Here is a 72,089-nt window from a genome sequence, read left to right as displayed (position 1 = left end):
TGTTTGTGGGACTGGAAAATTATTTCAATAACAGACTGAAAAAAATCAATAAGAACTAGAGAGGAATAAAATTCAGATCCTTCCTAGAATTTTTTCCTAATTTCAATTGGATTTAAGGCAGGCTTCTTATCATGTTAGAGGCCAGCCCAACCCAAATTCATGCTTCAGGCACATACTCTGAACACACCTGGACATCCACAAAATCTAGAGCCCCATGCCCCCAGCCCTATTCCATCACGCAAGTCAATGCATGCAGACTGTTTCAGCAGTATTTCCAACGAATCAATATTAATTTTAGTTATATTTTGGAAGTATTCCATGGATCAGTTCCAAAGCAAAAAGTCGAGGAGTGCAGCATTATATGTGCAAGTGTGACAAATGGAGTCTGACATGACCAGCAAGAATTAGCTCTGAATAGCCCAGCTTTGTGCACTTTGACAGACTTCCACGACTGCTCTCTGAAGCATGAAATAAGTCTAAAGTATGACTGCAGCTCTGCTAACAGTGTGCATGTTTCACAATATTTTCTTTATCATTCACTGAAAAGGGTGAGAAATTGTGCCTTATTTATGCTTGTTAAAGAAGTAACACACACTTGTAATTTTTATAAATAGTTGAGGTAAGACAACTTCTTCAGAACTTAGAATATAGAAACTGAACTGATCAGAAGTTGTCACGCTCCTTGTGAGGAGATTGAATCTTTTTTGACAATGTTTGGGAATCTATAAATACCAGCTTGAATACCATCTGAGTTCAGTTTGTAGATCCTGAGAAGACAACACATTGCCACTGGAAACCAGATCCTTTTCCTGGCTTGATGCTGCAAGCTCTCCAGATGAAAAACTCCCATTGGAGTCATTCTGAGAAACATCTCCTAGAATTTGGTTCCCACTTGCCTGTAAAGCAAAACAAGCATACCAACAATATGAAAAGTTACTACCAACAATAAAGTAGAGATTACACCAGGAAAATAATTACACCAAGGAAAGAATTGAGCCTTGAAAAACAAGTCAAAAATTCACTTTTTATATTGGCTATGTAGAGAGAACACAAAGTAAGGGAAAGGGACAGCATAGATTTGGCATTTAGAGAATAAGGGTTACATTAATCTAACCTTCTTGAAGAATTATTTGTTCTCATATTTATTTCTGGTTGGATTAGAACATATTTTATTTACATTATGACCTGTGCATTGGTTATTACCAATGGTGAGATTCCTGTTTTAAATGAACATGATCAAAATCAGTTCATTAAATCACCATCAGAATAGATCTTTGTACAGAAAATATGGAGCAAGTCAAGCTAGTTGCAAATGCAACTAGCAACTAGTGGATTAAAGATGATTTCTTCTGAATGTAGTGGATAACCATTTATGATCAGGTGCAACAATGAAAAGATGTCATAGCTTTAGTTAAGCCAACGTGTTTGTTCCTGAGTTACAGCAGGATTTGTACCAGAATCTGGAGTTGTGGAGTACCCAAACTTCATTTCATCAGGCTTCATGAACAAACGACAGAGGTGTGAATGAGAGACTGTATAAATAATTATACTTTATAGCTATCTTTGAAAATGTGTGAAAGTAGTTACAGATAATTTGGTACATATAATCTGATCAGATTTATTAACGAACTCTTGATTTAATATCTCCTGTGACTTGATATGTCTGGTTGTGTATTTTTAAGGTGTCTGCTGAAAGAGAGACCAACACAAAAGACAAAAAACAAACAACAGATAAATATTTATACTTATCTGTTTGCTTTATGGGTAAAAAAAAAATGATACACTCAGCTTCTGGTCTTGGAGATAATTCCTGCTGTAGAAAAGAGACACGAAAGGTAATTTCATTGCTTGTCTGGGGACTTTCTGGTGAAAAAAGACTTCATGCTTCAACACACTGCACCTCTTTTAAGTCTCTGAACTTAGTTGAAAATAAATTATAAATTGAACACAAATAAGTATAAAAAGTCTTGAGGCTGCTGTATGTAATTGATGGAGAACTGGTCACTTCTTGACTTATGTCAGTGAGGGCATAAGATTGACAAACATGGGTCCTGTTCTGTGCAGGATTTGGCAGGATCAAAAATCTAGTTTGGTGAAAATACGCCTGATAACATTCCTAACCAAAGCCTACATTTGCCCAGTTTATTCATAAATAAACCAAGGAACACAGATATGTATTTTTACAATTTATCCTTATAAAAGTATTCAATAAGTATTTACAGGGAAGAGAACCCTGCAGAGTTAGTTAATCATTATTTTGGGAGCAAAGAAAAAAAAGAGCTAAACTATAATTACAACCTTGGTGATAATTTATGTAGGAATCCTTCTTAATCCAGGCTAATCTTGTTCCACGTTCTTACCTACTATAAAAATCTGAACGATTTTTGACAAGATCCAAAGTTTTGTCAGTTGTTAAGAATTAATTGAAAAAATTACTAGAGCACAGCAGCTATTTCAAAGGGACTGACCCAGAACCAATTAGAATTTTGTAACAATTGACCATTCACCACAAAACAGTTATCATGAGCTTTGGCCTCTGAAGTGTGGTGTTGGGGGTGGGGGAGAATCAGATTAAAGAAACTTTATTTTTTTTCCCCTTTAACTAAAATATCGTTAGTAGCAGCTTTCTCAACACAACTATCAATCAACTTATCTGAGTTTTAAAGGCTATGCTCAGCTTGCAGGAACAGCACTACAGAGTATAATGGATGATTATCCCCTGGCTTTAGATGATGCACAATATAGGTTACTATCTTGAAAAAACAGGTCAGACATAGGAACATTCTTTATCAAATTGCTGTTGACAGCCCAAACAAGAGATTGAAGAATACTACAAAAAGGTTCTTTCATCTAAAGACAACAGAGTTTATAATTGGTCATTCTTTCCTCCTTCATCCTCTCCTTCTCAGCAGAAAAAAAAAAAAAATCCTAATGCAGTTTCTTGAACATGGTCAGGACGAGGGTAGACTGGTATACACTGAGAAACAGATTCAGTGTTCAGTCTTGATGTCCATACTCCTGGGGAGGGGGGTATGGGGGGGAAAGCCCACAGCGGTCTTAAATGTTGAAAAAGAATAAAAAGGTAAAGCTTTGTGCTGGATATTCAGTCTTTCAGGATGATAAATATATTTTTTTTTTTTTTGAAAATGGAAAAAATAAATCAGACATAAATATTTACCAGATACTTCTATAATTTGTGGAATATTTTATCTCTTACTTTCAGCCCATACTGAATATACATGGTAGGCAAGTAACTGTACAAATATGTCTTATCACATCATATATTTCACTCAATACTTTGTATACGTATGCATATAGGTGTAAAACATAAAGATATTAGATTAAAAGGAATGCTAGAGTTAGATATTTAATGTTGAAGGCTTTTTCCAGAGGACCACTGTGTTTAAAATGAAAAAGTGTTATCTGATAGGCTGAATTTCTGCAATGTTTCAGGCTCTTATATTTCACCCAGTCACCTCTCATTTAAGTTGCCTTGGGCTGGTTAAAGCATATTTCCATGCAAAGTTTGCAAACTTAATTGGAAAATACCAGAGCTGGAAAATTTACTGTTCTCTTTGGTGTTTTTCTGTAGCAGTTAATCCTTCATGAAGAATAGCTAAACAAAATTGAGATCAGAGCAATTAAATCACTGTCCCGCAAACACTTATGCTTTTGCTTACCCTGACACATGTGAGTAGCTCCACTGAACTCAATATAAGGAGAAATCAATAGAACTGCTCATGTGTATCAAGTTAAATATATGAATAAGTGTTTCTAGATTTGCAGCCTGGAATGGGCTTCAAAAAAGTCTGCAATAAGATTTTTACAGATTTTATAAATGCACTTTGTCCTGAAGAAGAGCAATATTCATCAAGGAGGTTCGTAACATGAATAAACTGATCCAACCATTATTCTACAATAATACCTAGCTCAGTTCATGTTTCTTCAGCTCTGGCTAAGTATTCTGACTGGAAATAACAGAAAAAAAGCTCCAAACTTCACATGATAAACCTTCATATGAATCCCCTATGCCAGCTTTCTAAGAAAAAAAAAAAAAGAAAAAAAAAAAAACAACCACAATTGCTAAATGTCTGCAATAAAGTCAAAGCCTCTACAAATTGTTTATATATTTAAATAGTCCCAAACCCCTCTCCAGGGACTGGAAAGTATTTGTACTACCATCTAATAAAAATAGAGAGTTCTCAGCCTGTTGAAGGATATTGTATAAAGTCTTCACAGTAAATCAGCACAGCTTTGTTAGAGGTTGATACTGTGAAATAACTGAAGAGAGTTTGTGACAAAACAGTCTAAAGGTGCTTTTTTTTTTTTTAAATTTAATTTTCATGAAATTTGTGATCTATGTTATGCCTTGTTTTGTTGTAAATGATTTTGAATAAAAATCATTCTAAAGGAGTAAAGAATCCCTCCTATACAACTCAGGGAGTTCAAAGCTAGGAAGGGAGATGGTCTCCTTTGAAGAAAATATTTTGTTGATGCTTATAGACATACGCTGCCCTGAACCCCTACTGGATCAGGGAAAAAGAAGAACTGCAGAACAAGGACATCTTGGCTTCCTTGTTTATGTGAAGACTCTGTGTGGGAGTCTCACTTAAGTTTGGTTTCTAGATGAGTGTAATTCCAGTCACTTCAGTGGATTTATTTCCAATTCATTTAATGTCATTGTGAAAAGAAACAGACACAAAGTTTGCTTTGGCGCTGCACATCGTGTTGCGTCACTGTCTAGCAAGCTTCCCATTGCACATTTTTTCAAATGGATGCATCTGCCAGCCCAATACAAACAAAAATAACTTGCATGTGTCTTACGTTAAAGCTCAATGAGAAACGTGATGCCACGTCTATGTTGTTCATTCACCAGTTAAAACCCTAATGTCTCATTAAAGACATCAGAGAAAGTGTGCATGTTTTTTTCTTTCCTTCCTAATGCATAAAGGATGGGGTCAACTCCTAAGCAGCTTCCATTCAGAGAACTTTTAGGAGAAGTTCCTTTACTTTTGCATGGCCTTGAGACTATTTTGTGCAACTTTCTTGTATTCCTCTATATAACATGCTCATTCTTGCAACCATATCTGGCCTTATTTTCCTTGTCAAAACTCAATGGTAGCTAATGAGAAAAATCTTGAAAGTCTCAGTTCACATGAATCTGGAATATCTGTGAGGCTTCAGAGGCTGCACAGACTCTTTAAAGGTCTTCCTACGACTTGGATGTTGATTTCCCCCTCTTCTTTTTATTTAATCTGATTCATTCATTTATCCCCAGACTAAATGTTCATTTCTGTGTTGCTCTGCTCTTTCTGTGTCTTAAAGCCATTAGATGCTCTCCACATTGACTCCAAGTCAAGCTTTTGAGAAAAAGTCCTTTTGTGTCCCAATGTTGAATGCGAAGCACAGTTTACAGGGTTCCCTGGTTTTGCTCTTGCTCTATTCAATGCAATGTTAGTCCTGTCGTGAGCTCACTCTCCCTCTGTGTGCACTGGACTGGGCCCTCCCAGGCAGGCAAGTAGTCACTTCCATACAAATGTTTCAAGTGGAAAATTGACTCAAAACTCAACCTACCACAATAAAGTGGGTTTTGTTTGGTTAATTTGTCTTCTGTGGCGATGTCAGTGAAGTGATAGCTCGGTGGCTGGTACCATTTCTGTCTATCTTTCTCTTAATATTTTGTTCTTTGTTCTTTGAAATAACATTTATAAATAACTCAAAAGTTAACAGCAAAATGGCTTCTGTGGTTCACAGGCCATATTGCTCATGGAAGATGTTTCAAATGACAGCTGCTGCTGCTATTTTATTTTTTATATATTTTTTTTTTGTTTGTTTGTTTGTTTTTTTTTTAGAAAAAGTACAGTGATATGTTCTTATTGTGGCATATCTAAAGGCTCTAGCCAGCCCAAGGGATCCATTGTGGGGCTTTGTGCTCTCAGTATAAAACAGATTTTACTGTTCATCACTGTCGATATAGACAAGTGAGACAAATAGTGTGTTTAACTTCTTCTGTAGGGGAGGTGGGGAAAAAAGAAAATTTCTCCCAAAACTGAAAATTGAAGTGAGCCTTGTAAATAACAAGAAGTGCCTTAATCTCCAGCCCACCTTCATCCTTATGTTTGCCATTTATAGGTGGGTTTTTGCTTTTCATGAATCCAAGAGAATACTCTTCATTTGGGATTTCAACCCTCTTTCACCTACTTTTTGCTGTAACTTATTTGGCAGAAAGCTTAAAGGCTGTGATGGTTTGCGTACTACTATTTCATCTGACATTGTTCCTCCCCCTCGTTATGTCACACACTGAGTCAAGGAGAAGATAAGAATGTGAAGGAAAATTAGATTGTTTATTCATAATAGAAAAGTTACAGCCTTTGTCTCTAATTATCACACACACATCTACCTAGAAACATTTCCTTTTTTTTTTTTTTTTCCAGTCAAGACTACTATTTTACCACCTTCATCAACTTTTCTCAATGACAGACCTCCCATCTGTAATAATGACCATAATATCAAGCGCAGAAGTGAGTGAAATATATATTTCTTACTGTGTTATGCTAAGGAAGTAACAAAATAGACAAGGCTCATGAGTTGATGCAACTTATAGCTGCTGTTACTACTTTCCCTTTTATAGTGTTCTTTTTTTTTATTGTGATTAATATGGAGTTTATACAATTTAGCAGTACATGATAGATTTTTTTTTGCCCATCTGGCTCTGTTTCTGCCGGTTTAAGGGATGAAGATGTAATGTATTTTATCACAATGCCCTCTTGATGTATTTCCAGTTGTAACAGAGGGCAACTCACAAATAACTCGAGTGTATACCATCTTTTTCCCCTAAGTTGAATGTTTAGAGAGAGATTGTGATTTCCTTAATATTCACTGTAAGAAATCTTCTATTCCCATCTGAATAAACAGTGTTGGAGGTTTTTGGTTCATGAGTTGTGTTCAGTCCACATGTACAATAATTCTCCGTGGGAGCTGTGCTGATCAGTGGTCATTACTCAGGTGAATAAAGAAATACTGAACCTATTGCTGTGTATGCCAGTGAATATTTATGAATAGGAAATTTCGCTCCCACAGGCATTCATGGCGAGTCTCAGTCTTTGTTTTCCCAGTGTCTCTGCTCATGAAACCCGAAGGTATACATTAATTTCTGGATGTAAGCGTATATGAATTTCTTACAATGTGAGTGAAGTCACTGCAATGGCTGTAGTGTCATAGTACAGCAATGAAGATCCAGCTTGGATCATCGACTACAGAGGAAACATTGCTTCTGGAGAGGTGGTAGCTGGACCCATACAATTTGATCATAGCAATACCCTTGTGAATGGTAAGCTAATTCAGAACCAAAGGAAATGATAGGAGAAAAATGCTGAAATGCCACTGCTAAAGAAATGTGATTCAGGATGTAGTGTGCAGTTAAGGACCTGCATGGGAGAAAGAAATGGCAGGAGCACATATGGGCAATCTGGTAGTTAGAAAATGACATGAAATATAGATTATATTCAATAACACAATGATTTCCAGGTGATTCTATTAAACAATTTGATGTTGAATTATGATTTCCTGTATTCTTCCCCAAGAAAGTGAATTTTCTGCATTATAAATAACAGGAGAGGGATCTGTCACTTCCTTTTTATGTCTGATAAAGGCAAAATGAGGAAGTTGGGGTGAATAACTTTGAGGAAAACATTTATTCCTTTCAACTTAGATTTCTGCAGGAAGAAGAAAAAAGTATTTTAGCACTTTCGTTCCTGAGAAACTCTTGCTTCCATAAATAAAACTGATATTTAAAGTTTGGTATGCCACTGATGTAAACTGAGAAATTATTATCTTAGAAATGCAATTTCACAAAATGTCTTAGGTGCATTTTCAACACTCAAATCCTGTGGGGAACCTTTGTTTGTTTGCTTAACACAGTGGGCAATAACTGTAGGTATTATGACAACATAAATAAAACAAATTATAGATTTATCATATTGTAGTTATGAAATCTACTTCTGGATATATTCAGGCCATTTGGTATCATGTCTAGGCTGAGGGGTTTGCTGGAAATTAGGAGACTTCTAAAAAGGTTGAGTGGCCTTAGATGATGCAGCAGTTTAATGAAGTAAAATATTTTATTAATTAGAAAAAAAATCAACCCAGGACTTATGTATAAGAAAATTTGACTTCACCCTCCAGTCAATTACTTTTTGCATAAATGAGAGCAGAGTTTGGGGATTTGTGCAGCTGCAGTTCTGCTTGTCCTTGGGGCAGTTCTCCAAGGTGATGTGGAGCAGGAACATCTCTCACACTCCTCGCTCTGAGGGGAGCAGCTGAAACAACCATGCTGCATTGCTGATGAGAAGTCAAATGTTGAACAGTTGCAAATAATCTTGATGTGTTTCTCTGAGTCTTTTTGAGCTTGTGGCTTTCTAGCTGCTCAGACTACCCTGTTGCTGGAGCCTTCAATGACTAGGAAGGTGGCAGGGACTTCCCCTGCAGAGGAATGTCCATTGGCAAGCTTCTCCTTTCAGTGGATCTAGAAACCCACCCTTTGGGGTGCACTGGGGGTTAAAGAAGCCTTTGATATGTTGTTACAGCTATTTTCTTCAATTTCACCTTCACCAGAAATATGTTAAAAGGCACATAAATAGAAAGTTGGGTGAAACAAACAAAGAAACAAAAAACCACAAACACACACATGCACACACACACGCACAAAAGACAAACTAATCCAAAACCAAATACTTGTTAAGGAACATTTTTATAGATAAGGAACTCACACATATTTGTGCTGGCTGGGCAGCACATACATGGCTACAAATACAGACTTGCTCTCACTTTTCATCATGTCTCAAGCAGCCAACATAACTGGCTGAAGTGAGCTTTCCTGTTACTTCCCTGATTTTGTGTTATTACATTTTTTTCTTTCTCTTTTTTTTTTTTTTTTTTTTCCTGGTTATCTGATATAGAGCTAAACAAGGTGAGTTCAAGCACAGATGAAGGCAATGTAGAATAACTGACCATGTTGTTATATGATATTACTAGTTTCCAGTTTTCCTGAATGCCTCAGAGCTATGAAGAGCTTGAGCTCTCAAACTGATGTATAGGTACCAGCAGAGAGAACCTCAGGAAGCAGAAGTTCTCTGTAATATTGTAGTTTGAACTAACATCATTATATTCTGGATTCGTCATTCTCTTTTTAGTAAATGAATTTCATGCCAATAGAGTTTAGTGTACAGTTTACAAAGAAAAACAAAAGCACAAACAAAACCAAAAACACCGCAGATAGATTTTTGATGTGGACGAAATATTTGGAATCTTCATATTAGGAAAATAGCTGATTAAAGTCACCTTCTTCCCCTTTTACCTTATTTGGCTCACTGTGCATAAAAAGTCATCTGATACTCGAATCTAGCAACTTTGGTTATTGTTTGCTTTTCTGGTGGGATTAGCGGGTGCCTCAGAGATCTGAGAAAGGATTCAATAAACTCAGTAGAACTAAATATCCTCTGGTATTTTAATCTAGCTGTGGTGACCAGTTTGCGGAGTTCAAGGTCCAAATTCTGCTTCTTAGGGGCAACTTAGTTAGGTAATTCCTGTGTGAATGAGGAGGAAGAATGTGCTCCTGGTGTATTCTCTCCTTTTCAAAGAGAAATGTCTAAATCAGCCTCATTCCTGCTAGAAGCTGGCAAAGCAGGTGGGTAATTTGCTTTCCCTTGCTTTCTTCCCTTCTTGCTTTCTGAAGCCCAAGACCATCAGGTTTCCTGACCATTTCTGAGGAAAACATTCCCCAAAAAGCAAATGCCAGCTATGAGACCAGAGCAACACTCGGAGATGCAGCGAGAAAAAGACAGTGCCTTCCTAATGAGCTTCCATTAATGGATAATTTATAGTGCAGATAATGAAAGTATTGATTGGGGCTCTTTAACTTTGAAATATTACATTTAGCTCAAGGCCATAAAGATTTTTTATTATAATGGTGATAATGACACTCTGTGGAAGCAGCAATGCTTGTTGACATCTATAAGTTTCCACAAAAAATAGGGGAGAAGTTCTGAAAGGTCATCAAGGTGTGGAGGACTGGGGATTATTTTCACAAGAGAGTACGGATGGTAGTTCTATAGAAATTGCTTATTTGAGCCTGATTAGGGACAGAAAGAGTAGCTGATAAGTATGGCAGACCTGAGCATTGAGGTCATATGTAAGGGTACAAATATCCCCTGGTGAAGACTGGCATCTCATTTGGAAGAATCTTTTCCATTTGCAAAGTTTCCTGATGTGGAAATGAACATTAGGATCTGGGGTCCCTGGATCTGGAGTCTTCAGAGCCCCAGCCCCTGCAAGCAAACAGCTGGCTCTGTTGGGCACTAACATTTACCTTCACTGTTTGACAGCTACAAAAATGGGGGGATGCCATTTATGTAAGCTCAAATGCAGGCAGCTGTCTTTGGCAAATTGAATCCTTCTGCTTCTGCTTGCCAAAGAGCATGAATATTTCTCTGATTTATCCATAAAGGGTGCTGGGAAAGTGCATCCACTGGCGTTTGTAAAATTATATGAAATTGAAACAGATATGCTATCAGTATAGTTGGCATTGAAAAGAAATGTTTCGATTAAACTTAACTGATGTTTTCAGAAGATATATCTGAATTCTCAATATTTTCCCTAAATTACGTACAGCCTAATAATCAGTCTTTTTCCACCATCTTCAATACACTTAACAGCCTGTAGCAGCCAGCGTATGAAATGGTGCAGCACCTGACGCTACTGCAGTCCCCTACTGGTGGAGAAAACTGGAGCAGACTGTACACAGATAGGAATTGTGCTGGCTGTAAACTGGGAATTGCTAGATTTATTTCCATCATGCAGTCTCCTAAAGTTTTGACATCTTCATCAAACTAATGAACACAAAAGTGACAGACGTATTGGTTCACTAATATTAGGTTACCAGTCTTTTCCTTAAGTCCCCATTAATGCTTCTTCCTTTGCATGCTAATGCTAGGATAACAGATAGCAGCCAGACTTTCTGGCTCTAGCCATGCGCAAAACTTCTAAACATTGGACCATTTTTGTCTCCCACTGCACTTTGCTATAAAACCACAAGGTTAACACGACCTTCTGGCCCATTCCATTTTGTGTCTTGTTTTGAGTCAAGCTTTGTTAGGGACAAAAATCTATGTTATATTCCATCTGATCAAAGTACTTCAGATGAAGACATGCCATCTGTATTCATTTAGTGATATCTAAGACTATAGAGCATTACAGTGGTATTTTGTACATAGTATTGATTGACTTCATTTGTAGCTATTATAGACACCGGACACTGTTCACTTTTAAACCTGAGCATCAGATTTCCCATCTGCAATCTCCAGGCACTCTCTTCCCACTCCCTTGCTTCCATGGTAGCTTTCAAAGGCTCTGTTTGAAAAAGCTTCCTTTAAAATAATTGAAATAGTGTAGCATACATTGCATTCTTGTCACAACTTCCTATACTGTTATATTTGTTAAATGTCCTAACGCCCCTGTGGAGGAAAGGTGCTCAAATCTATAATTTACTTCATATCTCCCAGATGACTCTGTTTGCACTTAGTTGCTATTATTACTAGTAGCTGTAGTTTTTGCATCACTGTAAAGTGTTGTTACAGAGCAGATCTCTATTAGCTAAGCACTGCATTTTTGTTCTCTTCTTGTTTGGCTCCTGCTTCAGAGTTGGCAGCATGGCCACATCTTCTTGCATCTTTGTACAAGTGGGTGCTCAAAGCCATCCTCACTGACAAGTTTTCAGATGAGTTCTGGCCACAGAAATACATGTCAGAGGTAAAGAAAATGATAGTAGCTCCACACTTCACAGCTAGGCAGACCTGAACATGGGATACTTTCATCAGATGCGGATTTTGAACTTGGGCAAATCAGCTAAAAATTTGATCTGTTTTCCTGGTTATGCCTAAGAAGATGAAGCCAACTGGTTGTGTTGAAAAAAATACGAAACTAATCAAAAGTTATTAATGGAGTTTATTGTTGCTGCTTGTTACCTTTAGGAGAACACTCTGCAAAGGTTAATCAGAAACTGGCCTGGCAAAGGACAAACCAAGGTATAGATAAGTGGATAGGTTTATTTCTGTTCAAAACAAAACAAAACAAAAACATCACCCACACTGGGAGAAAAGAAGTGTTAGGTCCAAAAGCACCTATCTAAAGTGTCAAAATAATATGATAAATCTAGCATAAAAACTGGGAAATGACAGTGTCTCTGTAATTCCAGACAGGATTTCTATCATTGACATTGGGGGGTACACAGCACCTGAACCAGCAAAGGCTTGGAAGTTGTTACAGCAGGAAGTGTTTTATAAAACCAAGTGAAAACATAATTCCCAACAGTAACAGGAACAAACAGATGGTCTCAAAGCACTCAGCACATTAACTTCCACTTCCAAATCAGTGAAAGAAATACAGGATTCCATACACTCCTCTCTATCCTTACTTTTGAGAATACCAGCTATTTCATTCATCTTCCCCTTGTTGTGCTCATGTACCCGCATGCACATCACAAGGTGCAGTGCTCTATAGCTGGAGTGTGGAGAAAGGGAGTAAGGCAAGGAGGAGAGAACAGTTTGGAAAACTCTTTGATGGTAGTGAACTCATACACTGATACACACACTAGGTTGGATATTTATTTTTATTTTTTGAAGCAACTGGAGTAAATGAAAACTCCCTGTTATGACAGTAGAGGTGGAAAGTGTCTGTGCTTGTGGCCTCTTCTTGCCCTCTGGGCTGGCCTTGCTTTTCCTCCCATGAGAGGAACTCCTGCTGTTACCAATCCTCCTTTTAACTGATCCTGCTGAGCAGCCTCAAGCCACCACTGTTTCCTTCAGCAGAAGGGAGTGGACTACCATGCTTATAAATCTGCTGCGTCTAATGCAACTCTGGGCAGTTACTTCTGGAGCATCTGTAGAAGAGCCGATCCAAAAATAAGCAGCGGATGTTGTGCACAAAGTCTGCTTCCAGCACTGGCTTCTTGCTGCCATTCATGGCTGATTAAAAACCCGCCGGAGTATGAAGTAGAAATGGCAAGTTCTCCATTTGAAAGGCTTGAATGAACTTCAGGCTTAAACAGCTTAATTTTCAGAAAAAGATGAAAAATCAACTGAAAGGTTTAGTGAAGATTTGATTTATTAATTATCATGCACCTGGACTGTAAAATGAAATTTAGTGCAGGCAGCAACCAGATGCTTCCGCTGGGTGAGCTGTCTAGGTAAAAGTTGTGTCTGTGTAACAGAGAGCAGATTTTGTTCTCACTGCTGCTCTTTAAGGGGGATGGTAAGTAGGAGGATGACTTTACAGCAATAAGTCATTGCTACCAGTATGCATTTTAAAAACCTTTAACACAGTAATGACAAGAACAAGAAACAGATCTTCAAATACTGGTGAAAAGATTAATTTTACCCATAGGTGTACTGCATCATTCTGTAAAGAACAAAAATGCATAGGGAAGATTTGCAAGAGACTGTTCTCTGCAAAAGATAAAATTTATCAAGGGATGTCCAATAGCAATCAAGCCTTTATTTGATACCATTGATTTCAGTAAGACTTAAGTCACTGCACATATGTAAAGGTCTTCCTGGACAGATGAGACTCCAGACTTGAGCTTCAACTGAAAATAGCACTCAACAAGTGGTCTGACATTGAAAGAATAAATCAAGCTATGTGCATCTTATTGGGGGGATTCAGTAGTGATATTTTGCAGGCAAATATCTTTGAGATTCATACAAACCACATACAGCTGTGAAACTAGGCTCCATTTCTGTTGTCAGTTTTTACCCTTTTTTTTTTTTTTTTTTTTTTAAACCAGAATAAATAACTCTTCATTTCTAAGAAGTGATGTTTTGCACAAGGAGTAAAACTTACAGTTAAAAATCTGGAGAAGATAATAGAAAGTGCCTGGGGAAAAAAAAAAAAAAAAAAGCAACTTACAAAATAATGAATTGCAAGTTGGAGTCCATATTAACAAATAAAGCATGCTAGAAAAACTTAAGGCTTTTCTACATCAAGAAAAGACCTCTTAAAAAAGTCTTAAAAAGAGATGGCTGCCCTGTTGCTGAGCCTGCATCGTTCAGCAAAATGTAAGACTCGAACAAGTTATCTTCTCAAGAATAATCTTCTCAGAAAACATTAACAACAAAAATAAAGAAAACCAACAACAAAAACGATCTCTAAGTCATCTCACCTAATCCAGCATCTCACTGCTTTGCTGAGCATAAATCTTTGACCTACGGAATTACTCAGTTTTATCGTAAGCGGGATATAATGGTTGGTTTATGTAAGATGATCAAGATCGAGGCAGTGACTTGGAGTGGGAATAAGAGCTGAAACCTTTGTGTTGTGAGTGAGATGGTAAAATGAAGAGTGTATGTTCTGCCAGTCCACACAATCTTGGGATGACTTTTGTGACTTCTGGAAGACATGAAAGCTGACATTACTATTTTAAAAAAATATTATTTTTAACATGCAACTATGAGGATGCAAATTAGGAAATCTTTTGTGAACAACTTTTTTTTTCTTTTTTTTTCTTCTGTATATATATATATATATATATATAAAGGAAAAATCTATTTGTGGAATGAGCTGAGTGCACTGCTGGGTGGTTAGGACTCCATGATAGCGCAGAGTGCAGTCTGTGGTCAGGAGTGATGTGATACTGCACCATGCCAGTGAGAGTTTTGGAGCACAAATGTATTTCTTGGTCTGAGGTTTTCAGCAGTAGATTTGCCCAGTACTTTTACATTCCTCAGACTTTATATCTAAAGAGATGATTGGGATCTAGTGTTTCTCCTCAAGAAACTTTCCAGAGGCCTTTTAAAATTATATCCCTGGTCTGTATGATTTCAGTGTAGTTTCAGGGTAGTTTAAATATCCAGGAAGGGCTGGTTAAAGTATGGGGTCATGTTCAAGGTATCTCCAAATAGGGGATGGGCATCTGCAAAGATTCAAGCACACGAAACTGCCCTTTAGAGTGTTTTCCACAATGTGTACAAGGTGATTGATAAAATGTCAAATAAATCATGTGTTATAAGAATAAAGTAGATTTATTGTATATTGTGTGACTGTAATAAGTATGGTTCAAAAAAAGTATCTGAATTAAGACTAGAGAAAAATGTTCTTGGAAATGATGTCATTCTGTTAAAATCTACTGAGCTGGTTAATGTTCTATAATTCTGTCAGTATCAACTAAGGAGCTAGGCCTTGGAGTCAGAACCAAGTCCCCTGGTCCTCAGTGTTAAAACCTAGCAGCCTTGTTTACAAAGGCTTTTTCACAGACCTTAGCAGAGATGGAATTGGGCCATGAGTACTTTGTTTATTATGGTAGATATATTGTTATAGTAAGACACGATATTTCTATGTTCCTGTGGTGTGAGGTATGTGTGAGTAGATATTCAAGTGCCAGACATATAACAAGCCTGGTTCTCATAGTTCCAGTATGTTTGTATAAAATATTTGTGCACAGTGTGAGGAACAGCACAGAGCAAACTCTGAATCTTTTAGAGATTATCACCTCTTGGAACAGCAAAACTGACTGGAGAGAATAGTTTTTGGCTTGAAATACCTTGATTTTGAGTCTGATTCTCATCTTTGTCTAGTTCCTGCAATGAAACTTCACTGTTGTGTTTGTAATTGTTCTACATTTATACTGATAAGAAATTAGGGAGGAATTCTTTGTATTGTGCCCAGAACTGCATGATTGCATGCTTCATCATACGGCCTACAAGAAGAAGTTGTGGATGTTTAAAAATATGGGCAGTTAAAATGGATAGAAATGTTAATATGTGGCTCTGAGAAGAAAACAGGGTTAAAGACTAGAAGTAATCCTCTCTGTGTTCTGTGTTGACCTACCTGAAAATGTAGTTGCACCAAGTGGTGGTTGAAACAAACAAACAAACAAACAAAACTACCAAAACAATAGAACCCAGAGAAAATTGCATATTGTTTAGACAATGAAAAGAGGTCATCTGCTTTCACTTCAACATTACTTTGTCATCATGGAGGGATCCTTAATGATCCAGCTGAGAGCCAGTTTTCCAGCAAAATGAGAAATGAGTGCAATTAAAAAATGGAAGTAGATGATTGCCTGTATGTTAAAAATCAAAAGGAAATTGGGAACCTCCTCTCTGAGTAATAACAAATATTTTGGCCAGGAGCATGGTATTTTACTTGGAGGAGACAGAAAGCCACTTCATCAATATTAGCTCAGTGCAGTTTTTTTGGCAAGGACCTAATGAGCTATCAGCTGTTATCCACTGTGGAGCTGGGGGGAAGGAAAAATTCCTATTAGGAAACAAGTTGGTCCCTACATTGCCATAATACACATCCTCTGCTTCTAATCTGTTTTGCACATTTTCGCCTATTGACTAGTTAGTAACTGAGATGCGTGTAATAGGGTAAAATTAAGCCATGAACTTCAGGCTTTTTCACCAGTTACTTCAACTATTTGCATTCTGAGCCTGGTTCTTAGAGGCACTTCTTTTGTACTGACACATGTAGATAAATGACCCTTAGCACTGGAGGGAAGGGAGTTACAAATAGTGCTCTTTAAAAATCTGGCCACACACTCATTATATTCGCCGTACTCGGCATCATGTCACTTGTGATCTAGTGGGCTCCATTCAACTTCCATCCTTAGGCTTCTGTGTGAAGAGTCACTGTGATTGTTTCTAATACTGTGGCAGGAACAGATGGCAAACATATTTTAAAGAGCTAAAAATATGGAAGGGCAGTAGGAATCTACATAGCAGACATCTCTTAAGCTCCCACAGCTGTGACTAATTATTTTTTTTGATAATAAATATACTGTATGGAAGCCTGGTCACTAGAAGGAAAGTCTCCTTTGAAATCAGTGAGAGTACTGAATTTGCCTGGGCTGCAGCAAAGGACAGAATAAACTTCCACTTGCAGTTTCCCGTCTGTCTCAGTCATACTGATGAAAATAAATAAGTGTGGAGAAGGACTGCTGAACCCAGGCTCACAGTGACAGAGCAGCATGTAGAGGGCAGCCCCCATAAATCACTGTCTCATGGACACCATGCTTCGTTGCACTGAACTGGCTCCTAATATGGGATTTTTATAGCCTGCACAGATGTTTCAAGTTTCTGTCCATCTATCATGCTCTGTGAGGATGATTTCTTTTGGAAGATGCCCTGTGGCTCAAGCAGCAATCTGTACACGTAGCTGTCAGGCTGAAAAGGCTAACGCCCATCTATTCTGTCACATACTGTAATCTCAGAAGTGCCAAGACGGGAACCTACAGAAAAAATGCAGAGTATTTCTTAATGAATTGCTTGTTACTGGCTAATGACAAAGCCCAAGGAGGAGCCTGAAGGTCAGGGTACATTTCTTAACTTTTGCTGAAGAGGTCTTTGCTAAAGGTCTTTTTTATTCAGGGAGAGGAGCATCTCACCAGCAAGATAGGGGTTATTCTTGATGAAAATTTGGTGGGGGGGTACTGCTCCTATTTGGCCCACTGTAAGCAAGGTGTGGCTGGTGACCCATTTCTGAGCAGTGCTCACTCTCAAATGAGCTGTTCATTCCTCTGGACCCGTAGGTGCCTGCTTTTCTGCAGAAGTAGAGGGACTTGGAGGAAGGTGTTTCCGAGGAGAACTGGAGGCAGGTAATGTGTTATTGAGCATCTTAATCGTAATGAACCAGGAGTGCTCACTGCTCCTTGACATAGTAACTCTGCTCTGAGGAATCCAAAATGGGTGTCTGAGAGTGCAGCGGGCAACATCAAGAGGATCTCCCCTGGTCATGGCTTCTTGCTGGCAGGTTTTGGCACTAAAGTGTTTTAAGCCCCCAAGAAATGTCTGTAGCCAAATTCTCTCCTCCGAAGTATGATGGAGAAATAAGTGTCTCAGCAGGCAGTGCGTCTTCCCAGGGCGATACAGCCCACTGGGAAATTTTGGTGAGGAAATCACACATCTGTAAATTTTCAGGGATTAATGCCTGTGCATGGTGTCTGCTGTAGCCCAGTTGACTCTCTCAGAACGGCTTTGGAAACAATCCCACGGAGGCCTTTGATGTGATGCATATAATCAGCAGTCAGCCTTGTGCTGTCTAAAGGCAATGAATTCCCCACAGCCAGGGGTGTCTCTTGAAACTCTTCACCCTTATGCTCCGGAGGCATTGCTTGGGAAACAGATGAAAGTGTGTAGACACTGGCTGTAATCCTCTGGTCAAGCTCAGGACACTGCTGCAGAACATGCCATATCCCCTTAGATGTGCCCTGGGGAGCTGAAAGAGAGCACGGGTTCTTCCAATGCAGCCCTTTCCACCCCACAACTTTTATGGGGCAAGATGAGGTGTGCCCATGTTAGTTCTCTGAAAAAGTGGGGCATCAAATTTGGGGCCCTTTAAATTCTGGCTTTTTCAGTCTATAATGTTGCACTCAGAGTTTCCCCAACAGCCACTTCTAATTAATTTCACCTGTGGGAGACCAAGTCAGGAAGAGATTTTTTCTGTGCAAGAAATAAAGAGGATGGGATACAAAGAGGAGACAGACTTCAAGGGGAAAATTATCTGAACAGGGTGTGCCAGATTGGGTCTTTAAGCTGCTGCTGTCTGTGTCAGGCACACACACACACACATTGTGGGCTTCATTTAGTTTGGCTCAGCAGATAGATCCCAACATGTTCTTAAGGAATCCTCTGAAAACAAAAACATGGTCCTATCAAAGTGGAAAGCAGGATGCCTAGCCCATGAATAACGTTACAGCTCTTAACATGTTATTTATAAGCAGTCTGAGCTAACATCTAACATGTGGCTGGGCTTTGGCTAAGGGATGCTTCCTGGTCTCAGGGGGAGAACATTATGAACTGGACCTCATTGCTCTCCAAAGTCTGGAGGCAGGAGGGTCACTGCACCTGGTGACACAGCAGGTGACAATGGGCAGGCCAGGCAGGCTGCCAGTGGTAGCTGGAGGGCTGTGACTTCTAGCAGGGCAAATCTGGGCCATACTCAGAACTACAGAGTAGTGGAATATAATTAATAGGTATGCTACCTTAAGTCTTCACTGTTATAATGTTAATATGAAAAAATAATGACAGTAGAGATGTGCTATTCTAGCTAAAGGCAAAATATAAACAATTTATGTCACAGCTATTTCCAGTACAAGTTCTTCTTCTACCTTTAGGCTCTGTTCTGCAAACACTTGTCATAAGTATTTATTTTAGCATAAATACGTAGTCCCACTGAATTTGGAGAGGTGTTTAAAAAGAGCATGTGAGGAAGACGTTTACTACACTAAGAATACTTTGTTGTACAAGAACAAAAAATTACCATTCTGGCAGAGCTCCTGTTCTGCACATGCATGCGGAGTAAACCAGTTAGAATACAAACACTTAATGGAGTAAAAACATCCCTAAGAGCCAAACAAGATCAATCACAAAGATAATTTTTTCAGGCACAAGTTTGTCCTAGCTGTGGGGAAAGTCTTAAGGAGATATTCTAATCCTTGTTGCCTTCTAGTTGTCTCCTTTTACTTGCAGGCTTATAAGCAACAGAGCTGGGACACTATTCTCTTCCTCTCTTGCCACCATGCTATGGCCTTGTCTGTAGTATTTCAAGGACACAGCACTTCTCCTAGCAGCTCCAGTAGACCAAGGTGGACTGAAGTCTGAAAAAATCTTGGTTATGACTTTACAGTGTTAGGACCTAAATGTGACACTAAGGGACATGGTTTAGTGATGGGAAATAGTAGGTCAGGTTGATAATTGATCTTGTTGATCTCGAAGTTCTTTTCCAACCTAAATGGAAAAAAAGAAATAGCTCTGAGTTTCTGAGACATGCCAGTGCTTTTTGCACTGAGACTTGTGTCATGAAATGCAACACTACCGTATGGTAACTCCAGTACACTCATGATTAAACCACTTCTTCACATACTAGTGAAAATGAAGTGTTCACTGATGCAGCACAGGATTTCTCAAGCCTATTAAGTTTTGGCCAATTTTGAAAGTTTTTAGACAATTTCATTCTTTCTATGCAAAGATACAATACAACCCCTTTTTCGCACTACACACACACAAAAAAGTAAGTGTGTGGACAATATTAACTATATTGTTTTAACCTAAATTTCAGATAGGCACTCTAGTTCTAGGGTATCTTTACCTTAGATTTTCAGGGTGTCAATTTCTGTGCCCAGTTCTGATACATGCAGTTCACACATAGATCAATCAGTTTTACAGTTTCCTACTATACAGACACACTGCTAACCCATGTGGCTCCTTACCTTTAAAGTGCTATCAAACACTCATGAACCATCTCAACACAAACTGACAACAGTTTCTGTGCTGATGAGCTGCATGCCATTTACCGATTAATTTAATGTAAAGAAATGTTTTCTGCAACTTAGACATTTCCTAACTGAAGACAGATATTTCCTTCAGATTGTGATATTGTTACTTCTTCAGCTGCAATATTAAGCATTTACGTATTACATTTTTTTTTTTTTTTTTCCTACCAGTGATCCCCTTGGGAACAGTATGTGGGTAGTATAGCCAAGACAGTGCTTAGAGACGTTAAACAATATGGCTTCAGTCCAGACCCTGTTGAAGAAATGGCAGCACTCCCATTGATTTCGGCAGGATCAGGATTTCACGGCTGTTGTGTGAAAGATTTTTCCCGACACTCAGTATCTGCAGATTTAATTTATGATACAACTTTAAAAACTGCATCAAAAATACTAGGATCCTGTGACTGTTGGCTCAGGCAAGGTGTTTAAAAATAGCTTTAAACTTAATTGAAGACAAGATGAGTCTCCCTTGTCTCTTCATTCAGGGTCAAAAGGCATGAATTTCATTCACTAAATTATCAACACTTAAAACTTTTTCTGCATGATTAGACTATTACTAAGAGTCAGAACAGCAGAGATCCTCCCACTGCATTGACCTGTGAACTTCGTTAAATCTTCTGACAGGGGTCATTGTCTATAGCATGATAGTGAATGACTTTCCAAAAAGGAGCCATTCTTTCACGTGTAACATGAAGCTGGTGCTGTTTTCTAATGGGTTGAAAATGTTAATTTACATTGATGACATTTCTTGTCAATTTATGTGCCAGATGAATTTGCTGATTAGTCACAAAAAATGATGTATTGCTTATGGATAGTTATTATTGTACCTTTACAAAAATAAAAACAAAAATAAAAACAAAAATAAAAATAAAAATAAATAAAACAACCCTTCAGATACTTCAAATACTTCCAGGATTAGAAATCACTTCGTCCCTTCCATGTTCCCTTCCTTTCTTCTGTGACATATATTTCAAATTACCTGGAAGTATTTTGCAATTCTGATGGCATAGAATGTGTTGGCAAACATATATGAAATTGAACCACTTTCAGAATCCAAGCTTCTTCTGTAAAATACGTATCAAGTTACTGTCCTTCAAATTAACCTTCCTGAAAATACTTCTTTTCAGTGACACATGCAGAAAACATCTACCTTTCATTAGGTAGCTGATAGGCTGGGAGCATTTCTTCCCATCATCTTTCATAATGGTCTTAGTGGTCCATTAGTCAGTTGTATCTTGATTTATGCATTGAAGATATTTGTGTACTTTAGGCACAAATATAAAACCAATGTGATTTTATCTCAAAGCTTAGTTCTCCAGTGTTTCAAACATGCTTGTTCTTGCAGGCTGAGACTTGAAAGCAATCTTAGCAGGCCAAGTTCTGATTTTATGTGTACAGCTGAGAATCTGAGAAGCTTTGTAGCTTTCCCAATGTGTGAAGGCAGATCTACAGCATGAGCAACTCTTCCTTCAAACAAAAGGATGGGTTACAGCCAGACACGCTTTATGGGTGTGTTAGTGGATGTTCATGCTGGTTACTGAGCCAACAATTCCTGGCAGATCATAATGAATTACTATGGTATCTTCCTTTGTCAGTTCATCTGTGTATGGGACTTAGCAGTATTATTTTGTAGATGGCCTCATTTAAATTATGGATGATTGTTATGTATTATTGAAGACTTGTCTGTCTTATGTTGTTATTGCTGACACAAGTAATAACTGACAATTTTGCTGATAAAATGCATCAGGGTAGCCAGGTTGTGTCTTGAACTGCTTGCAATATTCAAACAGTTTGCAACAACTCTAGCGCCAGAATATATCATGTGACACAGGCAAAATCAGCTCCAGAAGCCACTATGTTTTTACCTCTGTCCTCCATGTTTTCACATATTTGTGGAACCTTTTCTCCATAAAGGTTAAGGAGAATAGCGTTCCTGATGGTGAACACACAACCCCAGCATGACCAATGGGTAGTGCTATGAAGCCTTTCCTGGATAACTAGTATCCCTGACCACACTGTCATGGGACACAGTGGCACTTCAGCTCAGCTGGATCCTACACTGGCAGTGTAAGATGCTCTTCTCCTGGCTCTCTGAGGTACAGGACATGTGTTTCATGACCCTCAACTATATGTGAATAATAGTTTTGATATATGGCTGATAGGGTCAAGAACTGTGCCTTTTTATTATTATTATTATTTTTTTCCCTAGGAGATTTAGAAATTGAGCAGTTAAAGTCCCTCCTATAGTAAGCTAAATAAGGAGAAAATCCTCCCATAGATAACCACCAACAGTAGGTCACTGCTTGTGAAGTATTCTGTAGATCTTATTTAACATTAGTAAATCTATCAACAAAGAGGAGGTGGTCCTGTGCCTTTGCTTTAAATAATGAATGCCAATAAATTTAAACAAGTCCTGGGATAGGCATCTGGGCACCAGAATGCTAATTTAGGCTAGTAACTTATTAAAACATCCCAGTCTACTTCCTGGGTGCATTCCCTCAGTGCCAGCATATTTATTTGCACATAAATCAATACTGTTTTTAATCAAGATGAGTTTATGACCTAAGTCCCATGGTTTTCAACACTAGCTACAGATAGACACCTAAATATAGGAGAGGAGCTCAAGTATCTTGTCAGCATTTCCTGTATCCATTTTTCCTGTATCCATTTATCCATTTGGGACTGCTGGAACCTCTGCAGATACGGCTTCAGGTCCATCAGTTGTGACTCAGAGTATAGTGGATAGGGATTTTTTTTTCTTTTTTCCTGTAGAGACTTTTTTTTTTTTTTTTTTAGCTCTGCTTAAATTGGTATTGTATTTTGCAAAACTGGATATCTAAAAACGAAGAAAGGCAATTTAAGAATCACTGGTGATGTCAATTAGCTTATAGTATTCAGTTAAGGGTGGTACAAGAAAACGCACCTGTACCATTTACAAATTGAAGGAAATGGTCAATTCCCTATTGTCTAGAAAACCAACAGGACTGAGGTTTAGGCATTTTGGTTGAAAACCAGAAGTGGTGATTGGGCAATTCAAGATGAAGAGTATCTTGGCAGAAGTTGATGGATATTACACCGACTTGGGAACAGATGCTCCACCAATCTGGGTTGAATAATGCTTTCAAATGTTGATGTTTTTGGATGTGGGTAGTCAACTTAATGCCAAAATCAAAACTGATGACATCCAGACCAACCTGATGCTAGTTTTCTTTCTTTTTAACTTCCTCTGTTGTTCCTCAAGCTCTGTATTGGACTTTTGGAATCAAATGAATCTCCCTAATATGTTTCTCATATTAGTATAAAACCCCTTAGTTTCACTTGGAAAGATCTGAAAAACTAAATATTTTTACAAGGTTTTAACGTGCAATGAGTCAAATTGTCTTCTTTCAGAACTGAACTTATTCTTGTCCAAATGTTCTTATGAACATTAGTAATCTTTGTGCCAAAGTTGTTCTGGAACTAGATTAGTATTGTCTCTCAGATTTTAATAAAGGTAATGCTGAGTGTAAGGGATATGTTAATGGATATGGATGGATGGATGAATAGAGGTGGAAATTATTTTGTTTGCATTTATAAACAAAACTCAGTAAATATACCTATCTAGAAGGAAACAATCTGCATTTCAGAATATGGTAAGGACTGGAATATTAAATTACAGGTCCAGTATGAAGGACAGTAACTGAATCTATTAAATGGGTTAACTGGAAATGCACAAACATAAAGAAGTAGGAAAGGGCAATTTTTGTGTAATCTCAATAGAGTACAGATTTTGGAAGCCATTTTAAAGAACATAATAGTGAGTAGTTATAAGGATGTATGAAGTTGATTTCTCTATCTGATAGGGACTTATCAGCTGGAAATAGCATATGTGGAGGAATATTCTTCTTCATTACCTGACCGGGAGAGTGACAAACAGCAGGACGTTCTAAGGAAAGGCTAAACATAACATTAGGAAAGATGTTTCTAGCAAAACCAAGGACATTTTATAGCCATTTTGCAAGGTAGTTTGAATACTTCACCTGGCTTATTGTGCATAGCTAACTCTGTTCCTTTGAATCATGTTCACAAGAGGGGCTACCAAGGTGATCGGGGAGAAATGCTTAGCTTATTTCACATTGTGAAATGAAGGTTGAGAAAGGATGTGCTTGTTCTGTGCAAATACTGAAAAAGAGGGATAAAGGAACAACTGAAGAACAGTCTTCTTACAAGAAGAAATGGGTATAAAATGTCTGCTAGTACATTCAAACAGGAAATAGGAGAAGGTTTCTAAGTCCTCAAGGGGTGACATTCTATGGGCTCCCTCCAGTAGAAGAACTGTGGCCGAGAGACTTATTCATTTCAGTGTACAACTTCTTGCATTTATTATCTGTATTTTGCAATTTTCTTTAGCAGTAGGGATGAAACTTCATGATGCAGGATGTTTTTGGTTACTATTCTCTCTACACTAAGAAAATATGAACCACTGTAATTTCAGTGTTTTTTTCCCTTTTTTTTTCTCTTTTTTTTTTTTTCTTTAATGCAATGTTTATTTTCATTGTAATTGTTTTAAATTTTCTTAGGTAAGATAAAAACAGTCAAATTCAGAAAGAACTTATCACATATACAACCATCTCACAAATCTAAATATGATATTACAAAGCAGGTGTTAAACCTCTTCAAATAAAATGTTACTCAAATTTATTGAAGAAGAGCAAATGTTCATTTTGCTAATATATATTTCCCTTAGCTTTTTTCTCAGAGTCTGAACTATTTTGGTTCAACTTTTTTCTTCCAATATTCACGCTTCTGATGACATCTGATATGGAAAATCTTGGCTTTAGCCATTGAAAACTTCAAGTTATAAGCAAAAAAACCTCAAGGTCTTTGAATAGGTGACATTAATCAGATCTTTTCTTTAATGCATTTATTTACCTATATGGATGAAACTATATAATACTTTTAGAAATGGGTATTTTATATATATGTATGCATATATATATACATAAAGACAGACAACATAGCTTTTTTTAAGAACTGTTACACAGTGTTCACATAAAAAGAAACACACTGACTACATGATTTGCTTCAGAATTGGAAAGTTTTCATATCATTTTGTCAAAGTTTATAAAAAAGTGTATAAAGTTCCTGAGAAGGCTAAACAAAGGACTGAGAGTTCATTGGATGACAGATAATTGAAAGTATTTTTCATTAGGAGTAGCTACAGTCAACATACAGTCAACTAACAAAACAGATAACTAGAATTTAAGAAGATCAGCATTAAAGATAAAAGGATGAACATTTTGGCTCACTTAGATTTATTTCAGATCTATATACTCACCAGGTATGTTTGGACTATGGTAAGGAATTTATGAAAATCTTTGCAAATCATGGTGTTTTATGAACCCCAGCACTCATCTGAAAGCTCATAAGCAAGCAGAGAATATATGAGAAAACGTGTTATCAATTTCCCAGAAACTGAACTGGGAATTTGAACTGGGAGAACTGAAATATAGAAAAACACTCTTTCTCTAAAGTGAACTAATAATGGAATCTCAGTTTAAGAATATGCAGTGCTTAATGGCCTACTACCCACTATTTTCCTATTCTAAAATTTATTCATAAATCAGCAACAATAGTATATGTCTCCAGGATGATCCTAATTATGAATACTGGAATACATAGAGTAAGTTAAAATTTTGAAGGATGAAAATGCAAGGCAAGTGGATCAAACATTTATTTCTAAACCACATTTTTAAACTTTAGGTTTTGCACTGAAATTCTTCCACAAATAATTTACACTAAGATATTTTGGATAATGCTCCAATGTTTGTAATGACTATTATCAGTGCTGAACTGTTTGATCAGGTCTGTTGTTGGAATAATTAGTATGATTTAGGAAATTACAACAACACTACTCATCTTCTGTTTGAATTTAGGTACTCATATGTGCAAACTAGTTCTTTCCTTTGTGCTGTGCTGATCTACCCCACTACATATCTAGAACAGACGGTTTTAATAGCTACAAAAATTGCTTCCACAGCTAATGTCGCCCAGAAAACAGGCAGTCATGGGAAATTCTTTTTAAAAATCCCAGGAAAATTTTGAAAAATTATGTAAGCATTATTTTTGTAAAATATACATATTTTAAAGGCAACAATGTTAGGCACATTCCATCATCACTGATTTTTCTTCGGCCTGTAGATTGGGAATAAGTTGTTGTATACAAATTCTTGTGCACAAATTTTTAAGTAATCTCATTAATAATAACAATAACATAAAAACTGTTAGCCTTTGAAGTGATATGCACAGCCCAACATTAAGCCATGCAATAAACAAAATAGTTACTTGTAACTCTGGCTCAATATAGAAAAGGAACTGAGCAAATTTATTTTATTCTTAAATTAAAAAAATAAATTAAAATTTAATTTAAATATTTTTAAATTAAAAATTAATTAAAAATAAAGACTTTGCATTATATTTGCCTTCTTTCTGTTATATATTACCCTTTCAGGTGCAGAGAGACTTGAACTGAGAGTGGATTCTCATCCTGCTAGGCCAGTAGTGGCCCGTCTGTGTTCCAAGTCAGTATGAAGGAAATTCTGTCAAGCTTGGTCACTCTCCTGATTTAGATTTTCTTTCTTTTGGAGTGGTGGGAGAAGGAGATCAGGCAGAAGAGAAAATGTTACCATTGTTTGCTGTTTATGAAATCAACATCTCCAAAAAATTAACTTCTGAAATTCCAGTTTTTACAGAAATGTTAAAATAATAATTAAATATTTTTAAGTTGTCCAGGCAACAATTCAACTGAATGTTCTGATTTATTTTATTTTATTTTATTTTATTTTATTTTATTTTATTTATTTTATTATTTTATTTTATTTTATTTTAACCTTGTTTTATCTTGTTTTTGTTTTGTTTTTGGTGTAGATTATTTGCTAACTACAAAGCTTGATTCAAAACCACGGAAGTGTAAATAAGAAAACTGTGAAAGTCATTACTGATAATATTAATAATTTATTATTATTATTATTATTATTATTATTATTATAGCTGAGATAGTATTTAAATGTGTATTTAGCCATAAAATACCACTGCTCTGTACTGTCATAGTTTTTTTTTTCTTTTTTTCTTTTTTTTTTCCCCCCTCTGGCCATCTTGGAATTTGTTTAGAGTAGGAATCATTCTCCATTTTCCTTTCTGTCAAGAGACAAAAGCTAATGGGACAGAGCACAGTAGTGGCACTTTCATCCATGACTAAACTACCTGTAACTTCACTATTTCATATCATATCATAGAATGGCTTGGGTTGGAAGGGACATGAAAGATCTAGTTCCAACCCCCCTGCTATATGACTATGGATACTATGCCATAGTCATTGTGCTACTATGCACTATAACAAGTTATAGCTTTTGTATGCGGTTTGGATGATTTTGTCCAAACGTTATATCCTTTCTTGTTCTGTGTACATATATGTTTCTGCTTTAGTTCTAATTTTACATAGATGCAAAGTAATCGTGTACATGCAAATGAACACAGACTGCATTTCTAAAAAATCATATGCTTTATTTCAGTTTCCTGGATGTTCTGCTTGGGACAATGTCAACAAGATACTTTGTTATAAAAGGCACTATGATCAAACAAAAACATCTGGTCACCTTACACCAGGCTAATTAAAATGACTGATTTTTTTCAGAATGACTTTTTATAAATCCAGCAATGAAAGCATATTTCTGGTTTGGACAATAGCAAATTAGTCTGCAACCAAGATGATGCTCATCTTGTTTCCAAGCTTTATTTATCTGTTTGGGATCCAAGGATACTTTAAAGGCCATCTCCAAGAAAGTGTTGAAATAACAGAACTAATTTTTATTAAAATATGGGAACTGCTGTACAGGTTAGAGGAAAACTGTTGATATTATGTAAATATGTTCAAAAAGTATCAAGTTGCTTAGCTGAGGTCTAGGACATGCTGCCTAGATATCTGAGATACCAAGCAATTTAAACAAAGGTTGGAACCAAATTCCTTTATCCCTTTTGTGCATAAGCATATGTGCTCTTTATTAGTGAAGCCAGATGGAGAACTAACTTATTTTATTAACTAAAATTTTAAATAGGGAATACCATGGTATTACATTCAGTCGACAACATTAAAAAAAAACAAAACAAAACAAAACAAAACCTGTTTTTCTTATGACTGTAATTAGGATCTTGATTATGCACTTGTAAGACATCTGGGAAATTATGAGAGAGATCTTATTTCTACTATGATGCTAGTTCAAATGTGGTAATGTCTATATCTTTCTTTATGGGCTAAATAGATGCTTTATCAGTGCAGCAGTGTGATGATTTTGTGACATGAGGTGACTGACAACTGTGGAGAATCAGTTCAAATCCTCATTCACAGTTTTCCAGTGTGACCCTGAATAAATCTTTTAATCATGTGGCATTCCCACACCTGTGCTGGAAGTCAGCAGTATCCCTCATCACATTGTATCTGTCTGTTAGATCTACTGTAAATGTAGCAAGTGTAGAAAGGGAATAAGAGTAAGTGTAACTTACTTACTAAGAGTAAGTAACTGTAAGTGTAAAAAGGGGTACTGTCACTGCAGGAGTCTTCAAATGGAATGTCAATACATGAGATTAGTGGGAGATTCAGGTATACGTAAGAACAAGCTCATAAATTTAGGTGAGCAATCATTGCACATTACACATACAACACTAATCGGGAAATAAGGGGATAGAGTTACTTACTTTTACAGCTCGGGTGAGTAAGGATATTTCATATAAATAAGCATCTGCCTTCCAGTCACTTCCATGTTCCTTACGACAATAGTGCTACAAAGACTACCTTTTCAACACATGTGAATGCCTTCTGTCGAATGAATCTTAAATATGATAATGGTGCCCCTTATCTGAAAATGAAAGCTAATAATAAACAGCAGCAAGTATTTTCAGGAATGCATATTCCACATCACAACTTCATTTTGATGAAACCTATAGGAGAAAGCACTAAAAATCAAACTTGCAAAAAACATACAGGCTGGATTTACTTGTGTCAAAAATAACCTTGAAATTCAAAAGTTAACTAGGAAAAGTATTCAATGTTATTCATTAAAACCAAAGTAATTCTTAACCATGATTAGTGAGAACATCAGTTGCTAACTTTCAGTAGAAACAACTCAAAGCTACTATTTCATGAAATGTTAATCTATTCCAAACTTTCATATGTGGCTTATCAAAATATGTGTATAAACATCTTTATTCCAGAAATAAAGTTTCTATATCTAATTATTATATCTGACAAATTTTGGAAACACAGATCATGCATTCGCTCACATTTAATGTAAAACAATCACTGCTGTATTTTTCTGTCAGATTAATTTTTTCACTCCTAATAGCTCATGCACTTATGGGCTCTTCTGACAGTTATTTTTGCAGCAGAGCTGCTCTTTCCTCTGACCACTGACATTTATTAATCAATTGATCAATAAGTCATTTGAACCCCTCTTGGGAATGCAGAAATACCTGTTGTTCCTCTTAGATTGCAGAACTAAATGATTGCGTTGTTGTTTGTGTTGTAATGGGTGGTGTTATGGACCTCTTGTTACAAACGGAGTATGAAATCTAAAGCACACTGGAGGGCTATCAGTCGCTTTCCCGCTGATGCAGAAAAGACTGTTTGTTCTAGAGAAACTGCTGCTTCTTGCAAATACATCTGTATGAGCTTATCTTATGCATACCAGTAACTCAAGAGACCTCACAGAGTATGAAACTTATGTGAAAATCTAGACACATACAGAAGTTTTTCTAAGACAAGTTCTAGAAAAATGTTATGTATTTATCCAATTTCCTCCTAGCCAATCTTCATCGTACATGAAAAAAACAATACTGTAAAGGGTCTCTCAAGGAAAAGCAAATTGGTCTTCTTCTTACTTTGAAGTTTTGGAATGAGTTGTTGAGCATAAACCGATTTAGCTCCACTAAGGTTGCTCACTTGCCCTGCAGTGAATGTCTGTCCTTTATACTTTCTGAAGTATAATGTAAGTTCATTGTGCATTTAAGTAAAAACTCTATTCCCCCTACAGAGTTACTATTTTATTGCAAGAAGTGTCAGATATCAGATATGGGTATACTGTAAGGATAGTAACATAGACCAGTGGAATATGTTTGTAGTAGAAACTCCAACAGAGAGACAGAAGCGTTGTAGTTACCCGATCTAAAATGAAATTCAAGCACTATATGGGGTAGTGCTGTGTTACTCCTATGTTTTAAATCATACCAAATAAATTAAAATTAATGTTTCTTTTTCTAACAACAAATTGTTAGATCTTCGAACCAACACGAAGCAGGAGAATAGCTCTATCTGGTTGGTTTCCCACGAAGTCTGCTGCAGACTATTCATAAATGGAGAAATGCACATTTGAACATCTCTGTCATGTTCCTGGGGCACTTCAGAAATTCATCATCTCTGTGGCATTGTGCCACAAAGCACCACTCCAGACTTTACCATTGCCGTCATGAGCAGATCACTATAAAATGGAAACAGCTTGGATATCAACTGTTCAAGAGAAGAATCAGATCTTGTATGTAATGGCAGCTTTTTTTTTTTTTTTCTTCCCCTCCTTTAAATGTAAATAGAGATGGAACTGTAAAAAAAATAAGAAAAAAGTTATTTCTCTGTCTGATCTAGAGATGAAGCTGAACCGTGGCTGGAAAGAAAGTGCCAAGACGGCTTAGAGGAATAGTGAGAATAAACATGTTTCCTTAGATGACTGATCCTTAGGCAAGCCCATGACACTTGTAAATAACGTGCCCTGCTAGTGACTAGTGACTGAGGAATTAAGTGTCTGTTGCAGTACAAACAGAAGCTCTAAAACAAGAGGGAAATGATCAACGTAAAAAATTAGAAGGAGGGGAAAAAACTAGCAATAGTTACTACTTAGATGATTTCCCTGGGGTTTCCAAATAGAAATGTATGTCTCAAGAAACGCCACTAAATATGTAATGCTGCACCCTCTCACTGACTGATAGAGGTCTCTAGAAGCTGAAATATTAAATATGGGAGAAATTTCTTCTTTATTCTGTGTAAGACCTTACACAGAAATGCTGCACACCAGGAATATTAGAGTTTTCCACCAATAGAGTATAAAAGGAGGAAACTTAAGGTGAAGGTTTCTTAACAGCCAGAAAATCTAGGTGTGACACCTCCTTCCTGGGAACAGTGTGACTATAGACCTCAGTATTTCAGTGAAATGTACAATCTATCTCTACTTTCTGACTTTTCTATAAAAAAAAAACAACGTTGGAGTTTATCTCAGTCATGTAAATTTTTGTTGTTGTTGTTGGAGCTACTTATACCTCTTTAAACATAAGTTATATACAGGGTTGTGAGGACTGAGCTTCAGACTGTTGTTTTGCTTCCAGTTGTTTCTGTGTGCGAATTAGCAGTTGCTTCCTTCTAATAAGGTGCAGAGAGTTGAGATGCCTGGCAATCACATCAAGAGAACTTCAGCCTAGACAAAGATGTTTTGGGGATTGCAGTGCCTCTGTTTAGAAATGTCTTGTAAAACAAACAAACAAACAAAAAACCCCCGTCACCTGCCCACACAAGCAACCAAAAAAACCTCCCAAAACAACCCTTAAAAATTCAAGGACGTCCAGTGATCTTTCAGTTATATTAAGTATTACTTTCACTTGCATCATTAAAATAATCTTCAGCAGAAGGAAAGATAATAAAAGGAAGACTAATTTCTGGACCTCCAGCAGAAATATTAGTTAGTGTCCTCTGCTGACCTTTGCAATCATATGTGTGCAAATTGACTGTGCATATATTTTAAAATCAATAATGCTAGCTGATAATATAGAAATGTGAGACTAATGGATGAAGAATTAAAATAGCAAACCATAGGGTTAAAATTCATATTAATATGGACAGCTAAGGCCAAGCCATTCTGCAGAAATGAGGGCAGCAGGTCACTTTGACAGTTTGTCCATAGTTAATGGAAGTTTATTGACTAAACTGTGTGAAACCACAGTGAATATTGCATATCACTTTGTCGTATGGAAAAGCCACGTTTATGGATTTCTGATTCATCAGCTAGAGTGAAAAATCTTTGTTGAATCCCCTATATTTTTTTCTTTTTAGATCGATGTGGCCCTGTTCACAGACTGCTAATACAAGCATCTTAGTATATTTTTTGGTCTTAGAAGCTTAGAGGTTTTTCTCATTTTAAAGCAGTCCCACTCACGAAATCACCTCCACAGGTGCGCCAAAATGCTGCACCAAATGGTACAGGGGAACTTCCTGTTGCTGCAATCCCATCCCACTAGTGTATTATTCAGCATCACCCATTACATTGTAATCTGTTATTTTTCATGCATTAGCACCCTTGTGCTTGGTAATACTCAAAAGATAAACTGTTCACCTCAGCTAGTGAACTTCAGTTGTAAAACGAGTAAACTTCAACCAAACCAGGTGACACATAGCCATTTTATGTAAATATAATGTTTCCTTAAATAGGATATGGTGCCCCTAATTTCATGTGTTGTCCAAATGCAGCATAAGAGAAAAGTCATTTAGTGAAAAAACAGTAACAATAATAATGAAACAACAGACAGGAATGCTATGACCTTCTGTATAATATAAAACAAGATTAGTCTGTCTTCCGTATTTTTACAACATCAGTCTGAAGTGTAGGAACATATATTTCAACTCTGTCAACTTGTGTGTAGGTTCACTGAAAACAGTTGGAAATCTGGATTTTTCTGATGCAATTTTCTTTTAAAATTTCCAGCATTTAAACAAAGCAAACTAAAAAAAAAAAAAAAAAAAAAAGAGTAAGCAGAATGGACTGTTAAAAAAAGTCTAAATAAGTGAAGACGCTGAGATATTTATTTAATTCAAATATTGCAGCCTATGAATTTAGTTTTCATTATTTTAAAATAAATGTTTTTAATAATGTTATTAATTTTGATATATTGTATTAGTGAAAGACAATGAAAAACTTCCACTTTTCCCCACTGAAAATTGTACTACACTCCTGAAAATGATGTCAAATTAAAATTAAACCCCACCCCCACCCCCCCACCCCTTTCTTTTCGTAGAGAACTCTTCCACTGAACATTTTTGTCTCTCATTATTTGGAAGTATTTATAAATTATTCCAAATTCCCAAGTCTGGTCTGTAAAAGTTAAATATGTGTGTGGGGTGCATGTAGCAGAAGTGTTTTTAAATTTAGGAGAATTAGCCTCAGTAGGACAAGCCTCTGCTCATTTCAACAGCTGCAAACACTGGCATAAACCAAGGTAAACATGTTTAAATTACATAATTTCCAGACCACTGATTTTTTTGCAACTAACTCCAGGGCAGTTCCCTTGAAAGAAAAACTCAAGGACAGATCTGCAATGCAACATTATTATGTCTATTAAAATATTCAAGAAACATTCTGCTCTGGCTGTATTAAATATATTCTCCTAATATGTAATTTGGGCAAGTCTCCTGCTCCCTTCAACTGGACCAAATAGTAGCAGTGGCATTAATAGTCTGGCCTAATGATATATCCATTTTCTTTGAATTTTGCATGTTTCTTTGTGTTTTATTTATTTATTTATTGTTTGTTTGTTTGTTTGTTTGTTTTCCCACTAGAATTTATATGATGTTTTTCAGTTGTTTTATTTCTCTTATTTATTTATTTATTTATTTATTTTCCTGGTCTGACACTAAGAACAAAACCAGTGAGGCAGTGCAGAAGCCATTCATCTACATTATTGACAAGTACGTGAGATGGCAAAGGAAGTTAAAGATTTTCATCAGCTTAACCATAAAGTCAAGTCTTGACGTTTCTGCCCATGTTGTAAAAGATTTTTTCATTTGCATGCATGCTCTCCTTGCTCCCTTCCCAATGTATATCTCTTCAAAATGAGAGAAATGTCTGATTAACAAAATAGCATTACCTCAGGGCCAGATTCTGGCAGCCTCACTCCTCATGGAAAGTGTCTTCCTTCTGGGTAGTCCAACTGAAATGACTCCTGTTGATTGAAGAGGAAGCACTATCCTAACTGAGTAAAGGTGTCCAGCCAGTGAGGCATTTGCAAGGAATGCTTCTTAGCTAATTGTTTAGAATAGTCAATGCAGAAGAAATGTCAGTGATCAATGAGGTGGAAAACAGGATAGGAAAGGACAAAGGGTTTTTTAAATTCAAAATTTAGGCAGCATAGAAAGATGCGTTCCAGGCCTGATAGTTGGCATTATTATTTCAACTGTGCCATTAATTCCTACAAACAAAAAAGTGCATATAGCACAGAAATATTTTCCAAAGTCTCTGTGACCCCTCCCCTATAACATGATCATAGATGAACCATGAGCAGGGTGTATATTTGCCTTTGATTACCTGAATCTATGGTCTCTTGAATTCCAAGTGATAGCTCTGTTTTCCAAAAACACATATATTGACCTGCAAATAAATAAATCAGTGTAAAGGGAGGAAATGTTAGATTTCCTAAGTCGTTTGACACTATGCACTGTTTGAAGTATGGAAAACAAAATATTTTTGGATTTTATTTCACCAGCAGTAATTTCAGAACATAGTATGGTAGCTTTACTCTGCATCCACAGTTATCAGTTTGCTATGAATGTACTATCTTGACTTTAAAATCATGAATCCCTTGCAAATCTGTGCGCTTCTTATTGCAAAGATAAGTGGCTCAGAGACTGATGTTAGGCCTGTTAGCGAGCTTCCAGAAATGAAGGGATGTGGACCTCTTCCCTTCTGTACTGGGCCAGTGAACAGTTCCCTCCTGGGAGGAGACATTTTAGGAGGCAACAGGACAGCAGCGTTTTTTTTTGGCACGAGAAATATCTCAGCCTCTGCTCTTCTTCAGTAGCTTCATATGACAGTGTATAGTCAGCATTAGTTCAAGGTGATATAGCATTACGTGGCTTTGCAGAGCAGTTCATCTAATTTATGGAGATTCTTTAAGTAGTACTTGGTAATTCTTTAAGTAGTGCTTGGCTATAACAATAACACATGGGGTAATAAAAAGCGATTGAAAGAATTACATCTCTTGGTTTCTAATAACTTGTTTTTAAGTTTTTGGGTTGCAGAGAGAGAGTACCATGACAAACTTACATTGAATGAGAAAACACTATGGGGAGCTTCAAGGAAGCTACTCCTTCTATTATGTTTCTGTTATTTCATGAATTATTAGCTTAAATAAGGAGACATTTAGCAGAAAATCAAGATGCACCACTCAGGCCCACAGAAGATTTGGACAATAATAGAATATTTGAGTACTGGATGAAATACACCACCAATTTCAGTAGTATTTTTTTTTTTTCCTGTCTCTGCTATTGGTGAAGATGAAAATATCAACGGCAATACTGGAACAAGAGCTGCCCTTGTGAAGGCTTATGTTGCCTAATGTTTCTTGCCAAGAGGCCATTTCCAGCCCCATTTTCAGATAGTAGAGCTTGCCAAAATAGTCTGAATAATTCCCCAAAGATGCATCACTTTCCTATAAGTGTCATGACAGCTTTGTGATATATGCCTTCATTTTCGTATAATAGCCAACAAGGCAAGAACACATTTCATTTCTTCTCAATAAGCATGAGATTTTCAAAAGTTTTAGGTGTCCTGAAACTGCTCCAATTAAATTCAAGATGCTTTCTGACTAGCTTAAATGGAAGAAAGAAGTTAGGGCCACATAAAGCACTTTGGAAAATCCTATATTATTATTTTTTTCTCCATGCATTATTCAATCTCTTTATGTGCTTATGCAAGCTCAAAGGGTGCAATACAAAATGCTCATATCTACACCCTTGCCAAAGAGCACTTAACAGCTAACAATCCTCTGCCAAAAATAAATAAATAAATAAAAATCTGAGCTATGGCTTAATTTAAGAACCATTCAATTTTGTCATATTTCCTTATGGTAGTTCTTAACAAAAGTAAATTACTACTGACAAACATGCCTTTAACAATGGTATATTAATTGAATTAAGATGGAGAATAAAGGAGACATTACAGGCAGTTAAGAGTGAGAAAGCATGTTCAACACTGAATAATTAATTTTCATTCCAAGATAAAAATGTTGCTCATCGATTTACAACCCCTTCTGGCTATAAAGCCTTTTGGTGGAAACCTGATTCTTAATTATTGTCACAGGAATGCTAAGCTTGTCAAAAAGCTATTTCCATCATGATGATCAGCTTTAACTGCTTGGAGCAATTTTTGTGCCGTACTTAACAGCTGCTTCATCATTTGTTATCTTTTCAATTAAGCACTCTATTCCTACATGGCTCATAATCTCTACCAAAGAAAGAAACACACATGCAAAGACACATGTGCATACATACAAGTAGGTAAGCTCCTCAGCATACAATCTCACCACGTCTGTTTCTGTTTTCTTTATTATGGAGAAGAGTTTGAATATTTCTGTGAAACACTAGGGGAATATTTGGACTCTTATGCATCATGTACAAGATACTCTCAAAACAACACAGAAAAAGCATTCAAAGCACCGCATAGACAAGTTCAATTTATAAGTTCTGTCTTTGTCCCAACATATTTTCCTCTGCTAAATTCTCTCTGTTCTTTTCAGTGACAAAACTGAAAATAGACTGATTACACCAGTAAAAAGATTAAGCCGAAATATGTTTTGCCCTGAAAACAATTTAGCAGTGCACTTACTATTCTAAAACTAGGTGTTTGTAAATTGTTCTTTCTTCGGTACATTTTTTTTTCCCAAATGTAACTGATTTTCTTGGACATTATGTGTGATTGAGGACTTTTTGCCCAGGATGAGTTTAGGAGACAACAAAGAGAGAGGGATGTCAGTTCTCTCTCCTGCAAAATGAGAAGGGAACACAATCATCTGATGGCCTTAATTACCGGGATGACAGTATCTCCTGTAAGTACTTTAGTTCTGTACATGAAAACGCACACAAGAAAATTTGCTGGTTCAGTGGTTCATGATGTAAATCAATTCAAACTTAATTTGAGATACTTCATTTAGATTTCGTTTGAACCAGTGATCTGTGGCAAATCTTGTTTGTGCAAAAGCAGAAACAGAGGTTAATAGAGTGCCAAATTATGTGGCCAGATCAACCACTTTAACTAAGTTTTTTACCTGCAGATTTGACTAGTAATCAAGGACATCTGTAGAAATTTATCTTGACAGGGTATTTAAATATTGCTATCAAGTGAAAATATGAGCGTGCCTTTGTGAATTTGCTAAACTGAGAACTGGGTACGTGTGAAATATCTCTTTTATCCAAGTACAATCTGGAAGATTTTTCAGAAGATATTTGTTTATTACAGACAGAAACTGGAATTTATAATAACTTATTATATACAACTATACTTTGTTAGAAACCTAGTCTATCAATGAAGTACATGCTTAGCTCTGTTGCTGGAGTAATTCAAATTTTTGTTGGATTAGAATTTAAGTGAAGAATTTTCTATTGTACATACAGCTTCTAATGTTAAAATATTGTCATCAGGCTTATTTGAGCAGGATTTGGTGGTGTAATGGGCAGGGAAAATTCAAGTTCTGGTTGCATACATTGTCTATATGAAAGACTTTCTTTACAGTTATGATGATGGTAGGCTAACCACAAAAGTGTTTGTATTATTTATATTTTTTTCAGGTTTTAAGAGCTCCAGATGGAGAAAAGAATCATTTTGAGATAGACAGTTTAAAAATATATAGCTCCAGAAGAACATTAATGTTACTTCTGACAATATAGGAACTCTTGTTAATTTTTACTTTAATGTCATACAAAGAAACATGTTTTCTGTATCTCTTTTGATGATTCACTGCACAGGATACCAGCTGTGCCTAACAGTCCAGAGTTTCTCTGCTACTAATTCAAAACAGACCTATCTAAATGATTTTCCTTCAACTTAACATGAATAACTTAATTCTAAATGTATTTGAAGAATTTGAATGGGGTATGGAATATTAAGATATCCGGTACTAAATATTGAAAGGATAAAGTGAAATAAAATCTATATTTTTGGCCAACCTTTTGCACCTGTCACTGAGACAGATGTCTAAAGCTAACTGGTGGGATTCACTAATGGAAAATTGGCATTGCATGCGGCCCACAACCATTTGGGGATCATCTAGAGGTTCAGAGAGCATTTGCTATGCTTCTGCAAGGTCATTTTGCAGTGCACACTGAGACCTAATCCAAAGTATAAGGTGCCACTTGTGGTAACAAGCCATTGCATGGGATAGCAGTAAGATGTCCCCCTCTGAGCACTCAGATTAGCGATGAATCTGGGAAGGTCTCATCTCTGTGGTATGAGGGATTTGTCTTCCAGAGACCTGTAATATAGGGGAAAGATCATTCACAGCAGCAAAGTGAGAGAGATGTACAGAGGAGAAGAAACTACATACAGCCGTTGTTTTTTTTCTGGGCCAAGTGCCTTATGATGATCTAAAAGAGTGAATTTATTTGGTTTGATGCTGCGGCCAGGCAAATGGTGTGCACTGTGGGAGCATCTCAGTTGTCTATTTCAGCTGGTGTTCTCTGCAGTAACAGACAAGATGGGTTGAGCTCTGCTTGCCTCTCATTCTGTGTTTCCCAACAAAAGGTTATTTTACTTGGGACAAGTTGCACTGAGTGCTAGTGATCATTGTAAGCGATGAAACGGTCCAGAGACCCCTCTCTGACCCTGGAACCATCTAATAGTGCTCTTCTTCTAAACTCTCTCTCATGTTCTCCATCCTTCCCTGTCAGGTGGTTGCTCTTCAGACATGCTCTTCCTTTTGACAAATAGACAAGCGTTCTGAGATGACTAAGCTTTGGGTTACACCAGAAAATTTTCTTCTCATGAGAAGACAAATTTCTTAGTTCTTCGGTCAAAAGGAAAGTTCTCTGTCATAACTCAATGTTTAATAACTTTAACTTAATCTCCAGACCTATAACTGATATTTATGATCTCCTTCAGTGCATATCTTAACTTTCAGTCTATCTTAGATTCTTTCTTTTAGGCTTGATTACCAAAGGCATCACTTTACTAAAAAGTTTAATGCTACTACACTGCAAAATAAGACAGGTTGCACATGAGCTATTTGCAGAATTGGGACACAGGGTTAAAAACAGTATTATTGGTTTGGACAAAGCTGAGTCTATTCATTACTAGAGCCACAGAAGTCTCCATTATATAATGCATTTGTGCATATGATACAGGTTGCTGCAAGCAAAAAAAAAAAATTATTTAGAGGGCTAATATGATTTAAAGCATTTCTGTTATGTTTTGAAATGCTGGACCTGAGGCTCATGTGCTGAATCCAGCTGAGGATCTGGCCCAGCATTTGGCAATTCTGAAGGACTTGTTGGTAGAAAAAGCAATGAGTAACAGTATCCAGATCTTGAATGCCTCTGGTCAGACACTGCTGTCAGATATTAAGCATCTAATGTACTGAAATCCATGGATTTATTTGCTAGCCCCAGGGAAGGATGGGGGCATTCAAATTTTGCTGTATATGAACAAAATGCATGGGAAGGTACAGTTATTCAGTAATACTTTCAACTTTACATGAAAATAAAATCTAAAATAAAATTCTATAATAAAAAAAAATCAACAGAAGAGGAGAAAAAAACTCTAAATAGATTTCTTCTTGAACAATGTCTCTTCTGTATATACTATTTCACATCAACTGAAAAGTGAGAGCAAAGCTCAAATGTAAAAGTACAAAAAAACATTTATGGCATGAAGAAGTCAGGGAATTTAAATGTGAAGTCCTTCAGTACAGGGATAACAGATGTGCTGAGGTAGTTCATATGTGTGAACTGCTCATGTAAAAGGATTTAGCTTGTCCTGAGACATTAGGCAGGGAAATACGGAAGATGTTGCCTTGTATATTTCATTTTTTCTCGACATATATGCATATAATAAAGTTTTAGGCCAATGTATAGGCAGAGTTAAAGGAAGAAGGGAGGAAGGTGTGACCTGTCATTTTTAGGATTTACAATAAGATAATCTGAGAAGATCAGGTGAGTAGGGCTCTTTAGAAAGTATCTATCAGAGTCTTCACAAATACAGAAGCTGGTAGGAAGAAGAGATTTTAACTGTGTAGTTGTCTTCTGGGTGGCTGATATGTCTGGACACAATGAATGTCTGCCCGTTTCTTGGAATGCATTTTGTCAATATTTTGATAGGGCAACCAGAGATGTGTACCCAGAAGATTTTGGAGGAGTGGCTAAAAGGTGGCTAATGTGGGAGACACTGTGAAATGATTAAGATAGAAAGTTGTAATAAGGGAGGATAAAATAACAGGGAGGAAAGAAAAATGATTTTTGGCAAGAAAATATTAATATTGCAGAGAATTGGAAGGCTGATCTAAAGGAAAAAAAGATTGAAAAAATGGTTTTAAGAAAACAAGTGCAAAATATTTTTTGTGGAGAAATAGTGGTGAGTTTACTGAGAGACTGAGTACATTAATATGTCTCTTATGAGATAAGATGTGGGCAATTTTTCCAACCTAAATGGTTCAATGATTCTATGGATTTGGAGACACATGCCTAAGAAAAACATCTCAGATATGGGATGAATAACAAAGCTGAAGCACTGTAATTTCCAAAATATTTCCTGACAGATATGTGAACATACTTCTATCTGTCCACTTAAATTTATTCTCCTTCTCCTTCTCCTTCTTCTTCTCCTTCTCCTTCTCCTTCTCCTTCTCCTTCTCCTTCTCCTTCTCCTTCTCCTTCTCCTTCTCCTTCTCCTTCTCCTTCTCCTTCTCCTTCTTTCTCCCCTTTCACCCTGTTTAATATGTTCCTGGTTATATATTGTGGTAAAGAAGAATCATTCTTTCTTGAGATTGTATGATGTGCATTTACTTATTTATTCTTATTTTCTTATTTACTTATTTATTCTTATTTTGAATTTATATGAGATCTCAGTTAGTCTCCTAGATTTTGGCCATTAATCCATTCTCTCTCCCATTCTGTTCTAATTGTTAAGACCTTTATGATGGTCTGATCTATTTTTAAAGAGCTTTTGTCTGGCATAATGCAACCTGTGAGCTCAGCAATCATGTCCAGTAGTAAGGAATTTTTGCATGAAAGGTCACTAGCTCCATTTGGATTTTTTTTCCTCCATTTCTTTATTTACTCATAGGTGAAGTACCACACTTGCAGAAATGAAAATGAAAGATCTCCTTATTATAAGCAGCTTGATAAGTTTCTCTGCACTAGAGAATATGTTATCTGTTAATACAAAGGGTGATCTTGCCTCTGTAAAAGGAATGCAATTTCTGGGATCTCAACTCAATTTACTGCTGTCTTTTGGCTTCCATCCATGGAAGCATTAAGGAATATGCTTAATTGTAAACATGCGAACAAATGAGAAGTCCTATTGATTTGCGTATGGTTCAAGTTGTGCCTAAGTGCTGTGTTTGGTCAGTGCTTTAATTGTACTTTTAAATAGGCCAGTTTCTCCTTTCTGCTAGGCATTTGACACAGTAAGCAAAATCCTTGGTGCAAAGGAATGTTTCCCTGGCTAGGACAGCCTTCATGAGAATTGGTGGGTGCCGAGTTGTGGCAAAAAGTGCAGAGGTATAAAGGAAAAAATAATGAAAATGTACAATGAGGAGTGACCTGATGTTCAGAGAAGGGAAAAAGTGAGCCGACATATGGACAGAGTTACCTACTACTTGACTCTGCTAGTGTACTCTGACAGGTCTCGATGTAGGGGGTTTGTATAGCAGTGATCATATCTGTCCTGAAAATCCCCTGTGTGAAAGAACAATATAAAGGCAGCTACATCCTTTGGAGGGAAATCAACTGTTTTTAAGGCTCATGTTATCAGAGAGCCACCATAGGGCTGCAATTTGCTCTGCCAGGCTTGCCTTAAATACCTGGTGTTGGAGATTCACTTGTTTTCATTATAATTGAAAAATCTGATAATGAAAGTGTTGGAGCAAAAGGGTCACAATGAGTGTAATATAATAGTTTGCATGTATCTTGGGGGCCCTATACAGTAACCAAAAGAGCTAAAACGGGCCTCTATACATGCAATGAGGAACATTACCACACATACTGTAATCTACTCAGGTCCTATTCACTTCTCAGTGGCATGTATGACAAAGAGATATTAGCAGTTTCAAGAAGCTAAACTCAGACCACCCAAAACAGATAGAGAATATTTGCAAATGCTGCAATTCGGATTTTTCCTTGTAAAGCTGAATTAGCTAAGGACTTGATACACTGTGTTATCAAGAACTGCACAGAATAAGCTTTTGCTGTGGTTGTCTTGAGACTCAAGATATGTGAAACAAGGCTCTTGGGAGAAGTGTGAAAAGCTGATGATCAAGATGCTAGGTCTGTTAGACCAGAACAAATAAAGTATAATATCCCAAAAGTACTATTTTCAATGACAAACCTCATGGGAAATTTCCTCTCCATGTCCCTTTCCCCCTTCACTTTATAATCAAAACACAAACATTACTATATTTTTTTCCACAAATGACAGTGGCATCTTGCTATATGTAATATTATCCTACTGTAAGATCACTGTTTGTTGACTCAGAAGTCTATTGAAACAGAATAAGCAGTTTAATTGCATACTCTTATTCTCTGCCTAGGTGGCAATAACTGTTACTGTGTCAAGAGTATCTGGAAATTTTGGTTAACACTGTGTTTCTGCATGATACACAAACATACCCAGAGGTAGATACATCATTTTTCAGAGTTTACAAACAAAGGAAAGCATAGGACAATGGACAGCAACATAGAAACTTAAATTCAAAATACAAACAGAAAGTTGGAAACAGGGTGAGGAATGGGTTCTCTAAGTAATTTTGACCCAAAGGGTTTTGAAGATTTGACTGAAGAAACTCTAGTTGTGGACATTCATTTTTAATTGGAATTCTAGTGAAATTTCAGAAAATGGGGAAAATCTTAATTTTGAACCAATATCTAAAAAACACAAGTGAAGAATCTTGATCACAGGTATTTAGACCAGCACTGCTCTCAGGGAAACCAGTGAGAAAGCTGAAATAAAATGCAGTCAACGAATAAATAAAGGAAAATAGTATAATCAATGTTAATCAACACTGTTTTGTGGAGATAGGTCCTGAGAGATGTGCAATTTTCTCAGATTTAAATATACATGTGATCGTCCTCTGTTAAGATGAGTATACCTTGTTTTTTAAAGGCATTTGATTTAGTAAAACTTGGTGTCTGAATAAAGACCAAATAGTCTATAGAAATGACAAAATACTGACTAAATGGACTGTGTAAATACAGATATTTACAAATATTTTGTGTAAATGCAGATATGAAATTACTTTGAAAACATATCATACATTTGTGGATGATGTAAAGATTGAGAAAATGGAAAAGAAATTAATTAGGACAGTAATATAACCTGATAGTTTGCCCTGGGTCATGTGGTAAAATGACTCATACAAGACACCTTTCAATAAAGCCAAAAGCAAAATTTGGAAGTGGGGTGCGAGATACAGGAAAGGGACTGTGTTCTGGAAAGGCATAAGTACCTAAAAAGTTAGTCTGAATCAAGAGGTAAAATCCAAAGAAATGAGCAAGGATAGGGATATGGCTTCTCTGTGTGATTTCAATAAGACTAGTCCTGGTGGAATACCACATCTTGTTCCAGGGTCTTCTCCTTAATGAAGATATTGAAAAACTGGGGTTTGTTCTAAGAAAAAGAACTATAAAATGATTCTGGGGCTGAAAAAATATTATTAAAATGAAAGGCTTATAAAATTTTGTCAAAAATAATATTTATAAGTGATGTGACTGCAATTTCTAAAAACCTGTATGAACTGATACTGCTGCCTACTAAGTCAGGTTAATATTTGGTAACTAGGTCAGAAGTAGCCAACTCAGAGTACTAAAGAACATTTTTTAACAATAGAGAAATTAGATCACAAAGTGAAATAATCATGGAATGAAATGAGAAAAAGATGGAGTTCACAATTCTGAGAACTCAAGCTATGTCTTTAATTTTCAGTTCTTTAACCAAATGCAAATAATTGGGCAACTGTGTGGAATCAAGTGGTATGTAATGTATGTTCCAAAATGTGACCTTTTTGGACTTTAATCTCTGCCATGAGTACCAGCCCAATGGAATTATTTCACTTGAATGTGACAGTAGAACTGAGTTTAAATTTAGAAAGGTAATTATGATACTCGTTTCCATTTCCAATGAAAAGTAACACACTGGGATTATTTGTGAAGAACCCTATTTCAGTGTTATTTATTCTTAACATCAAATTTCTATTGTCTTCTATAAGTTGATATGATATCGCTATTTCATTTATAGTAGAGAACCTAAGGGTATGTGTCAAAATCCTTTTGTGCTATATTGCTTTAAGATTAAATATTTTTTCTAACAACAGCTTCCTTTTACCAGTGTAATTTCTTAATTAAGACAGACTCCTTTTAAATTAGTATGTCTGATTTGCAGGGTGAAGTTCCTGTTGTCTGTAGTAGATAGGGCAAGTGATCTGTACTTCTCTAATTGGCCTGGAGATAGAGCTAATACAATCTTTTGCCTTTCTTTGGTCTTTTAAGTGATATCCTTGTGTTCACTCAGGCACCCAAACACAACCTCTGGGCTTGTGAATATTAGCAGTGTTTCAACAACCAGATATTTTTCATTCTGAATAGCTATCTAACTTTAGTCTGGTGTCTTTTTGCCCAGTTGAAGATTTATTTATTTATTTATTTATCACAGGGATAAATCTTTTGTGAGTGTAATAGACTGTGTCAAATGTGGTCTGACACACACTAAGTAAGGAATAATACTCTCCAGGGCATGCCTCCAGCACCTGAGAAATAGGATATATTGTAAGAAATGTGCCCTGAAGTATAATATTTTACTCATAAACAGAAATCAAACATTTTGAGGGGACCAAATCAAAAGTGAATGAAATATTTTAAAAATTTTACTGTTAGATAAATGAAAATATCTTTAATTATTTCAGGTCAGAGACTTATTTGGTTGTGAATCAGCTTAACTTCACTTAAATCAGGGACTGTGCCAGTATTCATCAGATGATAACCTTGATTGTCTTTTTCATTGACTGAATTTGGTTTCACGGTTGAAAAGACCCAAACTGGTAACTCTGAAACTTTATCTCATGTTCTCAATTAATTTACTTAAAGTTCAAATATCATAGATTAGATGCAGAATTTCTATTTAAATTTAAACTCAAGAATGCACTTGTACATGTCTCAGTCTAAGGCCCAGATTGCCCAAGGCTGATTGTTCAAAAAACATGAATTTTGAAAAATCTTAAAAAAAGCTCTTCTCGATGGGACTGAGACACTTACTTTGCCTTAACAACCTTCTCTCTTCTACTTGCTGGGTATCCGTATCCTCATTTGCCTGAATACCATTGAAAAACATAGTCCCAATGATCTTTCTGAAAAGGGTTTAAGTACTCACTTTTTCACTTTTATATTTCTATGTTGTTTACCTTTACAAACTCAAAATCAAAGCATTTAGTTCAATAGTTAAGTGTTGATAATAAATATTTGAGGCATGAATTAGTAATGCCTAAGTACTAAATTTCATGAGATTTTGCACCTTACTCATCTAGGCTTCACTGAAAATCTTCACCCCAGGAAAACAAAACAAAAGAAAACAAAGAAACAAACAAAAACAACAAACAAACAAACAAAAACTAAATAATGTGTAATTAGGAAACCACTAGCTGGAGAATGGGCTGAAATCACAACTCATCTTACTTGTAGTTCAAGATGTTGAAGGAATAGCAGGTAAAGATTTCAATCACACCTAAATCACTGAAGAAGCTTTTTTTCTACTATCCTGACATGCTGCCTTCAACTACTAATTTTGACTATAACCTTGTTCATAAAATATAAGCATTCTTTAATTAACTAGGTTCTTCTAAAGAAAAATACTTTTTTTTTTTTTTCCTGTAGAAAACTCTTGCTTCATACATTGTACCCATTTCAATTAAGATTACCAATAACTTTATTATGCTTTCATTCATGTTAATTTACATGGGGGATAGCTAGCTACAGCTATGCTGCTTTTAGGGAGAATCAGCATCATGCCCCATGTGGTGTCCTTGGAGCACTTTGACAGTGCTGGGAATTGCAGATCTGAGTGTGAAGCAGAATTCTCTCTTTCAGATATTGATTTGTTTGCTGTGAAACCTTTTAAATTGCTAAGTGCAAAGTGCTCATAGCCACAGAGCTCCAAGTAACCCCACTTTTCTACTCATAGATATAACAATACCTGTTCCTACAGAGGTTATATTGCACAGGCCACAGGCAACATGTCAGTTTTGTAGCATCCCTTTCACTTAAACTACCCCATACAGCAGAGCACAACGTGTTATTGGTGCATTTTCACCACATTATTCTTCTTTTGGAATAGTTCATGGCCAACTGTGTGTGTGAAGGGTTGCTTTTAAACACCCACCTAGAAAAATAGAAAACTGTTTTTTGACATTCACATTGGCTGTGTCTTTAGGTGGCAGTGACTCAACTGGTCGTTTCAGCTCTGAACTGACCCCGCATTCAGAGCCTTTGCTTTCAGATGGGTTGATCTGGCTAAAATGTACCAAGAGACTGGTATAGAGGATCTATAGTCTGGTGTTTCCAGCCGAGCAGTATAGGGCAGGCTGTGAGAGGAACCCCTGGAGACTTCAATGTGGCTCTGAGCTACCCAGTGAGCTCCAGTTCCCATACTGCCACCACAGCATGGGGCACTTCTGGCTCAATAGCAACCTGTGTAGCTCCAGTGCAGCAACAGGAAAATGGGTGCTGGGGACTAGGGGTATATGTGCAAGAACATCCTAAAGCTCCTTCTCTTTTCTCCTCCCACATATTATTTTCTTGACATTGAAACTAATTTAGAAGCAATTTACACTATAAATCCAATAAGTTGCACCTTATTTCTCAGCATACAGTGCATACCTCAGTCTAACATTTGGTTTTGGACCTCAAGATATGCCTCACAGCACACAAAACTCTTTTATTTCTTTCCAGTTAGCCTGTTTTATTGAATGAGGGGCAGAAACATCTATGTTAGGTTCACTGCTGTCACAGAAAGAGTCAGGAATTGAGATAATCAGGCCCATTCCATATAAGTCTTTCCTGAGATGGAGTTAAGGACTTTCCACACCAAAGTTGCCTGATGTATTTAAAAAGACTGCTCCTCCAAATGACATCATGAAGACTTCAAAATGAGCTGTACGTATCATTCTCATTCAGGAAAATCTTTAGTGAAAATTGCCTACAGCTTTCTCTCTGAGCAGCCCACTAACATGATCCAAAAGGAGTGCCTTAATTATGGTAATTATAGGATTTAAAATTCATTAAATAAAATATTGAGGCTATTCAAACTCAGATTTTTGAAGGATTATAGTGTTTGACAACACTATGAAAGGTTTAAGTGCGTAGTTTAACTGCCAGAATTGGTTTGTGTTTTGCCCTCATTACTCAGCATGAAAAACATGTTTTAAGTGGAATCCACAGACCACTTTCAACTGTCAGTCCAAATATATCTATTCACAAGCTAAGAAATTAACACAGCACATGATGCTGTGGTGACACCCATCAAGCAAGAACAACTCGTTGGTTTCAGCATAACTATTTTCAGTCCATCTGACATCCGATTCACGGCTTTCTATGGTTCACTTTAAAAAAAAACAACAAAAAAACACAAAAAACACAACAAAACAAAGCAAAAAAAAAAACAAAAAAAAAAAAACAAAGAGGAATCCTGTTCTGAAGGATGAAGAGTGGCTTAAAATGACTAAAACCCGAATCAAAAGGTAATGTCTGGCTTTCAGACTCTGCCTTTCTGGCCACTGACTGTATTACAGTAGAGTGAGGAAGGTAGGAGGCAGACATTGTCTTTTCCTCACCTGTATCCCCAAACAGCTTCCAGCCACCACAATGACACTGTATTTGCACTACTATTGGTATTTGTCAGGTAAAAGTGGAGGAAAGAAAGAAAATGAAAAAATCTTTCTGTGCTTTAATAATTTCCCCTATCCTGCAACAGTTCATGAAGAAAATAACCCTCAGAGGTGAGTCATATGTTCCCAAAGAGTCAGCCCCATGCTGAGGACTGGTTAGTCCTTAAAGTCACTGGTGTGCACTGAGTATTCCTGGGAAGTGTTCTACTCTCCCAGTTCTCCTGTCACTCTCTCCACACAGAAAGCAGTTCTGATCATAGCCTTGTGCAAAATGTACAGTTCTGACCTTACTGGTTCAGCTTCTCTCACCTCTATTCAGTGCTGCTCCCTCATGACTCCACTCTGAGTCATTACAAAATGTCCATGCTCAGCTTGCAACGGGAATGTTTGTCTTAGGTAGTACTGGTATCCCCATGACTAAATATATTTTATTATTATTCCCACTAGTCTTCTATGCCTCATTTCATAGAAATCTACCAGTGCCCATGTACATCAGTAAAGCAGTGACTAATTTGAATAATGTAAACGGAACTACACTGAGAAAAAAGCAGCGCATGTAAGACCAGAATTAAGATCTTAACTGTCAAAAATATAACATTTTTATGAGTTAAATTTATCATATATATGTCTGTGGCCAAGGAGGTTTCATTTGCAGTACTCATTCATCACAATACTGACAGATGGATTAAAGCTGGATCTGGATTATGATCACTATATTTAAGAACAGACCATCTTTCCCAAGCATAGTAACAGAAGCAAATTTTAGCAACTACCTTCAGGTCTCTGGAACACAAAGCAACATCAATAAGGACAACTCAGACTCAGAGGAGTGTCTTAAAATGCCTTGTGACCATCCATTAAAGCTTGTTCATTTAAGGCTTGTGTACTTGAGTACAATTTGGGTCACAACCCTACAGGAATATTAGACTTTCACCCAAGATCAGAGGCCAGTAGGATGCTGTGTGGATATAAATAATGGCAAGTTTGAAATCTGCAGCAAAGCCTCAGATGATGATAAGGTTAACATGAAAGTCACTTCTGGAAACCAAAGGCATGTAAGCAGTGTATGACACTAGTTGCATAGGTAAGCTGAATAACATATCTGTGTACATGCAAACTGAGCACGATTGGAAAAATTTTATCATCCAGGGGATGATAAATATGTAGGTGAAACGAGTGGTCAGGGAGTATGACCTTAGTGTGAGCTCAGCCTTGGAGCTGACATAAGCATGAGGAAGAAATGGGAAATAATTTTCTCCAACCAGGAGAGGGCAGAAACTTCATTGTATGGTGGTATGAAATCATGAGCGCACATCCACAGGTAAAAACTATGCCCTGTTTCCAGAAACCCTTAACATTTACCTCATATATACGTAGTGGAGGACCATTTTTCTGGTAATCCTCAAATTCAGTGGTATACTTTTCTGAAACTGCAACAAGAAATTCACTCTTCTGCTCTTCATTTTCACATTTATTCCATGCCAGGTACCTTTTATAATCCATCTGCTTCTCACCAGGTCAGTAATTTTGTTTTCTTTTCTGGCAGACAAGTCCTCAGAAGCCCTGCCAAAAATATCCTAAGTCCCATGTTATTTTTAAAAGGTGCAAAAATGGAGAAAAATCAAAGAGAAGCCAAGTAAGTAGTTTGAATTCCTTTCTAATTTCCAATTCTGTAGTAGCTCAATAGTAGGGTAAAACTCTTGAAAGCTAATGAGAGTTCACAACAGACATTTTTTATTTGAAAAGAAATGAAAGAAAGACACAATTTGAAATTGCCTGATTTCAGGAAAGAACAGAAGGCCAAGATTCTTTCCAAAATATCAAGGGTTGTCCTTGACTGTATTGGCATTTTAAGGAGAATAGAGAGTGTGTATGAGCTTTTGTAACTGGCATTAAAATACTAGTTTCATTTTAAAAGTTGCCATGCTGAACTCAAATCCAATTGAATTGCTGCTTATGGGTGAAATGACAGTCTCTTCAGTTTGCAGTAGACAGATGTCAACATTACAGCTGGAACTAATCATAAACTGTCATCATTACTGGAAGTAACTGAAACTATTCTTGAATGTAGATAGCTGGGACTGAATGGACATGAAAACTAATTCATCCTCTCACACTTAATATCTCATTTCTCCAAGCAGATGGGAAAGAGGGCAGAAACTCTATTTCACAGGACATTGGGCAATTTTGACATTTGTGTTCATGTGGATTACAAACAAAACTTGAAAATGTCAACATTTTCAGTGTAAACAAAATAAATCATTTGCTCTCAATTGAAATGTTTCATTTTGACAAAATCTAAACATTCAAATTCTTTTTCACTCCTTTTCAGTGATACAGGACAAATATTAGGATACAGCATCATTCATATGCTTCATGCTTGAGATGAAAAACAGAATTATTTACTTCTGAGGATATTGAAAAATGAACTTCCTCCCTCTTCCTTCCTTCAGATAAACCTCTGTTGAAATTAATGAAACTTCATGAGGTGTTTTGACTTTTTAAAGTAGAATTTGTTGGAAAATATCTCTATCAATATTTTCCAGTCTGCAAAGCACATTTGAGGAAGCTTAGCAGTACTGCCTGGGCAGGTATGAAAGGATGCCGTTTATAGCACCATTTATGCTACTTCAAGACTTGCAGGTGGGCCTTCACTTTGGTTTTCAGTTTAGAATTAACAGCTCTTGCTAATGAGTAAGCAACTCACACACACTAATGAATCCTTCTCAAAAGCCTAGTTACAGTTATGAGTCTTTTTGAAGCCACCTGAACAAAATGTTATTAATAATAAATTGTAATTAATTTGAATGGACTTGGGAAAATTTGGGTAGGCTATGTATTCTTTACACTCCACCTGCCCACCCTGTGTTTATATGAACTACAGTTCTGACTTTCTGTTTTTCTTGTACTCCATTTTAAAGATTACACCATGCAAAAGAGAAAGCTTTAGGAAACAATTAAAACTTCTTTGACCTCACTGGGAAAAAAAAAAAATGTTATGATTATTTGAAAATATCAGGCATACAAATAACTAAGAAAAACTTTCTCAAACATATTTCTATGGGAAGACATTTCAGACTTACTCGGACTAACTAAGTTTGAGACCTAAGTAGTGTGAAGTGAACAGAGGGATTATCCCCCAAGTACCTGGTCATGTAATCAAACACCATAATCACATTATTTAAATGGTTTATCTACTAGGGTTCACATTGTGAAAAAGAAACTTGTAAGCTTTAAGTCTTGGGCTTTGAATTTACTTTTTCTTCACAGGCCAAATGGACTTCAGGAAAAGCAAGTAACAGCAGAGAAAATCCTTGAGGAAAGATAATATTTTTATTAGACTAATAGTTAATGTTGGGAAAAAGATACTTGTTGAAACTGAAGACAAGCTCTTGAGATCTGAAGAAGAGATTACCATGTTTTGTGACTTGTCTTTTTTTTTCCACCTGTGTTAGATAAAAGAAAAACCAAGTCTCTCTCCCTGCAGACCTGCCCTACCAACAGTTTTGAGTGATATATAGTCTTTAACCAAAAATGTGGGTTTTTAAGAACTAGTTTCTTTTATCATTTGTGGCTGCTACTTAGATGAAAATAAGAGCATATATTGATTTAAGGAATAATTTTATTGACAGCTTTTATGAACTTTATACCATTGTTGGTACCAAAGAACATCATCTGTCTCTGAAAGTAGGCTTCAGAATAAAAAGGCTGGGAGGATTTTATCTTCTGTCTGACTCCTGTTCTGTGTTCTAGCTTGTGAATCTCTGCAGAAAATTTGCAAAAGAAATTTTGACCTTACCAGAGGAACAGGAGATGTACAATGTACATCCCTGAGGACAAGATTTAATCTCATTTAAAAGGAAATTATGTTTGTTTGTTTGTTTGTTTTTGTTTTTGTTTTTTACTTAGGCCTCTGAAAAACTGTTATTGCCTATCAAACACCTGTTAATGCCTATCAAGCAAGCAACATTAAAAGAAGACTAAGTATTTCCTACAGCCTTCAAATCTAAGTACTCCAGTGTCTCTCAATCTACCTTTCAATAAGTGGCATTTCTACCTCTTTACCAAACAGATGTGGAGAGGACCTGAAGACACATCAAAAAGTGCATGTGCCAGGTGGCTTGATTTTGTTATTCTTAGTGACATAGCCCCTGGTCTCTCCCTGTTTAAACTCCTAGGAGCCACTAACAAAATTCATTTGGTAATGATAGCCGGATTTGGCCTGGAACCTCCCACAGGGACTGACACATACAAATATCTTCGTGTGTCTGTGGGCTTTTTCTTTGTCTTACACCAACTCTTTGTATCTCTTACAATGACAAGCAAAAAGAGAAAAATGTGTAAGAGCTCTTCCATGTGCTGTTTTATACAACTTCCATGGCCTCAACATCTCTTCTCCCTCCATACGTAACAAGTTAAATAAGGTATTTAAAAGGAAAAAGAAAAGGAACACTTATGAATGGTCTGTTGAGGCTCAGTCTAGTTTTTCTCCTCTCTCTCATCTGTCTTTTCCAGAGTGATTCCTGAGGGGAAAAAAACACTTAAAATACACTCTTGGTCCTGACCCAAGTCCCATTGCTTCTTCATTCCTCCAATGATCAAGGCAAAAAGCACTTAAACAAGCTCTTTGGGACAATTCACGCATCTCCTTTCCATCGTCTACCTTTACGCTCCAGGAGATAAAGGTGCCTGAAAGGAAAGGTTTTGTGGATACTCATCTCAATTTCCTTTTCTGCCCTGATCATGGTTTCATCTGATTGGATTTTGCAAGTCTCTTCCTCTTCAACAAAATAAATCTCCCAGCATGATATCATGCTAAAGATCTTGATCTGACTGTTGCCTTATGGATTCCCTTGCGTTAATGATTGCTATGTAGGGGAGATACGGATTTTGCAATGACCCGGTAAAATAGCTGTATGTTACTTTCTATTTCCTCTTTACAGCAAAGATTTATCAGGATATTCAAAATATTTAGACTTACTCTTTGGCATGCACTGCACCAGTGGCTAGGAGCAAGTTCAGATTATAAAATCTAATATTTTCTTAGTGCTCTAGCATGGTGATGGTGAAAGGTGAAGCAAACAGCACAACACAGAAGCTGGTCTCAGGACTCTGGGGCTCCCATCAGTTGCCAAAGCAAAGGCATCTGCTACTGTTTAAGTGCCTTCAGGTATTCTGCAGCCCCTCCAGCTGCCAGTCCAAAAAGGTCCAGGACTCTGTAGGTCTGCTGCCCATCTGCCAGCACATTGCATGTCCCAGATACTGTTGGGGCATTTAGGGGCATAATGAGTTTGGACAACACTGAGTGCTTAGCTGTTTCCAGCTGTCTCTGGAGCATCAAACGCTTCTTTGCAAAGAAGAGCTTAGACAAATATGGTTAAGAAATAAGAACAAATCTCACTTTCTTCTGCTTATGGTTACCTAAGAAAAAGGAGAGAGGAAAATATGAAATACCACCAGAAACAGAGCTTTGCAGTAGGATTGAATTGACAGATATTGGCATTAGAATGAAGAAGAAAAGAGAATATGTTGTCAGTTTTGTCTTTTTCATCACAACATTTTTAAGCAAAACTCATTTTAAGTTAAAGAAGTTGCAGAAAATTTCCAATCTAATCAAAATGTTCATTTTAAAATGAATTATTATTATTATTTTTTTAAGGGCTAGCTATTCCTACCCCTTTTCAGCATCCTTAGAAAAAGGAGAAAAAATGAGACAAGCAAAAATTAAAAAATGTTTTGACAGTAAGCAGAAACATTCCACATCAAATTCACAGCCCAGAAAATGCCTTTTTTATTACAGCATTCACTAAAAACATTGTTCAAAGGGTTCTTCTTGAAAAAGAAACATCTCCATGGAAGGAAGAGACTACACAACAGGGAACTGTGCTGTGTAAGACTTTAATAACCATGAGCTCTTTCTCTGAGAAGTGCAATGTGGTTCTGTCATCAGCACAGGACCAGGTTAGTTCAGCACCAAACTGTCCACCCTTACGGCTTCAATTAAGGAATTAACATTGTTATTGTCAGTATACAGCAGCTCTAACAGAATAATACACACAGCTTGCTGGAGCTCCGAGGAAAACTGTTGCCATGGTCATGTAGTTTTGTTTTGTATGAGTCCCCAGAGCAATCTTTGAGACATATGTCCAGGTGAGCTATGGGTACTACACCGCTTAGCACAGCCACTGCATCCCAGCTTTCTATTGCTACAACAGCCAGAATAAAACAGCTCCCATTGATTTTAACAGAGTCAGCTGGGGGCCTAACGAGTATATCTAGCCCAGCAGCTCTGGCCCTGTACCAGCAATGTGAATGTTAAGAATTATGCATGTGTGAAGGAGGGTAGTTTGTCATATATTTCTGGAAAGTAGTTTAAAAACTTGGCTTTAATAATGGGCATGTTGACAGCAACTGGGCTTTGCTGGCCAAATCCCTCAGATATCAACCACTCTAGCATCAGAACTATTTTGACGTCAAAACAAAACAGGCTATTTACTTTTTGAAGTTAAATTAAAGCCAGAGTGTATGATGCCATTTAGAGAGCTGGAGTTCTAGGCCATTTTGTCCAAAAGAGCTGAGCAAGGTATAAGTTATGAACAACTCTATAAAACACAGAGACCGGGTTTTGTTCCTGTGGAAACTGAGAGCAATACCAGTTAATACAGGAGTGTATCAGGGCCAGTGATGTTAGAGAAGAGCAGCACTAGAGAATTTGCAAAGCAGAATATATTTCAAACTTATTTCACTCTCACGTCACATCACTGCAAATGGGATTGTTGGCAAATAATTAATTCTTCAGATATTGGTGTAATAAAAGATGATTCTTTACACTAATGTAAATCAGTTAAATGATGCTTCACCAAGTTTAAGAGGGGGGGATTCTCCCACCCTGTGGTGAGCTCAGAAGTTTCCTCAGGGATCCTTGGAAAGAAAGCACCCTGGAGATAAAGAGCCATGGAAGAAGTCCTGCTGCTTCTGTTCCCCTTCTCAGAGCATCTTCCCCTTTCTCACATCATGGAGGTATCATTCTTGTCCCTTTTTGTGTTTGCTTGTTCCCCATTCAGGCACTCTCCTCGCTTCCTCTAGTGAAGCTGTCCCAGGTCCCTTGGGATATCCTTTATCCTGAGGGCAGGTGTGTCCCTGGCACATGGTTCTCAGCTGGACTGGCATCCTTGAGCCCCTGGTTTACCTGGGGTCTGTTCTTACTGTAGAAACATGCTGGTTTTATACAAAGTGATTGCTGGACAGACTGATTTCTCTTGGCCTGATTATGGCATGCAAGCAGTGAGTGTGCAGTGGTCAGTCATGTTGACTGAGTATATCTACTCTAAGGGCTGAAGTGGTGGGAACCAGAGTAGATTGGGACCATAGCTGGCTCTAGGAACATGCTATTTGTGCCATTGTTTCTCTGCTCAGGTGGAGTGAGACTCTTCAGACGGCTCCTGTGATCCCCCCTCTCATCCTTTCTACTGGCAGAAATTTCTACTCCTCTGGCAAAACTTCCTCAGGTTTCTCTGAGATCCCATCTCACACCAGCTCCTGTAGGAAATGAAGGTCTTTCTCCTTAATGGAGAGTGAAGAGGAGGGCTTCCCCTGCCAGCGAGGAAAGAGTGCCCTGGTGTTTCTTTAGCATTGGGCAGGCACAGCCAATGGGGATTTGGTTAGGATTTGGACTGCCCTGAATCTGTCCTGAAAAGCTGTTTCCTAGACACCAGAAGAGACTGTTTCCTAAAACAATTAAATTTAAAAGTAAATGATTTTCTTTATGCCATACATAAAGGATGCGATAAGCAAGCTATCAATTAGCATAAATTAGTCTTCTTGGCTTTTCTCTTGGCTCTGCAGTTAGTCATAATAACTCACAGGGCTAGGTTCATTTATGTAGAACATCTTTGTGTTAGTTGGTACATAAAGTAAGAGAGGAAACCAGCTAAGTTAGCAGACAGACTAAACCCAGCTAGTCTGCCCTTTGCTACTAAAAAAATTCTATTATAACAAGAAGAGCCTTTGTCCATCTGCAGCTGTCCAGAAGACTTTATGGTTTCTACCTGAGACCCTTGGACAACACTTTCAGACATATGGTTTGATTATTGGGTGGTCCTGTGTGGAACCAGGAGTTGGACTCAATGATCTTTGTGGGACCCTTCCAACTTAGGATATTATATGATTCTGCAAACTGCAGACCTGAACACAGTAATTTATGCTTCTTTGATCTCATGCTTGGCTACTGTAACACAAGCAAGAGCTATGGGAAAAGTACTGCTCAGCCAGATTAAGAAATTCTCTTGCTAGATAGCTAATACAAAGATTCAGGACTTCAAGGCTCCATCCAGACCAAAATATTGTCTCCATAGCAATGTGTACAGGCATAGTGCAGGGCATTATGAGAATTTGCACTTAGAAAAGGGTTTCTTCCTCTCCTGCCTAAATTAATGGAAGCCAATCAACCTTGAAACCAAAAATATTTGCATATTCAGGCCAAAGGTATTTTGAAAGAATCTTCCCAGAAGTAAAAACACTAGTATAAATCTTCTTCTTTTGGAAAGAAATAAAAGGAACAAATGAGGAAAACTAAAAAAAATTACTGACTTCACAGAAATATTAGAGGGTGTTCATGTACCATTCAGTGCCAACAAGTGTAAGTACCAATTTATTTCATATAGTGTCTGTATTACTGTGAAAGCCATTCTTGTGTCACTGAAAAATGACAAGCAAATGGCAGGTTGCATGTTTGGAATTGGTGATAAATCTGGAAGCCAGGTGGTAAATGCCATCACATGGTAAATGTCTCAGATGATCCATACGCAGGCGTGGTTACCAATGGCTTCTTGCAGGGCTGATGGTTTTCTGCCCTGTATTGTCTGTGCAGAATGGGACATCTCAGACTTTCTTCCTGTTTCTGACTCAGAGTTGTCAATCTTACCTGAGACATCTAAGCATTGATAGTATATGAAAAATCATAGTAATGTAATAGTGTCCTGATTTTTTACAAACATGCATGTGGCTGCCTGTACACATGAAATGTCCTATGGAATCAGTCATGAGTATAAAAGCTCTTGGATGATAAGTGTTGTTCTTTCATTAGTCCTATCATGCACTTTGTAAGGCTTCCATCAACCTTTAAGGGTGCTGCATTTTTAAACTTTCATAAGGTTTCAGCTTAAGGAAACCCAGTCTCATACTCTTGTGATGAATAAATGCTTTTTTTTTTGGTGTAAGCGCAAAAGAAAAATGCACATGCTAGCATTTCATAATCATGAAAAGTTTTTTTTTTTTTTTTTTTTTTTTTTTTAGGTTGGAGCAGGGAAGTTAATTTTTGCAGTATTCAATCCTAATTGTAGAATAACAAAAGATGATAGTTGAACAAAAATGCTATTGTTTCACTGGGAAGCAATTAGGCTGGTGATGGCAGGTCTCAAGTGAGAATGTAGTTCCTCAATGAGCTATAATTACCTGCTATTTGCCAAAATTGCCATTAGAATAAGTACACTGTCATGATTGAAAACCCTAATTACCTAGGATTTAGAGGTTTGTGGAAACTGTTGTGCTTTTAAAGGGCTAACTACACTATTAATACATTTTAAAAATTGGAATTAGATTGAAGCATCCCACAAGTTTTATATGGTGTTGTACTACCATTGCTTAAGATGTTGAAGTGCTGGATTTTTTATAAAGACTTGATCATAATGGAATAATTTTTCTGGCTGAATTGGACCCACATTGCACTGTTTTCTTTCTCTTCCAAGGGCCATATGCTTTTCACACCACGAACAAATTTATCCCTTTACATGGGAGAGATCATGAATAAAAATGAAGTGTTGAAGAAAGAAAAAGAAATGTGGCTGTGATTATACCATGTTTATGTCCACAGTGGACAGATGAAAGTAATAATACAAGGCTGTTATTTTAGTAATTATAAAACCAGAATTTGTAACGATTTAAAGGCTAGCTCCATGAGAAATATAAAGACAGCGTGCTCTGGAGAAGGTTTGCATGGAAGGATCTAAAACTCAGATTAATATTCAATTTCTTGAAATTGCCTTAGAAGAGGCTTTAATTTAGTGAAATTCAGGGACCCAAAACTGTGACTGATCTGTATCCTTAAGCCATATTCATATACATCTGGTACTTAAACACTCAGCTGGTGATTGGAACTCAGTTCTCTGTACTACCACTGGTGAAGGCAATGGTTGTGTTCTTTACACCATTAGGGTTGGAGAATGTCCCACTGAATCCAAGAGCACTAAATAGTCCTGGATATAAAATAAATAATTTGCCCATTACCTACTAGGCAGAAATGTAATGTTAGCATAGACAGTCAGGCAGACAGAATAAAAATAGATGCAGAGGTGAAAGATACATTTCAAAAAGTACTAAAACTTTTAGCAGCTGCTTATCAGGCTTGGTAGAATTAAACAGGTAAACTATGTAAGAGAAGAAACATTGTTCCATTTAAATGACTTTTAAAATATATATTTTTAGAGCTTAAACACTTTGAGATGAACTTATTTCTTAATGCCAGAAAATTAACAGAGCAATGTTTGTTGTGAGAGTTGCCTTGGGGGTGTCTAAAGATACCTGAAGTTTAATGACAAAGCTAAATGAAGAAAAAACAGAAAGTGGGATGTATGGCTGAAGAGGGAGATGAAAGGAAAACCCACGGCAGAAATGCTAATGTTATGAATGGATTTGTGAAGACTGATGTAGAGAGTCTGAGAGGAGGAGGAAGCTGATACCATTTGAATTATCTGAGTCCAATGCTCCTGTCTTGTACTAAGATCTCCAGGGGTTTATACCTCTATGACTTAATTGGAAAAGAAACTATATATTTTTTGAAGTGTAGGAGGGGACCTTTCATAGACACCGGCAAAATTGTATGACGGTCACAGTGAATTCCTCATTAACACAGATTTTCAAATCAAAACTGAATGCCTTTATAAAAATGAGGCATTTGTCCTTTGAGGAGCTTCTGTGCTTGGTGCATGGACCGTAGACAGGATGACATGACTTGTGTTACAGGAAAGATTGGATTATCTCAGACTTTCTTTCTGGCCTTACATTTCCATTGTTGAATGTGAAAAATAAGTTAAACCTGATAGCTCCTGAATCTCAAGTTCCTTATTTACATATTCATAAAGTGAACTAGTAAAAACTATTTATAATAAATTAAAATGTAAACTGGAGATCTGAAAAAAGAAAATATGAGAAGTTAAAATAAAATTCTTCTGGGATTTTAAATTTTGTCTCTCTTCACAGTCATACTCATACAAAAGTGGGCAGGCTACTGTATATCATCTTCTAAAGAAGTTCATTAACCATCTCCACTTTCCATTTCCTGTCATTTTCATTACCAGACAGTATATTTTTCAAAGAACATACAATGTTAGGTCCAGGAAAGTAGGTAGATATTTCTATCAACTTGATCCGAGTGTCTTCACTAAAGTTTGTTGTAAATCATTTCTCTCCTTTGAATTTATATCTGTAAAACTTTGAAAACACATTTTGTTCCATATTAATTTTTAAAACAACTGGACGTAAAAGAACAAGTGGAAGATTAAACCTCTGCCTTATTAATCTGCACTAAGCCACTTCCTCAACTCATCAACTTCGACTCCTAATTATGGTAATTAATTGTTCATTAATAATGCACTGACTATATTAACTTTTTATTGTGTTGCTTAGTATTCATATAATTAAAAATTGATACTCTTATTCTTGATTTTATTAATTAATGTTTAATTATATACATTCTTTTTAATAATTTGTCAGTGCAGATAGAAATAATGTTTTCTTAGGTACAGAAATATTGAACTTCTTCCTGGTTTCCAGTAACCAAAAGAATTCACTTTTCTGTCACAGGGAGAGATATCTTTTCTATAGCAGTTAGATTAAATTAGACTGGGTAAACTTTTCCAGGGAATGATTGGGTACATGGTATGGTACTGAAATCCAGAACAATGGGTCTTTTGTGAGTAGCACTAGGGGAACACAATGAGTTCCAGTATCTTTTACTTGAAACATTCATAGAGAAAGATTTTGAAAATTGAAAATCTGACTATTTTGCTGTTAGTCTGGCAGAGAAAAAAAACAACTAAAAAAAGAAGTACTGAACAGAAGACTCATATTTCTGTCCTGCACAAAATAAAATCTTGCTGGATAGGAACAATCAGTAGCAAGTCTAATACCTTGTATAAGGTGTGTATCTGAAAAGAAAATTTAGTAATGGGCTTTTACATAAATGTGTGTTGGCATCCAAAAAGAACAGAGATTCAAGAGAATGATATTGTACAAAATAAGAACAGCATAGGTCAGTCATTTTGAAGATAATACTAGCAAGATGACAAAAACACTTAGTTTTTGCATACCAGAAAGCACACACACACAAAAAAAAATGGCCGTAACTTTGTAAAGGAGCTTGTAGTTTTTTCCTTCGTGTACCTTTTCACATTCTGCCTGAGTTGTTACCCGGCAGCTTTTGTAGGCTTGGCCCTTTAGACACACTGAGGACTGTAGGAAAGACGCACAAATGCAGGCTCTGTCATAGCTGTGAGAGCAGGAAAGGTTTGCAATGATCAAAATTTGACTACCCAGAGTGTTAGCTCCAAAGTCCCACCTAGCAGCCATGATGTTGAACCAGATCTCTTGGCTTCAGCTGGGCTGGGAAGTCTTTCCAGAAAGACACATACTCTAAGTTTTAAGAACACCATAGGAGTAGCCATGATCAGAAACAAGCAATAATTTTAAACAAAAATATTATTTCAATTAAGCTATGCATGTAGTCTTTTCTTGCATTTTTGCTTTTCTGTGAGCTAATAACTTCCATATACTGAATACTGACATGGAGATGAAATTAAATGGAGTCATGAGGAAAAAGAATGAGGGATTTCCTGAACTAAGTAGAAACAGGCTAAAAGAATGCCAAAAGTATTTTTTCAAGGATTTTTTCACTGTGTTGTACTGAGCTCTGTCTACAAGTAATGTCAAGTGAGCTGTTTTCCTGGCAAGTAATGTGCTGGGCTGCAACCATTAGTTCAATAATTGCTTGTACCTCTTGATGAAACATCTTAGATTTCTTTGAAAATAAATATGGCTTTCTGCTGTGTAGAGAGAGACAGAAGTTCCTGAACTTCAGTGTCTGAGGCGGAAACTTTGGAATATTAAAAGCTCATACAAGAGCCTCCGTCACTCCTGATTGTGTCCACCTCCCACTTCTGCCTGGGGCAGAGTGGCAGATGGGAGAGACCAGGGAACAAACTGCTGGAAAATATCTTACCAGTGCCTGTGATGTAGAAAAGAAGGATGGAGGAAATGACTAATCACAGTAGTCGGGGGGGGGGGGGCAAGTAGATTTGGCCAAGGTGGTGTAACTGTGACATTACACAACTGACATTGAATTTGGCAGTCCTAGGAGGATTCTTACAGGTTCCTACAGTTTAAGTTCGATTGTTCGTTTTTTGATGCGAAATGTTGCAAGGTGGTACTTGGGCAAAACCAATCTCTGAAGACAAAAATGAAAAACAAACAAAAAACCAACCAAACAAAAAGACAACTAATGTTTTCATTAGCTTACAAAATAAGAGCTCGATTTGGTTATCACTCCAGAAAAAAATGTTTCAAAGTATCTACTTTTGACTAATATAAGTAACAGTGCTAACCATAGCAATGCAAGTATAAAACAGCCTTTCAGAGGTCAGAACAAATTTCAGATCAAGTCTTTATTCAGTAACTGTATGCAGTATAAGTGGAGCAGCAACATGGTGAGGGTCTATTAACCAGTGCTTAACTAATGCTAAATTACAATGACATTCACAGGACTACATCATGAATTTATTATGATCTGGGCTATTAGAGAGAACACAGAATGAAACTGTAATGAAGGGACATATAAACCTTTATTCTTTTTTTTTTTTTTTTTAACATGCACAAATATTTTTTTTTCTGGAGATCAGTTTCTGCATGACAGAACAATATGTTGGCTGGCTGAAACTCTGCTAAAAGAACCCTGGAAAAACAGATGACAAGCAATTGTCCTCCGAGCAGGGCTCTGCAGTGTGCACACTTAGGTTTGAGTTTCAGAAATGAGCTGAGGGATTTTCTTAGGTTCTGCTCAGAAATGACAGCTGCATGTAGAACAATCCAGGCAGCATGATGAGTTTATATAACATCCTGGAAATGCAAGATCTCTATGATTACATCATACAGCGAGATATAGTTGTTTCCATTTTAGAAACTTTAAAAAGAAAAAAAAAAAAAAAGCAGCTAGCAGCTTAATGCGCAGTGTGGGCTGCATCTCATGGAAGTCATTGTGCATCCTTTCTTTCCATACCGGGAACTCTAGATGAGGCCTATTATACAGATGTGGAAACTGAGATCCAAGGGGCCAGCTTTGGGATTTCAATGCCTGGAAGAAGGCATCTGACTCTAGTAAGAGCAAACAAGTAAAGTTTGAGAGCTCAGAGCCTAGTTTGGGACATTCTCACAGGTAGAACCCATCTCTGAGTATAAGGAGAAGATGCATATTTTCTTTTGTGACTTACCGTTGTATCACACAGGACAGTAACCATGGTAAGGAGGGTAAGAGAAGTAGTTATACTAAAGAATGGTAAATTTCATAATTTCACACCTTTGCTTCAGTTTGAGTCCAGAGAGGTGGGCAAGTTATGTAGAAGAAAAATTTCTATTTCACATTGCTTTGAAGTCCTCTGGATTAGGTGTCCATTCCTTTGCCAGCTCCTCATTGAGGTGAGACCTGATCTTATGTCAGCTATTCCTAGTGCTCTCACCACCACAGGAAGGAGACCAAGACATGTAACCCAGGTGGGAACAGCAGTGTGATCTGGAAAAGGCAAGTCAGGGCACAATGACCTGGGGCATCCCCTCAACACCACACACGGGTGCAAGCTGAATCATCCAGGACCCCACAGTAAAAGAGATATAAAGGGAGAAAGTTCAGAATCCAGCTTCACTGTGCTCCTCTCTGTTCTGAGGAATTTCCAAGGTGGTATGAGACTATCTGAGTCTTCTTATGCAATTATTTATTTATTTATTTATTTATTTATTAAAGACAGACACAGTCCCTCAGTATATTCAATTTTTCAGTTGCTTCAAAATAAGTAATTAAATAAATACGTAAATACATACAGATAGTGGAGTCAAAGTAAGTAGAATGAATTGTCTTTTATTCCATTAGTCTCCTGAGCTAATCAAAAGGACAAAGGTAGCAGAAACAGATAAGCTTGGAGACAGTGGGATTTTCTTTGCTTTGGCCAAACTGCAACTGCATAACAGCAACTGACAGAAAGAGGTGAAAGTCCCTGGGAGCAGAAAGAACAAAACACTCTCCAGAACAAAGCCGCAGTTTGTAAACTGGAGATGAGAAAAAATCAATGCAACCAAACTTCAGATCTGCTGTAGGTGATACTTAAAAAAGACAAAGGAAATCATTAAAATAAGAAACATATTTGATAAGTAAAGAACAGATGTGGTCATTATCTTCAAAGACCACAAAATTATAGGAAAAATGAAGAGGGAAGAATTTGAATTCAGAAATAATGTATAAAAGACGACAGGCATGTTATGTGGGATGGATGAAGGAAGGATAGCAGTGAGTGGAGGGATAGAAATAAAAACAATATGAATATCTATAAATATTTCTTTCTCAGTTCATCCATCAGGGCTGTCAGTGATCACCCACCCTTGACAGGCAACAGAGTCAGCTCTGCTATGAGAAGAAGAGAAGCAAATCCTTTAGTTAACTTCTCTTCTTGCCACTGCTGTGGCTACAGCCCCTTTCATTTTAACTTGGAAATTACTAAGTATTCTAGACAAAAATGAATATATTACTCCTGAGATCCAATTACTATGAATTTTCAGGTGATCAACCCCCCTGAGAACATAAACTAGAGCAGACCATAAAGCTGTCAGGTGATCTGAATTAGGTGCTACAAATCAAAGTCTCAACTCGCTCATTTGCTCTTTAAAGTTTGTTCTATGAGTACAGTCCTCTTTGGAGGAAAATACAGTAAATCCAGACTTGAAGTAATAGAGACACACAGAGCTGTCATGAAGCAGTCTTTCATGGGAGAACACAGCAAATTCTTATGTCCAAGTAGCTGGGGAAGGAGTGCTCCTCAAGCCTTTGTTCACTGGACATCAGATGCAGCTGCATTTCCTGCAAGAGCCTCATATTGGAAATGTATGCATGGAGGAGGGACACTTTGAAGTGTCTGTTTGTATCCTACTCAGTGGTGGTGGGGTTATTCTACTGAGTGGACCTGTAGATGAAAATAAATAAATAAATAAATAAATAAATAAACAAACAGCATTGTAAATATTTTTTCGTCAATACAGAGCACAATCACAGGACCTAAGTTTTTCCATCCCCATAAAAACAGAAGCTACAACATGAATTGGTAGTTGCTGAGGTAAATACAATGGCACGAATGGAAGGCTAACAATGTGCTGTGACATTTTCTGACTGCTTTATTAATTCCAAGTTAAGCATGTGCTGAAGTGCTTCACAGAAGTGGGGTCAATGGCATTGACAATTTGCAACACTGAGCCTTGTGGCAGCGATGCATAAAGGTTGAGGCGCAAGTCTCCTTAACAGTTTTTTTTTTCTTTAAGCTGTGGAGTGCTGCATGCTAGCAATGCTTTCCTCATGGCAGTCTTTCCTCTGTCAGTGTTTCTGCTTGATGGTAGGGATCACTGTTATGTTGGATGTGTTGTTTTTTGGATTACTTGCAAAACAGAGGTCATGACCATGTCTGGTCATTAAGAATCCCCAGGCGCTTTTTGCTAGCAGAGTGACAACTTTAGTACCTTGGCCAAAGTCCAAGAAAAGATATAAATTCCACCTAGTCTACTTTAAATCCCTCAGCATTTCAGTTAGATACTTTATTCCTTGCTTCTCAGCCTCAGAATGAGATTGAGGATTGCTGCTACAAAATGGCTACACCAGAAATGTCTGTCTCTGACTCCAGCATTTGTTAGCCTTCTGAATTAACAACACTGTATGACTAGAAGGCATTGCTGCAGTAATTGATTAATTGGCTCATTAACATATATTCATATTCTTCACTCTTCACACTTTCTGCAGGATGTTGAGTAATTTTCCTTGTCCATTTCCACAGGATTTATTAAAATACACTCAAGAATACGCCACCAAGGAGAGGGAGGGAAAAGATCCTCCCCAGCTATAGACTATTCTGACTGGTACCAATGTAGCATATAATTGAATGTTATTTCCATACATTCTGGCCAAATGTAGCCATCTATAAGAAATAAGAGCATCTTTTAAGACCTTAGATTGTTCTTGAACGTAAAAGAATTTATTTCTCATGTATAGCTTTCAAACTGGGAGGAATATTATTGCTAAATTATATTTTAATAGCTAGTTTGTTGTTTCTGTTTCTGAAGCCATCATAAAGCATCCATAAAGTGGTATTTCTCTTGCATTTTACATGACTCCAGGGCTTGCTGTTCTCGCCTGTCAGGTCTTTTCAAATCACTTAACGTTTACTGGAACAATTCTACGCTGCAAGATTTGCTGTTCATCCAGCGTGGTGTTTGTATCACAGCTGCTACACCATTGCCATCTCAATAAGAGGCAGCATTTCTCACCACTTCGTTAGTCTATAGCAGCATGAAAATAATAATTTCCTTTGAAAATAAAATCCACAAACCTTTCGTCTGGAAAAAAAATCGAGCAAGAAATAGTCTTGGTTTTATTTGGAAATGTCTGTGGTCATTAAGGTAAACTTACAACCCGTAGTTAATTTAATAAAAATATGGCATAATTGTCCTGGGCTGTGATATGGTTGTACTTTTTTTTTTTTTTTTTCCCCTTCAAGAGCAGATTAGAATATTCAGACATATTGAATAATGAAAGAGTGGAGTATTAAGGACATATAATGGAAAGCTTTCAGTGTCATGCCTGGCAGGGAATTATCAAATTACAAATAGTGAAGGAAATATATAGAGAGAGTTTTTTATTATCATTAAAAGCATAAAAGTAATTCTGGCCAATTGACATATTTATTTTGTTCCTGGTTCATGAAAAATTTGCAGACACCAGTATACACACAAACAAGAGGAAAGCACAATGTTTCACTCATATCTTATGAAATAACAGTTTTAAGGGCAGTCACACTTTCTGGGTTTGCAGTAGAGAGCAGTATTTTATTTTTTATTTTATTTTTTTTTCATTGGAAGATAATATTTATTTCTTTCTTTGTTTGTTTTCAAATGTCATAAGTTGATGAGTAACATTTTACCCTCAGACCCATCTTCCTTAATTCTATGAAGCAGATTAAGTCTGTAACTCCCAGGATGTAATGTAGTAGGAAAGGTGTTCAGTAGAATGTGTGCTAATGTCACAGCTCAGAAGAAATGAAATGAATGCAGGGAACCTCTGTCCAAGTTTCTCCTCTCAATCCAATTATGATCACCTCACAGTATATTTAATTTGAAGTACAGATCTAATTAAAGGTTAATACTTCATTAAAATGATTTGTAATAAGTATATTAAACTCCATGTGAGCATGATATGCTCATTACCAAGTCCAGACTGTAACCAGGATCATTCACAATGAAGAAAATTATTATTCATAACAACTACCTTTCCAGTGACATTCATTAGGTACATACATATGATCTAAATGTTTAATCTTTTAAATAATTTTAACATTTATTGGAACTTGCTGCTGATTTTTTTTCCTGGAATGGTATTTCTTAAGAGGAATATTCCTTTAAATGAGTTCGACTGTGTTTTTTCAAGAGAAGAAAATAAGCCTTCTACAGAATTAATGAAGCTGGCTCTTTAGCCTAGGGTAAAAGTCGGCTAATGAAGTCATTCATAGTGACAGCCCATGATCTGAATTATATGAATTATTGCTTATTAATGGGATTAATTGCTTTTCATGTTATAATACAAATTTTATGCACTTGTCCAAAATCTAGGTCTATAATCTGAAATAGAAAGAGGAGAGAAAAGCTGTATTAATTATATGTCATGTTGACATCTCTGAATGTACATATTATAAAAGAAGCTGAAAGTAAGTAACTTTATTAAGAAATGACATGAAGAGAAAACTGTAAAATGTGGATAAACAAGGTAATGGTGAGTTCAACTCAGCTGAGGCAGTATTTCAGATTTTGTTGATCTGCTAAGGGCTTCCATTTTCTGTATAGTCTCTTTCAATATGTAATAAATAGAAAAAAATTTTTTTTTGCATATAACAGTTCTATACTAAGCATATACTCTACATCTGAGGAGTAGGCGGAAAAACAAAGCATTTAAGATCAAGATTCAGAAAAACATGATTAAATTAAATTCATAATCACATTAGACATTTTCATTTCTTAAATAATGCTTTCTCCTCGTTATTGTGATTATTCTCTATTGAACATGCACACCAAGGACTTAGTCCAGACTGTGCGGAACTTTGACCAGCCATAGCAGAAAAATGGGCTCATATATCCAGAATTTCTTATGTGACTAAAGGGATAGAAGGATTGAGGAAAATAAGTGATCTGAATTCTTATCATTCAGAAATACCACTGAATTTGTTTTACTTGATTGTGAATCAATCTGAGATATTTCTATATCCAACTTTAAGCATTCTATGATTCTGTGGTATTTATCAGGTCCTACTTGCCATGGAATCAGGAAGACATATTCAAATGTAATTCAAGACCTAACCCAAAATCAGATCAAACCTACATCTCCCAGTCAACAGGAAAGTAATGATCAGATAAAATAGCCAAGTCACTTGAGTAGAAACCAAGAATTCTCTTCAGGCTGACAAAGCAATCAAACCCAGCTCTGCCACTGCCTAACTTGGTGCTCTTACCACTTTGCTTTATGTTAAACAGAAGATCCCTACAAGCCAAGATGCTGCAAAGTTATTTCTTCTTTTGCTAAAGGGCTTACAACTGTGTCTGTCTTGAGATCCTGATTGCAGACAGAAATATCTAGTTCCTTGAGATCTTTCTTCTACCTCCCATAAGCTTCTGGAACCATCAATAATTGCTTCAGTAGTTTATTTCTGTGTGTTTTCTAATTTCACTCTCACAGCACTTTGGAGAGCCTACCGGTAGTGCCTGTGGTAATGGTATTTTCCTAGATATGACACTGAGGCCTTCTTAAACAAAAGGCTTGTACAAGTACAACCCAGTTTTAAAATGAATCCCTCTGGGATCATTACTTATTTTCTTTTACTTCTTCCTACGCATCCTGACTCTAGGCTGTGGGTGGTACTGGCCGCAGAGATTCCAGAGAGCAATGGCCATTGACTTACAGCTTCCCTGGCACACATCTTATGTCAAAATAGGTCAGTTCTGTCATTATTATTTATGGGGATTTTTCTTTTTAATTACCCATATTGGAGACTCATTTTAGCTTGCACTGTACAAACAAAACAAATGAGACATTTTAATTACCAAAGTTGTTTCTGCATAACTAAAAATGACATGTAAAATTTGAGCAAGAACAGCAACATGCAGCTGGAATGGTCTAGCAGCATTGCAGTAATGCTACACGTGATGAGTTTTTACCTCTGTTTATATCTACTGTTTACATTACATATCCTATGGAAAGGTGGCCAATGGGAAGAGTAGATATGATTATTTAACAGGATAGGTGAAAGTAAATTAATTGAAGTTAAAAGCAGTGGTAAGTTTGGAGAGGAACAGGGAATGCATGTGGGTAAGACTTAAGAGCAGAAATTATTAGCCAAGGTACAGATAAGAACAAAGGAGAAATAATAGAGTATCTTCTCTTCGGATGGTTAGATAAATGAAAAAAACACCATCACACTTTTTTCCCCCTTCATTTTTAAACATGTGCTTCTGTCATATTCTTTATGATTTTTTTTTTCAAGAAAGTTATGCCCTGTTCCTACAACACACATTGGGAGCCTCTCTGGAGACCACACTTTGAGAACCCCACGAGTCACAGCCCTTCTCAAGAGCAATGAAAAGGCTGGAGGATGACTTCACTGTTTCATTTTGCAGGTTTAAATATATCAGTAGAGTTTTGGAAGCAATTTCTTTCTTTAAAAAAAAAAAAAAAAAAAAAAGGAAATATTATTTATAAGATGAAGCTATTTTTTGATGTGGAGTTTATAGAATTCAATTTATCTATGTATTTATTTATTTATTTAGATGCACCATAACTCTGTCTTTTTCTTCTTTTATATTTTTATTCTTAAAATACTTAGGCAAGTCAGCTACAGGCTGAGAAAATAAACAAAGTACAGAGCTATTTTTATATATATATACACATGCATATATACATAAAAACATATATACACAATTAACAGCAGATAGATATAATATTAGATATTTATTAGATATTTCTGTTGTTTCTAGATTTTTCTTTCAGGGCCTTGTTCCTTTTTACAAATGCCCATTTCCTGCATAGCTAATGAGGACTGGCTAAAATCCTTGAAAAGACACTCCATAACACCTCGTTTAATTTCATCTCTATCAGCCTCTTTCTTCAGATTCTCACTGCTGTTTTTGTTGTGTGAGGATCCATGAAACAACCTCAATGCCAATGTATTTCCTCAACAGCCAGCAGCTGGCAGCAAGAAGGCATTATACTAATTGGGGTGCCTCTGCATGGTTCAGAACCTGTCTTTGTGGCACTGTAACATTGCTCTATAGCTTAAAGGTGAATTAATGTTTCCGGGAAGTTACTCATGAGCAGAGTAAAGAAATTGTTAGAGAGTAGGGAGGGGTAAAAATTGTCAGTCAGTGATTGCAATTAATAGTATAATTGACTCTGAAGTAAGGACATTTAGTTAATCTATTTGTATTTCCTTCCCTCCACCCAATCCTACTTCCCTTTTTACTAGGAATTAATAACTAGAAAAAAATATTTATTTTTGAAATAAATATGTTTAATATATCTACCTGCCTTTAAAATTCATACATATTGACATAACAAAAATCTTCATACAATTAATATGAATTTCAGAGTAGTAACACTTTTCAGTTATATTAGTTTTAGAATTAGTTTTAAAGTTCAGTCCATTATGAAAATATTCAGTTGATTGCACCTACCATTATTTTTCTTTGTATAGGAAGACAGGTGACTGTTGTGAAATTGTCCAATGCTGGATATGAATAAAGTAAACACAGGTAAACCTAATAAACAGTCTTCTTCCAACAAATTGGATTAGACTCTTATGAAAACTTGTTGGTTCTAGAGACATTCTGGGCAATCTTCTTGGTCCTATAACTGCACCCCAAAAATCTTCACCTGGCAGCCAGCAAGTGAGATGCAACATTTCATCAAACTGAACTGAGTGGTAGTGTTGGAAATGGTTTATTGGCAAGACACGGAAAGTGCTTTTGAATAATGTCTAGTCTCCAGTGTGGATCAGCACTGAACTAGGCTTGAAACTACCAAGAAAAATTATTGATGTTCCCACAGCCTTGTCCATCCCCATGGGAACAGTCTTGGTTACCCCATATCTCAGTACCAGTGCAGTCTCCCTTCTGCATGTGAGGCAGGTGCCAGATTTTTTTTCCAGACACTTTGAAATTCAATTTAGAAGTAAAGGAGTTTTTACCTGTAGAGCAATTGCAAAGAAAAAGAAATTCAGAATATTCACGTTCTCAGCATTCTTGTTTGGGTACCAAAAGGAGCTTTCAAAACAGTCTTCCCATCAGATAGGGTCAAATACCTCAGCCAGCACAAGTAAGAGGTATTTCCAGCATAAGATGTTAATGTGTGTGTATTCCCATCAGCTGAATATCCAGTCACCTTCATGGGAGCATCATGTAGATGCCAGACACCCAGCCTGCACTTGCTCCTTTTGCACACACTAGTGGCTGCACTTGGAAAAGTTTGTGCTTTTTTCTGTTTGCCTTTTTTTTTTTTTTTTTGATAGAAAGTTTCCAGAGGTTTCTGCTGAGAATTTGATTCACCTTGAAGAAAAACTAGAAAACATTATTGTGATACAGTTTCCTTTAAGAATAAATACCAGCAAGGTGAGTTGCTTAGTTTGGTAGAACAATCTGTTACAATGCCATAATTAAAGTTTCATAAAAATGTGTTCCTTTAAACACAGGCTTATATCTTTTTTCCAGAGAGCAATTATAGTAACTATAATGTGACTCTTGTGGTAAAAACTGACATGCACAATGCAGTGAGGCTTTTGAATTTTTAAATCACTAAGAGCAGCCACTGAGAATATACTTCAAATTTCACCATCAAGGCATATGAAGATGCATGCTGAGAACAAGTTATACTCTAGCTCATGTTTCTCTGGGAGGTTTGCATTTTGTACAAGATTTTCAGCCTTAGTCCACTGCTGAAATGAAGTTGCCTCTGGCCTGAAATATGGCAATTATTCACAGGCTGTGTCATGTTCCTTAGCTTTCTTTATGTCACTGTTGAAAAAGTTAGCCCATGATGAAATATAATCCTTCATTAAATAGTAATCTAATGCAATTTACTTTTTAAAAAGTTGATTAAACAGCAAGGGAAAAATAAACCTCTAAGTAAAATTTTAAGTGAATTTGCTTTACAGCATACTTTTTCTGAGTGCTGTTAAAATGAATGTTGCTCTCATAATAAAGCAACTAAATAATGTTAAAGAATGGAGATGGAAAACAGAGCCAAATTTCTTTTCTGTTCTATTATAAAAAAAAAAAAAAAAAAAATTCCCAGTCTATCAGGAAACATGGAAAATGACTCTTGCTAACAATTCAACAGCACAACTGAAATTCCAGGTAAGAAGTAAAACTGGAAAAAAAGCTGTATGTGCTAAGTCCAAGGATCAGGTGAATACATGGAACAACAAAAACAACAAAGAAAGGAAAGACACATTCAACA

This window comes from Cygnus olor, chromosome 4 (genome assembly GCF_009769625.2).
Source record: "Cygnus olor isolate bCygOlo1 chromosome 4, bCygOlo1.pri.v2, whole genome shotgun sequence".
NCBI lineage: Eukaryota > Metazoa > Chordata > Aves > Anseriformes > Anatidae > Cygnus > Cygnus olor.
Note: the sequence above shows the minus strand (reverse complement) of the source record.